The 63208-nt window shown below is 46.3% G+C and overlaps 1 protein-coding gene across 1 annotated transcript; it reads right to left on the bottom strand.

The window, feature by feature from the left end:
* Positions 1–43246: 43246 nt before the first annotated feature.
* On the bottom strand, positions 43247–51948 carry R3HDML (R3H domain containing like). The gene is given in 6 exon segments (XM_022592984.2): positions 43247–43379; positions 47047–47162; positions 48298–48430; positions 48531–48649; positions 51623–51897; positions 51900–51948. Coding segments are annotated over 6 exon segments (825 nt in total).
* Positions 51949–63208: the final 11260 nt, after the last annotated feature.

Genomic DNA, 63208 nt, shown 5'->3' with positions numbered 1-63208 from the left:
GGGGTTAATGGTTAATCGGCTCCCCCACTGGTGGACCGGCTGGGCGGGGCCACAGGGATTTGGCTCTTTGTTGGTTTCTGGCTGACCCCCCGGAGTGCTATTACAACGGATGGGGCCCCAACTCCCCAGTATTGTGTTATCAATTCTGTAAGATGGGCACACTAATTCACCAGCCTCCATCTGACCCTGACTCAGCCACCCTCCAAGTGACTGTCGCCCCGAGTCAGGCTGATACGCTCACATATACCCTAGGACACTGACAGCCCACCTCCAAGATGCCCTAATTCAGTAACTTCCCCAGTCATTGACTTCGACCCTCAATGCTCTCGCAGAGATAAAGCTGCCTCAATGGCTCACGAATCAGAAACATAAATCCCAGGCCCCAGATACCAATCTTCTAGATCCTCGTTCTGGGAGCACCCTTCCAGGTTCCTGCCTCTCCTGGGAGCAGGGAGGACTGAGAGGCCCACACTGCTGTCTGGGTCCCCCGCCCTGCTCCCCAGGACCCCGCCCTGGCCACCACCAGCCCTCATAGGGGGCTGCTCAGTCTGTCACAGCTGCTCAGGCCCAGACAGACTCCATCTCCCAGGTCCCCGTCACCTCCTCCTGTCGCCCTCCCCCGTGCCTCCCCCTCCCCTTGGGGAACAGGCGGAGACAAGGCTTACAGCCCCACAGACCTGGATTAACATTCAGGCGCCTACCACCTACTAATCGTGACTTTGGGTAAATGATTCTCCTCTCTGAGCCTCAGTTTCCTCTTCTAGAAAATACACAATCAACTTTAAAGGGTGGTCTGAGTATTAAATGAGATGGCATTAGGAAAACACCAAGCGGTGCCCAGCAAGCGTCCATCCCCTCTCCTCCTGCCCCCCTGGGCCTCCCTTTCGTATCTCCTTTGTTTCTCTCCACCCACCTCCTCCCTCTAGAGTGGGCTTCACGGGTGAGCCACCTGAGCAGTGCACAGAGCTCCATTCTCAGGCTCCCGTGTTTGGTTTAATGCTCGGCTGTTCTGAACAAGGGGCCCTGCATTTTCGTTTGGGACCAGGCCCGCCTGCCTTCAACTCATGGCTTACTCTTTTCTTCTGCACCCTCCAGCCCTCATTGCCCACCGCGCAGACACTTTCATGAGCTCCCAGACTACCTGGGGTGGTGGAGCTGGGCCGATGTAGAAAGATCTGGGACTCTGGAGGCATGAGAACCTGTCCTCCTTTGCTGGCGGGAAGGGCCGGGCACAGGGATTTGGTAACAAGAGCGTGAGTGGGTGAACTAGTGAGAGAGTGCATGAATGAGTGAGTGGGTGGGTGAATTAATGAATGAGTGAATTAGAGAGTGGGTGAATTAATATGTGAGTGGGTGAATTACTGAAAGAGTGAATGAATAAGTGAGCGAATGGGTGAATTAATGAGTGGGCGAATCAGTGGGAGAAGCAGCATGTGCTTGAGGGGTGTGTGGAGGCACCCTGCTCATATTCTTCCAACTATTAGAAGCCCTTTCTCTGCCCCGTGTAGCTGTGTTCTCCTCCCTCCATCTTCCCCCTGGAGCTGAGATAACTGGGGTGGGAGTTGGAGGGGCGGGCAATTGTTCTGGAGGAGAAGAGAAGCTGGATTTGGTGTCAGGAGACCTGGGTTTAGGAACTGGCTCTCTCACTATTTGGATAACTTTCCTTAAATCACATCTCTCTAAGGACTTCAACTTTCCCATCTGTAAAATGGGGTGAAGATACTGGCCCAGTTGTTTATTGATCAGGACAAGACCGCAAGGGAGGGAGGGAGGGAGAGAAATTCCATAAGGGCTGATGGAGAAGACTTCAACTCCTGGTGGGTTCCTCCCGTGCTCTGCCAGGAACATCTGAGCCTGGCTCCAACAGCCTTGGGGCCAAGGCTGAGCCGGGCAGGAGACCCAACTAAGGCATAAACACAGAGGAGAAGGAGGGGCAGCTCTGGGAGGGGACTTCAAGGGCTGACTCCGGGTCCTGCCACCTGTCTGGCACCTGTGACAGGCCACACACCGCTACTCCTCTCACAAGCCTAAACATATGGCATCTCATCGAGTCTAAGAGGCGCAGTTCCCTATTTCTAAAAGTGGGCTGGGATCGCTGGCATGTCAAAGTGTAACGGTAACAAAAATAACAATTTTCAACCTCTACAGATGGCATCTTAGATTGAATTGAATAAGGTCTATGATCAACTAAGGTCAACCATGCCACACACATGCCTGTTACATGCAAGAACTATCAGGTGGGCAGCCTGCATACGACAAGCTACTCTGTACACAAACAGTGGCATACGTGCTTTACCAAACGCACAACACGGGTGACCCACTGCCTATGAGGCACATTCCAGAAACCTATTTCATACCCCATGTCCCACCAATCACAACCCACCCCATAAGTAAATCTACCCACCCATGAACTAGGACTTGCATAATCTGTTACATACACAAATCACCCCACCGTTAGCTGACCCCAAACAATACCTTCTAGATACACGTCCCTCATATAAATGACTGGCCACCTCTAAGATCTACTGGCTCTGTGGTCTCAGGCAAGTTGTTATTTCAAAGCCTCAGTTTCCCCTTCTGTAAAATGGGCCTAACTTGAAGTTTGTTGTGAAGATGACACACATCCGCCCCCACCCCCACCCCCACCCCACCCTTAAAGGATAAACCATGGACCTTGAAATCAGAAAGACCTGGGTCAAAAGTCAGGCACTGCCAACTTCCCAAACTCTGTGACCTCAGGTTCCAGCTTTCTCAGCCCTCATTTTGGCATCAGACAGCTTGATACCTTTTCCGCGGGGACAGTACGAGCATTAAATGACCGAGCGTAAGCACAGGGTGCAACAGCAGTGATTACTGTCGTCAGTGGCTGACTCCTTGACCTTGGCCACATAATCAGTTGGAATCGGGACCCCCTGCACAGGAGAACTCCAGGGACGGCTTGCCCAGGCCTGAACAAACCCTGGCCTCTATGCCATCAACTCAGCAGTCCTTCTTTATCTCTGGCCCGGCCCCTGGGGCAGTCAGACCCCAGCTCAACATGCCCCAGTTCCCAGGGGAAAACAGAGAGGCCTCAGAGCTCAGCTGGAGGTCCCACTCCTTTTCGTTGTGGATGGAGAAACAGGGGCCTCAGGAAGGGAAGGAGGGGTGTTTTGAGACCACTGTCCTGGGCAGCCGGGGGTCGGGGAGGGGCGGCAGTGGGCAGGGTGCTGAGGCCTCTGGCACGGATAGTGGTTAAGGGAGCCGCCGCTCTGGACCACAATATTTTTCTTTTAAATGACAATAATGGCTAATGTTTCTGGAGAGAATCTGTGCTAGGCCCAGCGCTAAGAACCTTCCACTCTTCTCTGTTTATCTGTCCCACTTTGTAGGTGACAAAACTGAGGCTCAAAGAGGGGAAGTCACTTGCCTAAGGCCATAATGATGTAACAGGAGGAGGTGTAATTGGAACCCGAGTCTGACTCCAGAGCTTGAGGGCTTTACCCACTCCACGCTGCCTCCCTCCTGGATCCCTGGAAAGAACCCTGGAATTCTGGAGCGCTGGTGGCTAGTGGTTCCATTGTCACGTTACTGCCAGGGAGCTCAGGGGTCTGAGAAGTGAAGGAGCTTGTCCCGGGGCACGTGCAAGTGCAGAGGCATCCTCCAGACACCAGCCACCACGGGCCGCCTGGCGTCTTCATGTCCCCTGGGCGCTCAAGTCCCCACTATCTCCTGTCTCCCCTCCCCCGCCCACAACCCAGGGAGTGGTGCAGGGAACCCGGGACTTATCAAGACAGAGAACAAAAGTCGTGGGGGAAAGAAGCCAAGAGCCATCTCCACTCCTGGGTAGGGCCCTTCAGTTTTGCCCCTTTGAAATTTCAAATTCCAGTTTGTGGACAAAGTCCTAACTTTCTCACAATATAGGTCCCCAACAACTGACCAAACTCCAGTCCAGGCAGCCAGCAGGCCTAGGGCTGGTGTGGCCTTGCTGCTTCCTTTGGCAGCTCTCGAGGTCTAGGGGGAGGGGTCCTGGACCAACTGGGGTCTGTCAGGTCATCCCTGCAGCCACAGCCCACCCCACAGGGACCCCTGCCTTCCACCAGAGAGGACAGCCCTCTTCCTGGAGCTGGGATCTGACACTGGCTGGTGCCGACAGCACATACCAGGTAGGCCCCCTCCCTCCTCTGGGCATCTCTTCACCCTGCTAGCACTCCTAAAACATGGCTCATCCCACCCTCCTTGTCCTGGGTACAGGCCATGTTGGCTTAATCCAATCATAGAACTTCAAGACTGGACAGGGTGTCTCAGCCAATCCACCCATTTGGCAGATGGGGACACCGAGGCCCCCAGGAGAGTGGCAGCCGGCTGTAGGCTGAACCTGGGACATAGATCCAGGGCCCCTCATGGAGCCCTGAGGAGGGAGGACCCATGCTCCAGGCCATGCAGAGGCAGCAGGGGGAGCTTGGCCTTAACAAGAAGACCAGGAGCTTGGTGAGGTCCCCTTTGCTTCATCCCAGCCCTCAAGGGCCCTGGCAGTGCCTCCTACAGACCCCAGAGGGTGGAGTGTCTGTTCACTCAGTGACTGATGGCCATTCGCTGGGGTGCCACGGAAGTACTTCCGAGAGGAAGAGGAGGAAGCTCAGGGCTGAAGGCCAGTGGGTTTGGTAGGAAACATTTATGTGGTTAACTGATAACTAAGCCCCATCCTTGGGCCCCTGGAAGCCTCCTTCCTCCCTCTCCTCAGCATGATTAAGACGAACTTACCTGCCTGCTAATCATTGCTGAGCCTGTTGATTTTGCCTTAAAAAATTAACTGGGCATGAGTTTGCGGTTTGCCTCACCCCTAACCCTGCAAAGCAAAGGCCTGGGTGGGCAGGAGGCCGCCGGGTTATGCAAGAGGCCTTCAGCCACCCCATGCACAGCGAGCGCCTCCTCTGCTGCTCTCCAAAGGGTAGGTTTTGCTCAAGAGTCAACAGTCTGCTTGTTTCCCCTGCTCTGGGTCCTGAGCAAATTTGCTGTGTTACCAAAGAGAGATAAAAGCAGCTGGGGGGTAGGGGGGGCGGGGAGAGCTTTCCAAACAGGGATGCGAAGCGGCCGCTTTGAGCTGGGGATTCTAGAATCCTGCAGTGTCAGAGCCAAGAGAGCCCTTAGGAGGATGCGGCCTAAGGCCTTTCAAACTGGGTTCTCAGGTCCCAGGAGCCAAGGGAGTGTAGGCAGAGGTCCCACTTCACCCAGTGCCTGCCTCTTAGGGACACTGTCCCTCAATATTTCATTTGAGAGTGGAGCCAGCTGTTGTCAATGAGAATCAGAAAACTACTGGTCCAGCCTCATCCCCTCACTCATCGCACAGATGGGGAGATGGAGGCCAGAGCGGGGAAGTGACTCGTCCAGGGACAGAAGGTCACCCGGGTGTCCTGAGTCTCCAGCTAGGCTGGGGCAGACAGGAGCTCTCTCTGGTACTCAGTGATGTATTCTGGATGGTAGTGAACAAGATGGCACTGAAAGGCCCTTCTTTGCTTTTTACCCTCCCTCCTGGGGCTGGCTGGAAGCAGAGTGGTGCCTGAGAGCCACCGGAAGCCCCAAGTCAGGGGGATCTCACCTGGCCCTGTGCCCTGCGGGCCCTCTGAGAAGCAGCCATGAGCTGCAAATCAGAGGCTCAAAGTTATAACCCATCTCAGCCACATCCTCTCTCTGGAGGCATCAGGCCACAGAAAAGGATGCAGAGCCCTGCCCTGACTCTCAAGACCTCTCTGAGTCTCAGTTTTCTCACCTGTAAATTGGGAATAATAATACCTAACTCATAGGGCTGTTGTGAGGATGAAATGGAGTGGGATATATGCAGTGCTAACCATGGCCAATGTTTATAAAGCTGTTTTGAGGGTTTTCCATGTATTAACTCATTAATCCTCACAACCAGTCTGTGAAGGAAGGCGATGTTTTGATCACTGTCTTATAAACCTGGAGCACAGAGAGGTTGAGTCATATGCCGCAGCTCACACAGCTTCTAAGAAGCTGGGATTCCAACCTGAGCAGAATCTGTGCTCCAGAGTCTGTGCTCCTAACCTCCAGGCCACCCTGCCCTTCCAGGGCTGGCACATAGTAAGTAGTCAATGAAAAGTGGCCAGTATGATGATAAAATAAGCTCCATCCCAAGGCACAATTGGTCTGTGTGTATGGACTGTGAGGGCTGGAAGGTGGCAGAAAGAAGACATATCTCTGGGCTGGAGTGGTCAGGGAGGGTTTCCTGGAGGAGGTGGCATCCTGGGCAGAGGGAACATCCAGAAGTAGAGAACATGGTGGGTGAGGGTGAAAGGGCATGGAAGCTACTCTGGCTGGAAAGCAGGGTATTATGGAAGATGCTGACTGCAAGGCTCAATAGGTAGTGTAGAGAGTGTGGTCTAAAGAATGATCAGGAAGGAAGCCAGGAGGACTTGGGTCTGTGTGGGCGGGGCCTCCCCATAGGCTGCCTTCTGCCAGGTGGCTTGTGACTTCTGGGCTGAGGCTGTTGCTGTCCTCCTGTGTGTATGTTCCTCCCTCCTGGTTATGTTCCTGACTTTATCTGCCGGATGTGACTTTGGGAGTTAGATGGGGCCTTGCCCAGACCCTCTCGGGTCTGAAGGGTGCAGGCCCTGGTCTTCAGGTGAGGAATGAACCCACATCCCAGGAACCACCCTTGGGCTCCCCACATCCTTGTTCTGAAGGGTTCTAGGGATCTGCCTGGAGGTCACTGAGATGAAGTGTTTGGGATCCCGAGACTCAGGCCACGGTCACCTCGTACAGTTCTACAGGTTGCTCACTGCACAAAGGTTCTCTGGCTAAGGGGGCAAGTGGAGGTGGAAATCCAGCCCTTGTTCCACTTACCAAGCCAACTGCCCACGGAGATTTGCCCGCTCAGAGGGGGGCACCATTCACTTATTTTCACAAAGGCTCCATGTGAGCCCTGTTCCAGCTCTGCTTCCAGCCACTGTGTGACCTTGGGCAAGGTCATTTCCCTCCTGGGCCTTGGTTTCCCATCTGAAAAGTTGTCTAGCATAAAGCAGAAATTCAACCCTGATGGTGAATTAGAATCACCTGGGACCTTTAAAAACTACTGATGCCCAGGCCCCACCACAGTACAATGATCAAATCTTGGGGTGGGGGTGAGTGGGTGCTGGCTATGAGTATTTTTAAAAGTTCTCTGGTGATCCTGATATGCAACTAAGATTGAGACCTACCACAGGAGGGCTTAAAATTTTGGATCTGGAAAGGCCTAGATGTGCATCCAAGTTCTCCAACTTCCTAGTTGCAACTTCAGTGAGGCTCCATTTCCCCATCTGTAGAATGGGAACATAATAGCTTCCTCATAAAGTCAGAATGCTAATTCAACGGGATGCTACTCAGACAGTGCTTGGCACTGTGGTGGGCATGTAAGGAGCTCCTGATTCTTGGTACCGATGACTATCATTTTGCTATTGGCAAAATGCAATCGGCTTAAAATAAAGGGCCCTTCTAGGTCAAGGATGCAGAGACTCGGGGTCAGGCTTTCTCGGTTCCTGAGTCAAGTCCTAGTACATGAGTCTCCATCTTGGCTGCACACCTGTCACATTATCGGGGTCTGAGTGATTATTCTGACGGTTTGATATTTTACCCAATCTATTAAAACACTTAAATTTCTTTTGGAATCGGTACTCCGTGCACATGATTCAAAAGTCAAAACAATATAAAAGGTGCACTTTGAGAAGTCTGGCTTCCACCCCCAATTCCTGTCCACCAGTCCACTGCCCTCTTCACTGTAGCTAATCACTTCCCTTAACTTTCCCTGTACAGACCAGGCAGCGTATGAGATCGTACGATATCATCCCCCATCTCTTAAACTGTTCTGCATCTCACTTTGTTCATTTACTAGCCTAACCTGGAGATTTTTCCATAGCAAATGAGAACAAGCTTTGAGGAAGGAAGGGTTATTGCCCCCCTTCACAGGTGGGGAAACTGAGGCTCACACTGCTGAGTCAAGAGCATTTGAACTATCGCTACTTGGCTCCAGAGCCAGTGTTTGCTCCCCTGCCCCAGTGTGGCCTTCCAGGAAGCCTGACCCAGGAGTGCTTTGGAACTGGGCCTAAATCTCTCCAATGCAGGCCTGGCAGGAAGAGGTGGGGTGGGGATGGGTTCTCAGGGCCCCCACCATATCCAGGCCCTGAAGTCACAGAGGGGCTGAAGCGTGGAACAAAAAATGTCCAAAGTCATCCTGATAGTGACCCAGTGAGGGGACGTCCCCTGGATGGGACAGTTAGGGCCCGGTGGCCATGCCCTCCAGTGGACTGGAGCCTGCCAGGGACATTCTGACAGGCTCAGACTATGCAGGTAGCAGGGGAGGGCAGGAGGAGGGGGAGAGGTGGGGAGGGAAGGGAAGCATGGCTGATGGGACAGGCCCAGGGGAGAGAAGGCTGAGGGGACCCCATTCTTGGAGATCAGGAAGGAGGATGTGGGATTCATGGCAGAGGGGGCAATGACATTTTTACCAAACATTTTCTGCTCAGGCAACCCCAGGGCTCCCTCTGGATTCCTGACCTGCTTCAGTTCACTGACTCACTGACTGGGGACAAGTCACTTTCCTGTCCTGTGCCTCAGTTTCCCCAAAGCAAAATGAAGCAGATTAGGAGGCGGGTCCTTAGGTAGCCTTGAAGCACCCCTAAAAGGCTCTGTGCGGCTCCCCTCGCCTTGTTGACAGAATCTGAATCTTGCCTTGATCAGAATGGGGTCCCGCCATCAAGATCCTGGGCCTTCCTGGGTTGGGGGCTGGGGTGACAACATCTCTATACTGATCCAAAATCTGGACTCCTCCCCTAGGTCCTGCGTCTCTCTCCCACCACCTCGTCCTCCTTTCCAGGTAGATGTGGAGTCAGGATCATACCTGGGGTGTCCCGGGGGAAGCCCTGGCCCCAGTCTGACATCCTCCTCCTGGTGTTATGGGGTCTCACACAGTGGGCAACCTCTTCATCCTTAAGGGAGCTCCCACAGCCACTCTGGCACCCAAGACCCTGCGAGGGCTGCCGGGCAGAGTTAATCTCTTTTAATACTAGTCACAATGAGATTTCAGGGATGGAGGGAGGCGGTCTCCATGGAAACTGCAGACCAGCCCAAGACCCATGCAAGGAATTAGCCTCAGGGCTCAGTAAGGGACTCCTAGAGACCCAACCCAAACAGGAACAGGAGACACAGCGGCCTGAACTCCTGTGTCCTGCTCCAGCCCTCCTGCTGTCTCTCCGGAGGGCCAGAGACAACCCATACCCCTCGTACTGCCTCAGTGTTCTCCTGTTAGACCGGACGGAGCCTCCTTCACAGGGAGAGCCCTGTCACCTTTCTGGGCCTCAGTTTCTTCATTCTCCAGTTGGGGGTTATAAGCCTTAACCCAGAGCCTTTTCAGAAGAGTTCAGGCTTCAGAATCTGCTTCAGCTAGGCCTTTTCCACTCAGACTGTCAACCTAGGCCAGGCATTTCACTTCTCCCAGCCTCAGTTTCCTCATCTATACAATGGGCACGATCACTATAGCACCTGACTGGTGGGTACTGATGCTCAGCGACGGAGTCTCCTTCTCACCTCTTTCTGACTGCCCCATCCACACTGTACGTCTGCCCTCCACCCCAACCACTTGCAGCTTTCAGAATCCCGCAGCCCCTGCCTTGTCTCTGGCCTTTGCACATGCCATACCTTCTGCCCAGAGCAGCTGTCACACCTCTCTCTTTGCCTCCTCATCCTCCAAGTCTCATCTTCATCTTCCTCCAGGCAGTCCTGCTGGCTTGGACAGGTCAGGGCTCCCCCTCAGTGCTCCCACAGCCCCTAATACTTTATATCATCAAAGTTTAATCACATGGTGGTTACTGGTTGTCTGCCTCTTCCATTGGACTATGTCTCATTTTACCCTTATAGCCCCACGACCCAGCTGGCAGGTAATATAACAGGTTGGATGAATAAATGAGCAAAGGAATGAAGGAATTTGCCCAGCCAGTCATTCGACATTTATTCAGCACATGCCATGCGCACTACTGTGGGTGCTGGAGATGAAGCAGTGAATAGGTAAGATCCCTCCCCAACAGGGTTGCTGTTTTAGCAAATAAAAACACAGGATGCCCAATTACATCTGAATTTCAGATAAACAATGAATAATTCTTTTAGTACAAGTATGTACCAAATAACACATGGGACATCACTTATATCTTTTAAAACTTCTGTTGTTTATCTCAAATTCAAATGTAACTGGGCATTCTGTATTGGATCTGGCCACCCTCTTCTCTCCCTCACAGAGCTTACATCCTGGTGGAGAGGTGCGGTGGTAACAGACAGGAGGAAGTAAATAAATAAAAAAGAAGAGAATTTCAAATAGTGGTTAAGTGCAGGGAAGACAATGAAACAGTACAATGTGATAGCGCCTTGGGATGGTAGGGGGTAACTGTGGATATGGTGATCTCCGAGCTAGTGACCTTGACCTTCATGAGACAATTCTAAGCTCCAGTGAGATGCTGCTTTGGAAGAGTTCTTTGAAAATCTTAAAGGGAGTGTAGGCTGTAAACACTGGCGGCTGTTAGTTGAGAGGAGGGCTACGAGGCGAGCAGAGGGCGCAGCCGGGGGTCGCTGCTGAGTCTCACCTGACAGACTCCACAATTTTGCAATTTGGATCTGGGCCTTCACAAACCTTCGCGAACCCGCAGCCGTCGGTCAGCCAATGCCCTCTGCGGGGGCTGAGAGCCAGAGGAAGGGACCAAAAGGGCTGTGCAGAGAAGCGTGGCCACCTGGGCCGGAGCTGTGAGCTCTGACGCCGTCCCCCCACGCCCAACCGTCTCTCGGTGGCCCTAGGACGCAGGGGGAGGAAGCGGCCCAGACGCGCCCCAGCGACGTGTTTTGCGTGTCCTGGGCTCCGCCTAGTGGCCAAAGCAGGAACTGGCGTACAGAAACCTTTAAACGACCGAGCGGGCTTCACCAATCACAGCGGAGGTCGTATTACAATCCCACCAATCACAGGCCCAGACGGACTACGACTCTCCAAACTCAGCAGAAGACAGCTCGACATGTCTTCTGGGTTTAGTTACGGGGCATGCTAACTTTCCTCCTATCACACATCACTACGTGGTCACTGCACCAATCAGAACGCAATGTTTTAAAACTGGTTTCCTAAGGGGGGCACCGCGCTGCCATTACACCATCTAGGGAATTTATATTCCGAACTTTCGGTCCCAAAGTACAATCGCCTTTAATGAGGGTCCCAGGTTTTGTGCGGGTTCTATGTGGAAGCCCATGGTTGCATTCAGGGGCATTCATATATCAATATTTAATGATATATCATTAAATATCCTCCCCCATTATAAAAATTAATGTGTGGGTCCAGGAGAGTGGGTAAAGCATGACCTTTGGAGTTAAACACAGCTGAATTGGAGTCCATTTACTAACTTTGTGAAGTAGGACAATTCACTTCCCCTTCCTCAGTTTTAAAAAAGAACGATAATACTTACGTTAATTGTCACAGTCCATCACCCCACCCCCAACTCAGTTATTCAGGCCAAAATCCTGGGAGTCATCTTTGTGTCCTTCCTCCCACCCCTGCCAGCTCTTCATAAAATCTAGTTCTTGCTACCTCCAACAGTATCTCAAATTTTCATCATCTTTTCATCTCCACCACAGCCAACCGTGTCCCCATCCCCCATCATCTCTCCAGGTCTGCAAAAGCTCTTTTCAATTCTCTTGTTTATCCGCTCTGGGTCTTCTACCACCCACTCTATACCCAGGGGCCAGGGATGATTTTCTACAAGCAGATTGGAACAGGTCCCTCCCTTAAACAGTCAAAACTTTTAATGTATTTATACTAAAACTCATAGAATTCAAAACTCCCATGAACTGTGAGGCCTGCATGACCTTGCTTCTATAGCCCTGCATTTATATGCCATTCAATCCCATCCCAGTGGCTGCAGCCACACTGGCCTGAAAAAAAAAAAAGGTCTTTCAGATCCTGATTTAATTGTCACCTTGTCTGGGAGGGCTCTCCTACATATTTATGTAGGTTCTTCCCATCCTTCACCCTTTATTCTCTGTCCCTGTACCTGATGTTTCTTCATACCGCCTATCACAATTTGGAATTACACATATGTTGTGTTACTTGTATATCTGTTTCTATCTCTTCCACCCCCATGAAGGAGATGAACCTTGTCTGATGTGTTCCCCAGGGTACACCCCACATCTTGTACAGTTTAAAATTAAACACGTAATAAGCACTTAATAGATATTTGCTGGATAAATGACTGAAAAGACTTGGGGGAGAAACTGATACGATGTACATGAAGTGCTTAGTACATAGTATGTATGCACTGAAAAGGATTCCATGTTTTCAGGGAAGTAAAATTTTAAAAAGAGATTAAAACTCATATGTGCTCCTATGTTTGGAAGGGTTTAAACTCTTGTTTACCAGAATTTCTTGACCTTAGCACTACTGACATTTGGGGCTGGATAATTGTAATGGGTGGCTGTTCTATGTACTGTAGGATGCTTGGCAGCAACTCTGACCTCTACCCACCAGATACCAGTAGCACATGCCCCCCTCCCAACCTATGACAATGAAAAATATCTCCAGACATTGCCAAATGCCCCTTTGGGGGTCTCAAATCACCCCCAATTGAGAACCACTGTGTTAGGCCTCTAGACTTATAGTAAATTTTCTCCCTATAATTCAGTGTTTCTCAAATCTCAGTGTCCATAAGAATCATCTGGGGTCATTAACAAAAATTCAGATGACTCAGGTCCCACCTCCAGATTCCAGGGTCAACAGCTGGCCCAGGCATCGCATGTTTAATGAGTTTCCAGGCGCTTCTGATTCAGGGACGCTGCAGGAAAACTCCTCCAGGAAGCCTCCCTGATAACCTGATAACAAAACACTGTGTGAGGCTCCCTATCCACTTGGACCCTGTCCTTGAATGCCTTTCCTTTCTGATCACACTTCCCTGGATATATTTTCAAAGTAGTGACAGAACCAAATCCTAGCTCAGGCAAAGCCCAAACTGCCACATCTAACTTCAGGGAATAAACAAAAGCTGACCACAGGGTTCTGCGAAAACCGCTTACGAAATGAAGGCACCCCCAACCAAAGGAATCGTGGGTCGCTGCTTGGGAGAAGTATCAGTGTAACAGAATGGTACTGTCAGACTGTCTTCTCCCTGGTGGACTCCCTTCTCTGAGAACAGGTGTTGAAGACCACTTGGTGGGGCTGGTCTTAGTGGTCTAAGACTGGTCATAACTCAGTCTGCCTTTCCAGAGCCATCTTTCAGGCTCCTTTCCTCATAGCCTACCTGTGGGTTGACTATTCCACGCCCCTCTTCTGAGGCACGTGGCAAAATCACACTTTCTTGCTGCCTTTAAAGTTAGACGTGCCCACGTGACTGGTCTTAGCCAATGAAATGTGAGCAGAAACAATCTGCGTCACACCTGGGCGGGAGCTTTAACGAGTCAGTGCTGTGGTTGTTCGGAAGCGAGTGTTCATATGGAGTCACCAGGACGGGGAGAGCGACCTGCCGATTCATGGCAGACAGTGCAGTAAGCGAGCGATAACTATCCACAGAGTTAAGCCAGTGAGACCTGAGGCTTTCTTTCTTTCATTATCGCAGCGTAACCTCATCTAACGTGACTGAGTGTGGTCTTTTCAAAGCTTCACTGATTTTCCTATGACCATTATGATGTTTATCATATCTGAAAACCACCTATGCTATTACTTAACATTTGGCTTACATCAACTCACTTATTTTTACTTAGATTTATTTTAGAAGGAAACGTTATTACTTCCAAATCAAACACCAATATCATAAGTAGAAAGCAATGGGAAAATAAGCAGAATAAAATAAACCATTATATTACGTCCTGAATTAATACTGTTGCCTTTCAAAGCCTCTGGGCCCTGGGTCTGTTGTCTCTTTGTTAAAAAAAAAAAAAAAGGACAGTCACTGTGTGTCAATCTTTTGGCCTCAAAAAGCTGGCTGAGAGGGACTTCCCTGGTGGCGCAGTGGTTGGGAATCTGCTTGCCAGTGCAGGCGACGCGGGTTCGAGCCCTGGTCTGGGAAGACCCCCACATGCCGCGGAGCAATTGAACCCGTGTGCCACAGCTACTGAGCCTGTGCTCTAGAGCCTGTGCTCTGCAGTAAGGGAGGCCACCGCAGTGGGGGGCCCGCGCACAGCAAAGAGGAGTGGCCCCGGCTCTCTGCAACTAGAGAGGGCCCGCGCTCAGCAATGGGGACTGAACGCAGCCAAAAATAAATAAAATTTAAAAATTAAAAAAAAAAAAAAAAAAAAAAAGCTGGCTGAGATTGTCAGATGTTTGGAGGAAGCCCAGTGTGGAGGCTGAGAGCACAAATTCTGTAGCCTGACTTTCTGGGCTTGAATTCTGGTTCTGCCCTGGACTAGCTGTGTGATCTTTGCTGAGCTCCTTGACTGTCCTGTGACTGTTTTCTCATTTGCAAAACAGGGGGGATAATGATGTGTGTGTCATTGGGTTGCTGTGGGGATTACTTGTGTTAATGTAGAGAAAAGGCTTAGAACTGTGCCTGGCACACAGTACTTACACAGGTGTTAGCAATAAAATAACGGCAGGAGCAAGGTCAGGTGGGTTTGGAGAAATGTTTGAACTCAAGGAAGAGGAAAGAAAAATCCTCCACACTGGCCAAAAATAAATCACCTGGACACTGTGGATGGGGGGTGGGGGGGAGCTGCCTTAGCAGCAGGCGACGTGACCAAGTTCTAGAGGTTTTACTTGGCAGCGGCTGCCCAAACCTCTAACCCCGGTCTCATGTGTCATTAGTGAAGATGTAGTGCTCGGGGACTTCCCTGGTGGTCCAGCCGGTAAGGCTCGGCGCTCCCAGTGCAGGGGGCCCGGGGTCAATCCCTGGTCAGGGAACTAGATCCTGCATGCATGCCACAACTAAGACCCAGTGCAACCTAAATAAATAGATATATCTATTTTTTTAAAAAGATGTAGTGCTCAGGTCAAAGGAGCTAAGAAGCCCTCTGTATACATGGACCATACACAAAAAACTGTGTTTGATTTCAATTTTAATAGAAACACTTAAAATTTTCCTAGGATGGGACAGGGTGAGAAAACCATACCCTTTAGAGAATAATTGAAGATCCAAAAGGGCTCTGGGCTGACTGTTGGGGAAGGGGAGAGGGGCAGTGTAGCAGAGTGGTCAAGGCCACTGCCTTTGAAATATCAGTGGTACCATTTACATAATTGTGCAACCTCGTGAAAATGATAAGTTCTTCAAGCCTTATTTGTTTCATCTGAGAAACAGGAATCAATAATAGGACCTCTTCACAGATTGCTTTGTGGAATCAATGTGATAAACCTTATAAACCCAGCACATAGTTGCCCACCATGCAGTTGTGTTATTTACTGAATTCAAAGTACTTTCCTTTGGAAAAGGGTGTTCACCTATTCTCAGAGCCCCAGAGGACAAATTAGGACCAACAGATGGATCGTATAGGGAGGAAGATTTGTGCTGAAAATGAAGACGATTTTTCTACTGGATACAATGATACTACCAGGGAAAAAGCTGCTTTATTAAGTAATGAGTGTCCTGTCACTAGAAGTATCAAACCCAAGCTAAATGACCACCTGTCAGGGAGGATGGTGAGAGGTTTCTAGCAATGGATCGAAGACTGAATCCAAGTAGCATTTCTCAGCTGTAAAAGTCTTAAATAAAATGTGATCCAAACCAAATTCACGTTGGAAAAACTGGATATTCACATGTGAAAGAGTGAAGCTGGACTCTTAGCTTACATATATAAAAGAATTAGCACAAAATGGGTTAAAGACCTAAGTGTAAGAGTTAAAACTATAAAACTTTTAGAAGAAAACATGAGGGAAATATTCATGATGCTGGATTTAGCAATGATTTCTTGGAGATGACACCCAAAGCACAGGTGACAAAAGAAAAAATAGATAAATTGGACTACATTGAAATGAAAAATTTTGTGCACCAAAGGACATTATTAACAGAGTGAAAAGGCAACCCATGGAATGGGAGAAAATATTTGCAAATCACGTCTGATACGGGGTTAATATTCAGAATATATAAAGAATTCCTACAACGCAACAACAAAAACCCTGATTTTAAAATGGGCGATGGATTTGAATAGACATTACTCCAGAGAAGATATAGAAATGACCGAGAAACACATGAAAATATGCTCCACGTCAGTAATCAGTAGTGAAATGCAAATTAAGACCAGAATGAGATAACCACTTCACCCTATTAGGATGGATAATTAAAAAAAAAAGATAATAAGCGTCGGAAAGGATGTGGGGAAATTGGAACACTTTCTCACTGCTGGTGAGAATGTAAAATAATGCAGCCACTATGGAAAGCAGTATAACACTTCCTTAAAAAATTAAAAATAGAATTGCCATATGATGCAGCGATACAACTTCTGGGTATATACCCAAAATAATTGAAAGCAGTCTGGAAGAGATATTTTTACACCATTTCATAGCAACATTATTCACGATAGCCCAAAGGCAGAAGCAAGTGTCAATTAAGAGATGAACCGAAAAACAAAATGTTATGTATACATACAACAGAATAATATAAAAATGTTATGTATACATACAACAGCCCTAAAGATGAAGGAAATTCTGATACATGCTGCAACGTGAATGAACCCCGAGGACTCTCTGCTACGTGAAGTAAGCCAATCACAAAAGGACAAATGCTGTATAATCCCATTTATAGTGGTACTTTGAGCAGTCAAATTCGTAGAATAGAAAGGCGGTTGCTGGGGGCTGGGGGCAGAGAAGCTTGGAGAGTTATTTTCTAATGGAAACAGATAAAAAATTTCAAGAGTTGGGAGGTGGTGGAGGTTGTATAACAATGTGAATGTACTTGATGCCTCTGAATAATACATTTTAAAATGGCTAAAATGGTAAATTTTATGTATATTTTACCACAATTTTAAAAAATTTCATCAATGTATAAAATATATGTATTTCATCCTGACAAATTTAGGTTTAATTCCAAGAATGCAAGGATGGTTTAACATTAGAATATTACTAAATTAGCAGACTAAAAGAGAAAAAAATGTGATTATCTTAGTAGATGCACAAAAAGCAATTAAGACAATTCAACACTGTGATTAAAAAGCAAACAAGCAAAACTTCTAGCTTCCTTAGAAGAAACTTTTTAAAACCCAGTAAAAGTTACCTACCAAAAACCTAAAGCAGATATCTTACTTAAAAAGGCCAAAGTCCCTTTAAAGTCAAGAATAAAACAAGGTTGCCCACTGTGGCAGAGGCTGCAAGTTGTCTGTTCTGTATTATATAGTCTCCTTGTCTTCCTTTGTAATAGAACCTCCAGTTTTCGTTTGAACTCATGAATGCCCCCTCAAAAAACTTATCTCAAGCATTCCTTAAAGCTAGGGGAGACCATGTGAATATGTTCTGGCCAATGAAGTATAATCAGAAATGTAATGTGGCAGCTTCCAGGAACTTTTTAAAAAAGACAGCTGGAACATGACTTTTACTCCTTTTTCTTCTTTGTCCCTTGCTCCTTCTTTCTGCCTGTAACATGGCTGTATGGTTGGAGCTCTGGCAGCCATCTTGGACCATAAGGATGAAGACCTCATGGGGATGAAAGGAACCTGGGTTCCTGAGGACTGTTATGGGGAAGAACCACCATACTAACCTTAGATTGCCTCCCTCTGGACTTCTATAATCTGAGGGGTTATCTTCTATTTTGTATAAACTACTGCTCTTTTGTGTCTCAGCTACTCATAGACAAACAAAGCCCTATTTGAAATACCCGTTATTACTGCTTCTCTTTGATATTTTACTAGAGACCCAAGCGATACAATAAGATAGGAAATTAAAAACAGATCTAGTAAGAGAATTTAACAAAATTGCTGGGTACATTTTCAGTATGTCAAAAGCAGTTGGTTTCTATACACTAATATCAACAAATGAGAAGATTCAATTTAAAAAATCATTTATGATAGCAATAGCGATTATTGCTAGGATTAATATAACAGAAGACCTTTATGTATTAAAATTATTGAACTTTATTTTAAAAACATAAAAGCAAACCTATATAAATGTATCATGGTCAGAAGGATTTTTGAAAATTATAAAGGGAAACCTCATTAAAACGAAGTCAGAAGGCCAGAAGGGGGAGCTCTCATGCACATACTACTTAATCTCAATACAGATCCCAACAGGAAGAGATGTACCTTACATCTCTGGAAGAAAGTGACACTACTTTACTACTGGCAGCAGGGGGAAGAAAGATTTTCTCCTGGCCTGGCAACAGCTCAGTCAATGAGAGACTGTCACAACTCAGCCAATGAAAAGCCACTATACTTCCAACTCCCAGCTTCCTCTAATGGACTGTTTGTTTATACCAGCCCATCCCAACTTCGTCTTTTCCTCTGTAGAAGAGTTTCCTCTCCCTTAGTTTACCAAACTTGCATATAGTTCACCATAGTTGCACGTCCCAAATTGCATTTCTTTGCTACTCCCAAATAAACCCATTTTGCTGGTAAAAATAGCTGGCTCTTTTATTGTCTTAGGTTAACAGCTTCATTATGCAAAGATGTCAATTCTTCCCAAATTAGTCAATAAATTCAATGAATTTCAATTAGAAGCCCAACAGGACAAAGCTACTTAGCACGGTAGTTGGCAAATTGCAAGCACTCAAAATATGTTAGTTGCCTTTATTGAAATCCAGTGGAGACAAATAGGCTGTTGGTCTCCAAACTTTGTTCTGTCCTGTTTAGTCTCATCTTAAAATTTACGTGAATGAGCAAAGAGAATAAAGATAATTTTTAAAAAAACAACTGTAGGGGCTTCCCTGGTGGCGCAGTGGTTGGGAGTCTGCCTGCCAATGCAGGGGACACGGGTTCGTGCCCCGGTCCGGGAAGATCCCACATGCCGCGGAGGGGCTGGGCCCGTGAGCCATGGCCGCTGAGCCTGCGCGTCCGGAGCCTGTGCTCCGCAACGGGAGAGGCCACAACAGTGAGAGGCCCGCGTACCGCAAAAAAAAAAAACAAGAAACAACTGTAATATGAGGAGGACATGCTCTATGATACATAAAGCTATAGTTTCACTCTCCAATATGGTAACCACTAGCCACATGTGGCCATTGAGCATTTGAAATGTGGCTAGTTCAAACTGAGATGTGCTGTAAGTGTAAAATACACATTGTATTTTGAAGCCCTAGTATATAAAAGAAGAAAAATATCTCATTAATTATTTTTGATTGATTAAATGTTGAAATAATATTTTAGCTATTTTGGGTTGAATAAAATATTAAATAATTTTAACTCTTTTTTGAACTTAAAAAAATTAAATGTTTTATTTTTGTATAATTGTATCAATAGATTCACTTACCTGGTTTTTTTTTTTTTATTTCATTGTTTAAATGTGGCTACTAGAGATAAGTGGAACAGTACAGAGAGCCTAGAAACAGATCTACACATGTCTGAAAATGAGGGACAAAAGCAATGGCATTGCATATCAGTCAAGAAAGGACATCCTAGTCAATAATTGTCTGGGTCAATTGGTTATCCATATGAAGAAAAATATAATGGCATCTCTATTTCATATCGCACACAAAAATCAATTCCTACGGAATAAAGACCTATGTATGAGAAATAAAACTTTAAAATATAGAAAACGTTTAGCATAATATCTTAATGATTTCAGGGCACTGCAAAAAACAAAAAGCACACACTATAAAGGAAAAGATTATTAAATTTAATGATCTTATTTATAATTTAACCAAAACTTAACTACATTACAATTGTAAACTTCTGTACAACAGAAGATACTCTAAAGAGAGCGAAAAGACGAGCTACAGACTGATTAAAGGTATTTTCCACTAATACAACTGAAAAAAGGATCTGTACTGAGAATAAATAATTCCTTCAAATTGTTAAGAAAAGATAAATAAGGCAATAGAAAAATGGGCAAAGGCTATGAACACACACACTCACAGAGGAAATTCAAATGGCAAAAGGAACCTTTCCCTCTCTAGAAATATGGGAAATGCAAATTCTCATTTTACATTCATCATCTTTCAGAGTCAAGTGTGGAGGAAGGTGTGCAGCAGCCAGAGCTCCTAGATGCTACTGACCAAAGTGACAGTTGGTGGACAAGATTGAGCAATTTGCCAACATCTCATCAAAGTGAAGATGCCCACCGCCTGAAATCCAGAAATCCCGCTCCTCCACATTATCCTCGAGAAACTCTCACCCACAGGTATAAGAATGTTCTTTGTAGCATTGTTTAAAATAGTGAAAAGCTGGAAACAACTCCATTGTCAAAAACTGGAATAAATATACTTTGGGATATTCATTCACAGCATTTTCAGTGAGTGCCCTAGTGCTACTTGTAGCTGCGTGGGAAGATCCAAAAATAAAAGGAAGTTGCTGAAGGATACGTACAACATTTGAATAAGTTTTCCAGATATGAAAAACAATGTTATATATAGTTTATGTAGCCATGTAGAGTGAAAGTATAAAAACATGTCTAGCAATGATGAACAGCAAATATTGACAGGGGTCACCTCTGAGAAGGGTGGCAAAGCAAGGGATTGAGGAGGAGTACAAGGTGGGGCTTCAAGTCTAAGTGGAATGTTTCATTTGTCATTAAAACAAACAAAACATGAATCAAATGAAAATATGGTCATGCATGTAGGGCTCGACAAAACTGAGTGATGGGTACATCAGTGTTCACAATTTTATTCTCTCTACTTTTCTGCAATATTAGGGAATAATTACAAATTTTTTAGAAAGGAGAAAGATAGTGAAAAAAATTAACTGTCTTTCTACATACCAGCAGCGATCTGTAATGTAACTGGTAAATCGTACTATTTAAAATATCTCTACAATTTTTTTTTCTTAAATCTAGGAATGTATTAAGCTAGAGAATTTCTCTGTTGGGGGGTAGGGAGAGCTTTCATGTGTGTTGTTTTCAAGGGGCTCTGTGATGAGCTAATGTGAACACACTGGAGGCTTCTCTTGGAGTGCCCGAGGCATTCATTGTCCTGTGTTAAGGTCTCTGAGAAGTTCTCTGATAATGAAATTTGTACAGCTTTCTTTAATCCAACATTTTTCAGACATCTCAGGATAGAATCCTCCTTGTCTGAGCAGTCTCGCCTTGGGAAAGGCTGACCTAGTCACCTCCAAGTTTCCTTCCAATCCTCACCATCAGCGTTCTAGTTTTGGCTCTGCCACTAACGTGCTGTATGACTTTGGCCAAATCATCTTTCTTCTTGGGGCCTCAGCTTATTAAGATATTAAATGGGTGTGTGAAGTTTAGACTCTAAGATTCTCTTACCTGTTTCCAGCTCTAAAACCCCATGTTGGAGCCCAGCCTTAGGATGACATTTCCACTCAATTTTATTCCTCTTCACTCAACTAACTTTTTATGATTTAACTGAAGCAGGTTCATGGTAAAAGAATTACAAAAATGCACAGAAGTGAAATAAAAAAGAATTAAATTTACTCCACATGCCAGTGTATGCCTTTTTTGAAAGGTATGATGATTGCTAGCATTTATAGAATACTTATGTCCCAAGCACTGTGCTAGAATAGAACTATTTTTATCCTCATTTTATAGATGAGGAGACTGAGGGTCAGAGAGGTAAAGTCACCTGTCCAAGGTTATACAGCTTGCAAGGCTCTAACCCAAGTCTGCCTAACTCTGCACCACAAATTCTCAGCCACTACCATATAAGGCCTCCTCGTCTGAAGGGGATCTTCATCACTTTGAGATTCCTTTTCCTCCCAGCACCCTAAGTCCTTCAGGATTCTCTCATCTCAGAGGAGCTGTGGGTGGATACTACTACCTCCTCTGAAAACAAAGTCAGCACCTTCACTGTGGGAGGATCCGTGTCCCTCCCCCATACTCCGTCCACCTTATCTCTAGAAAAACTATGACTTGCCCTGGAGAAGGGGAAAAAAAATAATCCTCTCCCCTCCCCAACTCCACCCCCCAAATCACAGGATTTGGGGGTAAATTCACAGGCTGGAGACAGAAGAATGGGTGTGTAATTAAGATTCAGATTGATTATTGTTCTATGTGAATGTCTGATAAAGAGAAAACAATGGCAGCCATGGGGGCTGGGAGGTGAGATTTCCCAAGTGTAGAATTCTAGAAGACAAGCCTTGAGTTCTAGAGCCTGGGTCGTCACCCTGCCCCACCCCCACAAACCAGGCAAGCAACAAGGGTGAGGACACCAGAGAGAACTGTGGGCTGGGGAGAAGACCCAGCCAGGGATACCTGCCCAAGACGTTTGGCTAGAACTGATCTATTCAGAATGGGAAATGGAGACAGGATGAGTTATAGCTGCTATAGAATCCTAGGTGCTAGAGCAGCTGTGTCCAACAGAAGTATAACGTGGACCACATATATAATTTACAGTGTGCTAGTAGTCACATCAAAAAATAGTAAGTCTATGAAATAGGAAATTGCGCTCACAAATAATGAGCTTCCCCTTGGTCTTAGCAATCAGGGGTCCGACACTCAAGTGCCCTCGGTGCCCAGATAGAGATATATGGAGCAGATAGAGTATAAGCAGGTTTCACACTTTCCTATAAGAAAACACAGCAAATATAATGGTTTACATTTATTAATATAACTTTAGTGTAGAGACACTAAGGAATGGTGGGGACTGTGGCAAATTAGAGAAAGCACGCCCAGCCTAAATAAGCTCCAGTGGGATTTTGTCTCATGGTTATGGGGAATCAGTGTTGCTACAGCTTCCAGTTTTTTGAAAGAGGCTGGAAGTTGGGGTTTTGAAAGGTTAGAAGTCAATTGAAGTTTTATTTAAAAACAAAACTGGGTGGCCTGGATCTCAACCTCTCATCTCCTTTGAACCCTTGGTCATATTTTACAGAGGAGGAAACTGAGGTTCAGAGTGGTTAAATATTTTCCCCACTCACAGTAAAGGCAAAGAACTGGCCCTTCGGGTCATTTCTGCTGCTTCCGCTAATAACCAACATTGATTTTTCACTATTCTTATTGAGAATTTCCTAGGTCCCAGGTTCTGGGCTGAACATTTGACACCGTGAAGGACGTACTGTTTACAATGCCAGATTTAGAGAGGGAAACCAAGGCTCAGAATGGTGGAGTCGATTACCTAAGATCCCACTGTGAGGCTTGAACCTGGGTCTAGGTTTAATTACAAGACACTCAGTGAAGAACCTCGGAGACCAAGGAGCCTGGTGGTTTTCACCCTGGGGCTACTTTGAAGGGCCAGGGGCTACAGGGTGGGCAGCATCCTGCACCCCGACACTTCCTTTAACCCAGGTGCCTCCTTTGTATCATTCCCGCAAATTGGTTTCCGGTAAGATTTTGTTTGAAGAAATAATGCCACTGCCATTTTTTTTTTTTTTAAGTTTGAAACCACTGATCAGCCCACGGTCTCTTGATTTACAGAAGAGGAAACTGAGGCCCAGAGGTGGCAAGTGTCTGAGGTCCCTCTGCAAGTCGGGACCAGAGCCAGGACCAGAACTGGGCACTGGAGGCCAGGCCCTGTCTGGGAAGCTGCCCACTGGGTGTGCTCCTCTGGGCTCTGCCCAGGGAAGGGCCAACTGCTCTCTCTGTGTCTCAGCACCTCCTCTGCCTTTCCTCATGCCTGTTTGGATAACTTTTTGACCTGTTCCTTCACAAGCTCTCCCTGAGGTGTGGCTGCCTCCGTTGCTTGTCCCAGGGAATCCTGGGGCCTTGGCTGTGTGACGACCCAGGCTTGGCCAGTCCCGTGGCAGACAGTTGTTAAATAGTGGCTGTCTGGGCAGAGGGAGGACTATTTACCCAGGGCAGGGCCCAGGCAGAGGCTGCAGCTTCCTCCTCACGTCACCGGCCCATCCAGCCATTCAGCATACTGACTCAGCTGTCCCCTTCGGCATTTGCTCATTCCACAAATATTTATGGAGCGCCTACTGTGTGCCAAGCGCTGTTCTACATGCTGAGGATATAGCAAGACGGCCAGATTCCCCACTCTCATGGAACTGACATTGTAGTGGAGGAAACATGATAAACAGATCAGCGAATTCACAATTCCAGAGCTGTAGAGGATAAAGGGATTGATAGTGATGGCTGGAGGGGAGGCAGTCTTAGATGGGGTGGTCAAGGAAGGCCGCTCTGAGTGGGGGCATTTGAGCTAAGAACCAAACTAGGAGAAGAAATCAGTTATGGGAAGATCTGGGTAAAGTGTGGTCCTGGCAAAAGGAACCCCAAGTACAAAGGCCCTAGGGCAGGAATGTGCTTGGCCTCATTGAAGGACAGTAGAAAGGCCCAAGTGGCTGAAGTGGAGTGAGCAAAAGGGAGAAAGACAGGAGAGGCCAACAGAAGGGCAGACAAGAGTCAGACCCCAGGGGTCCTTTTAGGTCAGGGAAAAGAGCTTAGCTTTTCTTTTCAGTGTGACACAAAGCAATTAGAAGGTATTCAGCAGGGATTTTAAATGCAACTGTATCTTGAATTTCTAACTTTAACTCCGCCCTTTCCCTTTGTGGCTTTCTGTCCCAGGACTCTAAGTACTGTTGAGGGTGTCTGAAGTAGTGTTTATTCCCTTTTAATTTAAAAATTGTTTCAAAAATTTTATGAAAGCTCTATAGGTACACAATTGAAAAAATCAAATACTTCTACAAAGCTGATAATAAATTGCAGTAGGGCTTGCCTGGTGGCGCAGTGGTTGAGAATCCACCTGCCAATGCATGGGACACTGGTTCAAGCCCTGGTCTGCGAAGATCCCACATGCCGGGGAGCAACTAAGCCGGTGTGCCACGACTACTGAGTCTGTGCTCTAGAGCCCGTGAGCCATAACTACTGAGCCCACGTGCTGCAACTACTGAAGCCTGCATGCCTAGAGCCCATGCTCCACAACAAGAGAAGCCACCATGAGAAGCCCGAGCACCGCAACGAAGTGTAGCCCCCGCTCGCCACAACTAGAGAAAGCCCGTGCGCAGCAATGAAGACCCAACGCAGTCAAAAATAAATAAATAAAATAAACAAATACAAAATAAATAAATAAATAAATAAATAAATTGCAGTAGTTGTCCACCCACTCTTTCTTTTTTTTTTTTTAATTAATTTATTTTTTGGTGGTATATTTTTTGGTGGTACATTACAATACCAGCTAGTATTGTCCTTTTATTTTTTTCCACCATCCTTATTGTGGTATAATTGACAAATAAAATTGTAATGCACTTAAAGTGATGATTAGGTATATATGTATATACATATATATATATATATATATAGAAATGATTCCTGCAACGAAGTTAATTAACACATCCATTGCCTCACATAGTTACTTTTTTTTTTTTTTTTGGTGAGAATGCCTACGATCTACTCTTAACGAATTTCAAGTATACAAGTATTATGAACCATAGTCACCATGCTGTACATTATATACTCAGAACTTATTTAATCTTATAACTGAAAGTTTGTATCTTTTAACCAACATTTCCCCGTTTCCCCCACCCCTAGCCCTGTCAACCACCATTCTACTGTCTGTTTTTTTGTTTTGTTTTTGTTAACATCTTTGTCCTTACTAATACAATGCCTGGGTTTGAATCCTAGCTCTGCCTCTTGTAGTCTGTGTGGGTAGGTTATTTAACCTCTCTGAGCCTTTGTTACCTCTACTGAGAAATGGGTATGGTGACAGTACCTACTCAATGGGCAGTTGTAAGGATTAAAAGAAGTAATTTTTTAAAATTGAAGTATAGTTGATTTACAATGTTGTGTTAGTTTCTGGTGTACAGCAAAGCGATTCGGAAATATATATATATATTCTTTTTCATTATAGGGTATTACAAGATATTGAATATAGTTCCCTGTGCTATACAGTAGGACCTTGTCATTCATCTATTTTATATATAGTAGTTTATATCCACTAATCCCAAACTCCTAATTTATCCCTCCTCCCTTTTCCCATTTGGTAACCATAAGTTTGTTTTCTGTGTCTTTGAGACTGCTTCTGTTTTGTATGTTCATTTGTATCATAGTTTAGATTCCACATATAAGTGATATCTTTATGATATTTGTATTTGTCTGACTTCACTTAGTATAATTATCTCTAGGTCCATCCGTGTTGCTGCAAATGGCATTATTTCATTCTTTTTTATGGCTGAGTAGTATTTCATTGTATATATGTGCCACATCTGCTTTATCCATTCATCTGTCGATGGACACTTAGGTTGCTTTAAAAGGAGGTAGTTTTTATGAAGTGTTTAGAACAGCGCCTGGCCCATTGTAAGTGCTATATAAGAGGTAAAATAGGCTTCCCTCGTGGCGCAGTGGTTAAGAAACTGCCTGCCAATGCAGGGGACGTGGGTTTGAGCCCTGGTCCGGGAAGATCACACATGCCACGGAGCAACTAAGCCCGTGTGCCACGACTGCTGAGCCTGCGCTCTAGAACCAACGGACCACAGCTACAGAGCCTGTGCACCACAACTGCTGAAGCCCACGTGCCTAGAGCCTGTGCTCCGCAACAAGAGAAGCCACTGCAATGAGAAGCCTGCGCACTGCAATGAAGAGTAGCCCCCGCTCACCACAACTAGAGAAAGCCCGCGTGCAGCAACGAAGACCCAATGCAGCCAAAAATAAATAAATAAATAGATTTATTTATTTTTTTAAAAAGAGATAAAATAATCAACAAGGACCTACTGTATAGCACAGGGAACTCTACTCAATACTCTGTAATAACCTATATGGGAAAAGAATCTGAAAAAGAATAGACACATGTATATGTATAACTGAATCACTTTGCTGTACACCTGAAACTAACACGACATTGTAAATCAACTATCCACATATAGCTGATTCACTTTGTTGTACAGGAGAAACTAACACAACATTGTGAAGCAATTATACTCCAATAAAGATGTAAAAAATAAACAAAAATAGTAAAAAAAAAAATCAATCAACTATATTCCAATATAAAATAAAAATTTTTTTAAAGAGAGATAAAATAAACCAGAGCTAGGGAATGAATAGGCCAGGACCCAGATGTGGGCCTTCTGATGCCAAGTTCAGTATTTGCCCCCAAAGCCCCAGACATTTGCATTCCTCTTAATGATTTTTACCATATTTGCCCAGCACCTGTATTTTGTTTAGCTGTAATTATTTACTTGATAATTTTCTTTCTTTTGAGGACATACATTAATCTTTTAAAGGATATTTTATATTAGTGCTTCAATATGCTAGTTATAAATTTTTCTAACACAGAGTAAAATAAATTCAGTAAGATTTAAAAGTGTTTGTCGATGTACTACCGAAAATCAGCCCCTGTTCCCTGTGGGTACACTTAAGGAAAAGTATGCTATTTTTAGATCTATAAGGAACCTTTGGGAACATTCTGTCCAGTGACGTTTAAACCCTTTTGACTATGACCCTCAGTAAGTAACACATTTACCTCCCATACTTTATATACAGTGGCAATAAAGGTGGTAGTCAAAACACAGACTCTGGAGCCTGACTGCCTGGGTTGGAACCTTAGCATCACCTCTTAAGGCATCTGTCACTTTCACTGATGACTCAACTTCTCTGTGGCTCCATTTCCTCATCTATAAAAGGGTAAAGTCAATTATAGTCCCTACCTCACAGGGTCATTGTGAAGGTAAGGAGTTACTATTTGTAAAGCCCTAGTATGTGATCTATAAATTGTTGGTATTATCACAACCCCACACACACATCCATAACCATATAGAAATGAACAAAATTTTCACACAAGAAATTTACTGTGACTACATGAGATGCACTAGGATGTTTTCTGTTCTATTTTACTTCCGTTTCAAAAAGTGGTCGTCTTTATAAAATTTCATTAATCTATTTGTGAGTTATGATTCATACTCTTTTCTGTGTGAACAATATACCTCAATAAACGTATTTTTAAAATAGTACATTTTTATTCAAAGAAAACACAAGAAATGAAAATGAAAGAAATCAGTTGGTTATGTGAACAGCAGTGTGCTGTTATTATTTTGTCCAGCACAGTGAGGGTACATGAACAGATTCGGGGTCCCTAACAGCTTGGAGACTGCTGATCCATAATTTCTAATGAAAACTGTTGAATTGTACTCTAGGAATCACATATGTGCTTTAAAGGCTTTAAAAAAATATATTCAATATATTTTTCAGTTTGCAAGAGTCAGCAACTTACAACCTCTGAGCCAAATCTGGCCCAGTGCCTATATTTATAAATAAAGTTTTATTGGAACATGCCACACTCATTCATGTATTTATCGTTGATGGCTGCTTTTGTGCTACAAGAGCAGAGCTGAGTAGTTGCTACAGATCCCATCTGGCCTGCAAAGTCTAAAATATTTACTATCTGGCCTTTTACAGAAAAAGTTTGCCAACTCCTGTATTAAAGTTATAATTCAAAACCCTTAAGCCTAAATTAAATCTTACGCTATTTGTATTATATTTTATTCTGTTCATAAGTATAACAAATTTTAACAATTACATGTCCCCCAACACTTTACTTTGAACAATTTCAAGCCTACAAAAGATTCAAAGAATAATACAGTGGGCACTAATGTATCCTTTACCTAGATTCATCAATTGGTAGCATACTGTCGCATTTGCTTTATCACTATCTATATATCTCTCTATGCTCTTATTTTATTAGAATGTTTAATGTAAAAAATTGTATATTCATGTATGTTATACATATTTGACTGTGTGTGTTTGTGTGTGTATTTGTGAATGTGACCATGGTCCCGTGGCAGAGGTGGTCAGCTGTGTACCAACAAATTCACTCCTTCTGTAGTTTAGAGCTATTCCTGGAGAAAAGTTGCCCATCTAGGGACCACATATCCCAGACTCCTTTGCATTTGGCCAAAGCCAGGTGACTAGTTCTGACCAATAGAATGTGAATAGAAGTGATAAATGTCACTCTGAGCCAGGGTCACTTCTGGGGTCCCTGGATGACTATGTGACAGAAGTAAGTAAACTTCTAACTTACATTTTAGGTTTGTTTTTTTGTTCCAACAGGGAGCATTGCCGTAACTAATACAACCCGATACATTGCATAACCCATTAATGGGTCAAGATTGCGGTTTGAAACACACTGGTCTGGTCCACGCATTTTTTAACCATGGAATCCTTTCATTAAACACTTCCATCAAAAGTCAAAATGCAGTGTCTCTGGTTAAACCAGAGGTTGTGGCGTGGGGGAACCTAAGAGCCTGGTCTGTTTGAACACCACCCCCAGGCCCCCACTGGCCTCAAAGTGAACTCTGAGGCATCTTTCTTGACTCCTAGGGCTCCAGTGAATATTGTGTGATGACCACTGAGCCAGGCACAGGGCTCCATTTCTCAGAAGAGGAGGCAGGGCACCAGTAGGAAAAGGACTCGAGTGAGGTCACAAACAGCTGCCTAGGCGCAGAGACATTTCTCAGGGCTGTGGCCAGGCCAGGTCTGTTCCCCCCATTTCCATGCCTTCAGTTTGCTCTACACGGGCCCAGACTCACAAGCCAAGCCCCCGAGAGCCAACCTCAGGCCTCAGAGGGCATCTGAAGGCTCAGGACCGAGCTTTGTCCAGCCAAGGAACTGCAGCCCGGAACCAGTTACATAGCCCTCATTCATCTCTGTTTGTTCCACAGCAGCTAAAAGTTGTCTCGCACGTAAGAAGCATTCAGTCCCTCTCACATGGCAGGTATAATAATGACAACAACAATGCATAAAATTTACGTAGCACTTTCTACATGCCAGACACTCAATGCTTTACAGGCATCAACCTCATTTAATTCTCACAGCCCTACAAAGTAGATGCTGTTATTATCACACCATTTGACAGATCAAGAAACTGAGACACAGAAAATTAAGTAATTTACCCAAAGTCATATGGCTAGTAGGTGGCAATATGAGCCCAGGCAGTCTGACTCCAGAGTCTGAGCTGCTAACCAAGGTGTTATGCAGCCTCTCAGATGCTATTATAAGAGGTAACAGCATAGCCAAAAGAATGAAGGTTTGACACCAGGCAGACTAGATCTCAATCCGTCACTGGGTGATAACAGTTGTTACTTAACAACACTGAATCTCAGTTTCCCTGTTTATGAAGTGGGAATAATATTTCCCACCTTGACAGGTATTGCAAAGATTAAAAGGGAGAAAAACATATAAAGTAGCCGGCATCCTGCCCATTACATAGAAGGGGCTTATATGGAAATAAATTTCTTTCCTCTGCAGAGGCCCACCCTTATGCTAGAGGCATGTCAGTCAGAAAAAAAATGGAAGGCGTAGTTCCTGCCTTTAAGCATCTCATAATCTTCTTAGGGACAAGATAAATCCTTTATGGAACAATCAGAAAAGTCCCAAGATACTTTCAATTAAGGATGGAATTCACTGCAGTCAAATGTTAAATAAAATCAGTGCCTTTGCATCTGCTGGTCCCCCTCCCTCTCTCCTCCTGGCTGACTCCTGCTAAACTTTCAGGTTTCAGCTTAGATATCAGTTCACTCCTCCAGGGTCAAGAGGTCCCTGACCCCTTCCCCTCTTCCTAAGCCCCTTTGTCCTCGCACTGTGTCCTGTTCACCCCTGTTATGGCGCTCTGTCTTGATTACTGCTGGTTCATCTATTTACCCCACCAGATTGGACGCTCTCCAAGATCTAAAGCCATACTTTATATTCTCCTACATTCCCCCAGAGCCTAGCAGAATGCTTTGCATACCATAAGCCCCCAGTGGTCATTTGTTGAAGAAATGAATGAGTGAACAATGAATTAACGAATGCAGGAGTTTTCCGGATGAGGACAGGATGCACTCTGGGTATCCACATCCTCCCTTTATAAAATGGGACAAAATAAGGCAATTGTTTCCAAACTCCAGCTGACCCAACACCCCAAATCACTTAAGGAACTTAATAAAAATTTAAAGATTCTTGGAACTCATCCCAGAAGATTCTGATTCAGGTCTGGAGTGGAGCCCCCAAAAGATGCCATCTTAAGAAAGTTCCCCATATGCAGCAAGATTCATAAACCGTTGAACCATAGAGGCTGAAATCAAATTGAGGTGGGATAGGAAGATAATATGGACAGGGAAGAAAGGCAGGAAGGGTGAGAGAGACTGTATTTTGAGAATGAACGGTGGGAACAGCCATGCCTGTTATCTGACATAGTCCCGTCGCTGGCCAGTATCTGGGGCCCAATTTTGGGCTCATCAACCAACCATTCAGGGAGACAAAGCACTTTATAGTTTATGATACCTTTTCGCCTTCGTGAGCTCATGGATCTTCACAACAACCAAGGTTCATTTGGTAGATGAAGAAATTGATGATCAGAGAGCAGGCAACGTGTCCAGCCTCTCACAGCTTTAAGTGGGAGAGCCACTTAACTAAACCACCTCTGACGACCACTTCTGATCTGACCTAGTCAAAGGAACTAGTCCTATGTCCTCAGGAAAAATCCAGCTCATCTGACACTTAGATATACTGTCCTGAAGGAGGATTGTTGACCAGTGGCCAAGTCACCCCTTGTCTCTTTACTTGCATGTACTGATGTCCAAGACCAGCCCATCTTGTCCGTCCATCCATCCATCCATCCATCCATCCATCCATCCATGCATCTTTCCAGTTATTTATTCATCCGCTTGCCACATCCATTCACATATCTCTCCATCCATCCCATCCATCCATCATCCACCATACCCACTCACCCATCCATCACATCTATTCATTATTCCATCCATCCATCTACCCACCTGCCCATATTCCCTGTTACTCATTCATTCATTTGTACCATTCGTTCACCTATCTCTCCATTTCATTCCCATCCATCCATCCATTCACCAGCCCATCACATTGATTCATCAAAGCAACTACCTATCTACCCACCCAGATATCCATTCATTCATTCATCCATCTTCTCATTCATTCATTAAATAAACCTCCTTCAAGTTCTACGTGGGACCAGGTCCTACGGTAGCCCGGGGTATAACAAGAAGCATCAGACATATACAGACCTTGCCCCCGAGGAGATCTGAGATGCTTACAAAAATGGCAGAATCCTGAAGGGCAAAATAAATAATCATCAAGGGAAGCTTGCTAAAAGCAAAACAAGGGTAGGAAAATAACAAAGCCAGGAGTTAGGTTAGCACACGGATATGCACACCATAGCATCTTATCCTCACAGTTGCTAAGGACAGCCCCAAATCTGGCACTGAGCTAGACGCTGGCACCCAGAGCAAATACTGCAACGTGAGTCACAGTACATACACTCAGTTGTGGCAGATCCTAATCAGCAGCTATCCCTGCTTCCTTATAGCACAGTGGTGCTTCATGTGCCCAGGGCACATTTGGAAATGGCAGGAGACATTTTCGGTCGGCACGGCTGACAGGAGGTATGCTATAGCGTCTAGTGAGTCGAAGCCAGGAAAGTGCTAAACGTCCTACAGCGCAGGATCCTACAGGCCAGTCCCTTTACAGCAAAGAATTATCCGCACCAAAATATCAGTAGTGTCGAAGTTGAGAAACCCGTTAGAAGGGAACCCCAGTTTGGTTTGCAACAGCATTTTGCCAGACAAGAAAAGGCCATCATTGGTCTAAACCTTTGCTGTGTGTTCCCATTTCTTTCCATTAGACACTTCCCAGCTTTCCTTGAACTAAGGCAGTCTGCTGGGAGGTTTCTGGGAAATGTTTGCTTTGGGGGAAAAGAAACAAGTGCTTGGAGGAAAAACCCTTCCAGCTTCAGACACGTAACTGCAAACGTGATGCCTGATACTGTGACAGCCACCTGGGGTCTGTAATGGGGCAAATCGAGAACCAAAAGCCAACACGGTGAGGATGGCAGGGAGGAAGGAAGGGAAGAGTACAGACCTGGTGGGCATCGCTGACCATTGTCACAGGGCTGTTTCTTTAAAACTGACCTCAATTCATTCATCCAACAAATGCTTCCTGAGCACTTATTCTGTGCCAGTCGCCATGTGAGACGTGCAAGGCTGAACAAAGCACTGAAGTCCATGGCCTCATGGAGTCTATAGTCTAGTGGGGGAGACAGATGCGACAAGACGCACAATGATTTTTTTTTTTTTTTTTTGCGGTACGCGGGCCCCTCACTTTCGTGGCCTCTCCCGTCGCGGAGCACAGGCTCCGGATGCGCAGGCTCAGCGGCCATGGCTCACGGGCCCAGCCGCTCCGCGGCGTGCGGGATCTTCCAGGCAGACTCTCAGCCAGTGCGCCACCAGGGAAGCCCCGCACACAATGATTTGATCAGAGCAGTGATGAGAACTCTAAAGCCGAATCCAGTGTGTAGTGGAGGCACTGCAAGACCAGGGAAAGGTCAAGTTTGCCCAGTGCCACCACACCAAAGCTCATTAAAGACTATCCCACTAAGGAGCGTGAGACAGCAGTTGGGATTTATTTCGTGCTTGCTTTGTGTCAGGCACTAGTGTGTATATATATATATATTTTATTGAAGTACAGTTGATTTACAATGTTGGGTTAATTTCTGCTGTACAGCAAAGTGACTCAGTTATACATACACATACTCTTTTTCATATTCTTTTCCATTATGGTTTATCATAAGGTACTGAATATAATTCCCTGTGCTACACACTAGGACCTTGCGGTTTATCCATCCTATATATAATAGTTTGCATCTTAAGCACTTGTACATTAATTCTTGTGATCCTAACCACAGCCTTGCCCTCCATTGCCTCTCCCAGGGCTCTGCTATGAACCATGTTCCTTACCCAGCAACTCACCTCTGTGATTGCAACCTTCAGAGGTTATTATTATCCCCAGTTGAGAATCCCAGAAGGGGTTTTACTCAAAGCACTTGTTTTTTTAATCAGAAAATTCATCTTTCCAGAGCCTCCCAGCAGACTGCCCTAGTTTATTTTACAGATGAAACATCTGAGACTCAGAGAAGGGTAGGTTATGCAGCTTTAAAAAAAAAAAAAAAAAGGCAGATCCAGAATGCTAACCCAGATTTATTTTATCTGAAAAGCAAGGTCTTTTAGCCAATGTCTCTCTCTCTCTCTCTCTCTCTCTCTCTCTCTCTCACACACACACACACACACACACACACACACCAGCAAATACCCAGCTGTTCCAGGATGGCAATGTTCTCTTGTTGTTGTTGATGCATGCTGCAAATCTGGGCATGGGAGCCCTTCTTTCTCTCCTCAGCCATATCTGTAGCTGAGCCAAGAGGGTCAGCACAGATGGACAATGTCAGCTCTGGAGTCAGATGGCTTTTTTTAACAATCCTAAACTTTAGTTTTCTCTTCTATCCTTGGAGATGCTAATGTTATTTACCTGAGACGGCTGTTTTGAGAATTAAATGCAGTAATAGGCATAGAACATCCACCCACCCATCCATCCATCATCCATCCGTCCCTATCTGACCCATTGGGAGATGACGAGTCTTTCTCCGGACACAGGGTCAGCCAAGTCTCACAACTGCGTTTTAACCTTGGATGAAGCCCCCCAGGCATGCCCAGCCCTTTAGCTATGCTATCTCCTCTAACCACCGCCCCCTGTGAGATAGGTCCTGTTGTTCTCTCCATTTTACAGAATAGATTTAAAGATGGGAAGTGACTTGCCCAAGGTCACACAGCTGGTGTGGGGGATAGGTCCCCAGGCTGTTTTTGGCTCCACAGCCTCTGCCATTTCCACTGCCTCACATACTCCTACTTGATGGTGAAAGAAAGAAGATCCCCTGGACCAGTCGAGAGATCAGCCCCTGATTCCTGGAGGCCATCCGCCCTTCGCTAATGATGATATCGAGTAATATTTACTGAGTCCTTACGACATGCCTGGTGCCGAGGGCTTACACCCTCGCTTTCCTTTAGTCCTGCCTGCAAGAAGCCCCCAAGACACCCTCTGTCCACTTCAGAGAGACAGCAACCAAGACCCAGAAGTGATGAGTAATTTATCTAAAGTCACAGAACAAGAGCCGAGATCTACTGGATTCCAGAGGCCAAGCTCTGTGCATGCATGTGACTGAAATCAGTTTATAAAACGCACCAAATTTTTGAAAATCCAAAATGTGCAAAAAAGTAAAACGAACATTCTCTTGAACTTCCCTCCTTAGAAACAAAGCTCTGTTACCGGTCTCTTTGTGTCCTTCCACTAATTTTCTACGCAAATACAAAGGTGTGTACATACATATGAATGTATCTGTTCTGTTATCAGAAATGTAATATGCTATACTCTCTTCAGGTTACTTTTTTCCATAATTACTTGGAGGTCCTTTTCTCTATCTGCAAACAGATCTGCATTTTTTTTTCTTCAACAACGGGATAGCATTCCATCCTAAAGAGGCATCATGCTTTATTTACCCATCCTCTATTGTTGGTCATTGGGGATACTTCCAATTCTGGAGTTACCCCGAGCAGCAGAGCCCCAGTCCTTCACCGAAACACACTCTTCCCTTACCCTGCATCGAAGTTACACACGTACAGCAAAGATCATTCTCATTTTCCAATGCCCCAGGCTGTGCGTTTCCTTCTACGGCTTCCCCTTGATGAATTATCCAGAGCTGATGGTCCTTGTTGGAGGGGCTGGCTGACTCTCCCCTTGGGTCCCATCCCACATAGACCAGGAGCTAGTTCCGTGACCGAGACCCAGCAAGCTTCTCTGCAGGCTTCAAAATGAGGATGATGCTTCCAGTTCCACGTTCTGTGAAATTTCCTACAGACCCCCCCGGATGCATCTCCACAAAGGCTGTCTCTGTGGGCGGGCAAAGTGAGCCAAGCCCCTACCCTGGGGCTCCTGCAGCCCCTCCAAGTACTTCCCATATCGGCTCCACCAGGCCTCAGTTTAGGAGTTTAGTGAAGCAAATCACATGCCTCCCTCGGGTTTCCTGCCATTCTAGAGAAGCCCTTAGAGGGTCTTTGGGGTGCTAGGAAACATGTAGAGGGCCATCCCATGGTCTCCCAAACTTAACGGTGGTCCCACCATGTCCAGTCTTCCCCCGAAGCCCAACTGCCGACCCCACTCACCATAGGGACTCTCCACCGGAGCCCCGAGGGGCGCGTTCACACTGACCATGGCCAAGCCCGCCCAGCCGGAGACCTGGGGGCATGGAGGAGCCTGGGGCTCACACACAACAGCGGGAGCTATTCCACCAGGAAGGCGGTGAGTGCAGCCAGCTGCCACTGCCCGGTTATCTTATTGATTCTTCTAATCACCCAAGGTGGGTGGATACGTTAAAGAGTAACCAGTCACTTAGGGAACCTGTGGCTGGGGACTGTCACTGTTACCATGGCAACGACAAGCTGGCCAGACCAGAGGTCCACTAGGGCCCCAGTCCTGCATTCTGGGGTTGGGGGCTCTTGGAGCCAGAATGTGGGGGACACCAGCCCCCTCACCCCTCACTTGAGGGAAAGGACTGGCCAGGAGATGATGAGGAGGTGAGAGTCCAACCTGGGTTGGGTTTTATGACTCCAAACAATGGGTGTGGCAGGAGGCAACAGGGAGGGGTAGAGGAGAAAAGGAGGAAGCTGGGGGATTGTATTTATTGAGCGCCTACTGGATGTTGGGAGTTGCAACAGGCATTGCCACGTTTAAATTAAAACTTGAGATGAGGAAATTGAGGCACAGAAAGAAGTTGCTTGCCTGGAGTCTCCCAGCTGGTACAAAGAGGAGTTAGAATTACAACCCACGATTTCCCTTTATCTAACGTATATTTATTGAGCACCTACTGTATACCAGGCTCTGTGCTAGACTCCAGTGATATAGAAATGAGCAAAGAGACATCATCTCTGCACCCATTGAATTGTTGACTAATGGAGGAGATGGGCATTCATTAGATAACATTAAAGATATTATTGCAAAGACATAATTACAGATGGTGAGTGCTACGAGGAATGGAGAAACACAAGTATGCCTCCAGGCCCGTGGCTCAGAAGCACCCTACCTGCTCCCTCCACCGGTCAGTTGGTCTCCTTCGCCACACAAAACACAGCCTACTGCTGAAATCTGCATCCTGGCCTCGGAATGCAGAGCCATCTTGCACCTTAGCTGTCCTGCATACTGGGCTACCATCTGGCTTTTGGGGGAACAGTCCCATTTCTTTTATCCCAATGTTGGGTCTCACAGCCTGACTTGGATTCCTGAGCTCAAGGTCTTCATCATGATGCGGAGGCTCAAATGAGAAGTAGGAAAACCTGGGACTCAGAAAAGTCAGAAAACCCCAGCTCCACCATCATCTTGCTGTATAGTTTTGGATACATTATCTCATTTTCCCATAGTAACAGCTGCCTCACGTGTTGCTTCACTTCTAAACTAGCTAATTGATCTATTCCTCTCTGTCCACAGCCTCTTCTTCCCAGTGTGCTTGCTCAGCAGCCTCAAGGGGACCTCTCATCCCCTACTGATGGACACTGGGGTGTCTCCAGTCCTTTGTTCCTTCTGTTTCCTCCCTACCTGTTGCACCTTCCTGTCTTAGTTTCCTCCTGTCCAGTTTGAAGCCCACAGTCCATCATCTTAGTTTCTCTCTTGCTTCTCTCTCAGCTCCTTTCCTTCTAGCCACCTGACAAAAACCCAAGCCTGGAAGAGCCTAAGTATCCTGCTTTCTTCATGCTTACAAACCAGCAGCCAATCACTGTTGGAAAAAAAAAAAAATCACTTAGCGAGAGAGATGAGGGCCACCAGAGATTAATGATCAAGAATTTCGAGGTCCCTCCCCACTGCCTGGAACTTCTACTCTGTTTCTCTTCTCCTTGCTTTTCTATTTTCTGCCTCTATTTCAGATCTTTTCTCTCCTCAAAACTTTTCCATCTCATTCTCAGCAGGCTGAGAGTTTACCTTCTTCACAGAGAAAATAGAAGCCTTCAACTGGACCAGCCTCAACTCCCCACAAAAATTCCCCTGCATCTGCACCTTGTTCACCTCCTTCCCTCCACGTGGGGGATCCACGTGGGGCCACACCCTCCCTCCTCCCACTGCTCAGGAGCCCCACGTGACCATGTGTGGGTTCTCCTATATATTCAACCTCTCCCTCTTTAAACTTTAAAAATCAACTTTACTGAGGTATAATATACATATAACAAAATGTACCCTTTTTTAGGTGTATAGTTTTATGAGTTTTGGCAAATGTATACACCTATGTAACTATAACCTTAAGATACAGAACATTTCCATTGCCCCCAGAAGTTCCCTTTATTCCTCCGCAATTAATCCCCCCAGCACCTCCCACTCCAGGTGACTGCTGATCTGCTGCTTGTCACCCTAGAGTAGATTTGTCTTTTCTAGAATGTCATAGAACCAGACAGGATTTACTCTTGTGTCTGGCTTTTTTGCTCGGCATATTTGTGAGTTTCACCTGTGTTAGTGTCCTTTTTTCTTGCTATTATTCCTTTGAATGAATATACTGCAACTTGTTCAGCCATTCACCTTGTAAAGGACATTGATTGGGGTTATCTCCAGTTTGGGACAATTACGAATTAAGCAGCGATGTACATTCATGGACAAGTCTTCTTGCAGGCATATGTTTTCATTTCCCTTGGTTAAATTTCTAGGAAAGGAATTGATGGCTGATATGGTATGTGTATGTTTAATTTATAAGGAACTCCAAAACTATTGTCCAAAGTGGCCGTACCATTTTGCATTCCCACCAGCAAGGTAAGAGAGCTCCTATTTACTCCACATCCTTATCATTGTTTGTTGCTGTCAGTCTTTTTAACTTTAACCATGTGATGTGATCTTTCCTTTTGCTTCCATTTACTTTAAACTAGTTTTATAAATGAAGTAGTAAATTCATGTGTTAAAAATGAAAATTGTACTAACAGCATAAAATGAAAAATAAGACTTTCTCCTACTTTAGTTCCCACATCTCACTCTATTGAACTTTTAAACAAATTCTTGTATGTATTTCTAGAAATTATACACCTATACACTGCTATGGACTGAACTGCATCCTCCCAAAATTATTATGTTGAAGATCTAACTCCCAACATGGTTGTATTTGAAGACGGGGCCTTTATGGAACTAAATAAGATTAAATTAGGTCATAAGGGTGGCGTCCTGATCCAATAGGATTAGTGCCCTTATAGGAAGAGACATGAGAGCACCCTCTCTCTCTCTCTCCTGCCCCCACCATATGCAGACATAGTGAGAAGTAGTTGTCTGCAAGCCAGGAAGGGAGATCGCACGAGAACCCAACTATACTGGTACCTTGAGCTCAGACTTTCAGCCTGCAGGATGGGAAAAAATTTTCTCTTGGTTAAGCCACCCATCTATGGTATTTTATTATGGCAGCCCAAGCTGACTCAGACATACACACATGTAAATGCATATAAATACACGGGAACATATTAAACACACTCTTCTGTCACTCACTTTTCCCTCCTTAGTGTCTAAGGGTTATCTCCATGCCAACATACCTGCCTCATTCTTTGAGTGGCTACGTATTGTGTGAATGTCCTATAGGTGATTTTTCTAGTCTCCTATTGCTGGACACTAAGGTTGTCTCCAGGCTTTTGCCACTACATAAAGTGAATGTCTTCATAAACTTCAAAAATGTCCTGACCCAGATGTGGGGAGTATATCTGTAGGACAAATTTCTAGAGACAGAATCCTATCAATATTTAAATATGCTACAATATCTCTTTTATTAAAAAAGCAACTTCTGGGACTTTCTTCACAGTCCAGTGGTTAAGACTCCATGCTTTCACTGCAGGGGAAGCGGGTTTGATCCCTGGTGGGCGAAATAAGATCCTGCACGGCCAAAAAAAAGCAACTTCCCTCCATAGCTTCCTCTTCCATTTCAGTGACTACGTCACCTCTCTCCTCCCTCTTTTTTTTTTTTAATTTTTTTTTTAATTTTTTTTTTTTTATTTTTTTTCTGGTACGCGGGCCTCTCACTGCTGTGGCCTCTCCCGTTGCCGAGCACAGGCTCCAGACGCGCAGGCCCAGCGGCCATGGCTCACGGGCCCAGCCGCTCTGCAGCACGTGGGATCTTCCCGGACCGGGGCACGAACCCGCGTCCCCTGCATCGGCAGGCGGGCTCTCAACCACTGCGCCACCAGGGAAGCCCTCTCCTCCCTCTTGATGTTGAACTTTTATTTATTTATTTTTGGCTGTGTTGGGTCTTTGTTGCTGCGCGCCGGCTTTCTCCAGTTGCAGCGAGCAGGGGCTACTCTTCGTTGCGGTGTGCAGGCTTCTCGTTGTGGTGGCTTCTCTTGTTGCGGAGCACAGGCTCTAGGCGTGCAGGTTTCAGTAGTTGTGGCATGCAGGCTCAGTAGCTGTGGCTCACAGGCTCTAGAGCACAGGCTCAGTAGTTGTGGTGCACGGGCTTAGTTGCTCCATGGTATGTGGGATCTTCCTGGACCAGGGATCGAACCCGTGTCCCCTGCATTGGCAGGCGGATTCTTAACCACTGTGCAACCAGGGAATCCCAATATTGAACTTTTAAAATAGCTATCTACACTAGCGCCAGGTGCTGTTCCAAGTGCTTTCCATGTATTCATTCATTTAATGTTTTGAAGGACTAATGAGGCAGATGTGATTAGTGTCCCCATTTATAGGTGAGACTGAGGCACTAAGATCTCGACTTACGCAAGCACACTTGGCCACTGAGTTAAATTTGTGCCGAGGCAGTCTGGCTCCAGAGTCCATGCTCTTAACCCTCTTGGTTGGTGAATGTATGAGCAAATGAGAAATCAGATGGGACTGGGGGATGAAGATCTTCAAAAAACATAAAATATTACATAAGTTTGAAAGCTGTTTCAGATTTCTTGCAGCAAAAGTTTCCTGGTGGACTTTCCTGGTGGCACAGTGGTTAAGAATCCGCCTGTCAATGCAGGGGACACGGGTTCGAGCCCTGGTCCGGGAAGATGCCACATGCTGCAGAGCAACTAAGTCCATGCGCCACAACTACTGAGCCTGTGTGCCACAACTACTGAAGCCTGTGCACCTAGAGCCCGTGCTCCACAACTAGAGAAGCCACCGCAGTGAGAAGCCCGTACACCGCAACGAAGAGTAGCCCCTGCTCGCCTCAACTACAGAAAGCCATACACAGCAATGAAGACCCATGCAGCCAAAAAAAAAAAAAAAAAAAAAATTCCCGACTTCAGTTGGAACAGCAGCTTAACCAAGCCAGGAAACTACCTGAGTCCTCGCCCCCGGGTCTGCAGGGTCCAAGGCACGGCAAACACAAGCCTCCCCACCTGGCTCATTTCTCCTTGACCTGGGCTCTTCTCAGAGACAGTTTCGGAAATGGGGGAAACTGGGAGGTCATCTGGAATTCCCAATGGCACTTTTTGCTTCATCGTCTCTACCGTTGTCCAATCCCTGGGTTTCTCCCTTCTTAGCTGAGAGGCAGGAGAGTGAACGGGTTATGACATTGGCCATTGGAGTCATACAGAGCATATTTAAACCCAGCTGCTATGGCCTCAGTTTTTATGTCTGTAAAATGGGGATGGGATCAGTACCTATCACCTAAGATAGCAGTGATAATTCAATGGATTAAGAGCGTACTGAGCAGCCCGTAAACGCCAGCGGTCATTATTCTCGTTATCCTGACACTCAGGACACAGGAAGGTAACGTGGGACCCTCAAAACAGCACAGGCATTGAGGTTGGATGGAGCTGAAATCAGATCCCGTGTCTGCTCCTCACTAGCTATGTGACCTTATACGTGCCACTGAATCCAGAGGGTCACATGCCACTTAAATTTCCTGAACATTTTGGGAATTTTACATAGGGTTGGCAAGCCGTTTCCCACCCCCACCCCCCCGCCACCGCCCCGTCCAATATAAGTACGTTAATAATTTTTTAGGAAATCTAGCATTTATTATCACCATTGTATAATAAATGAAAGGACATTTTAATACCCCCCCCCAAAAATGCAGGCGGGATATAATCTAAGAATAATGAACTCAGAACAGCGTCCTTGTTTTTATTTCACTACTGGGCACTTCTGCTAAGCCTCATTTTTCTTAGTTGTAAAAATGGAGTGATAATACAGACACATGCACGTGTGATCTAGCTGATGTACCTGGTGCAAAGGAGGGGCTGAGGGGCTGTTAGCCCCTCACCTGGCCTTCCTCTTGAGCTGGCTTCCCCTCACTCCATCTCCCCTGCTCCATTTCCCTCTCTCCTCTTTTGACCCTCCTGAGAGCTGAGACAGGGACCAGAAAGAGCCATTGCACGGGATCTCAAAGGACTTTATTGAGGGCGGAGGGAGGTGGTGTTGATATGCACAAGACACAGCCCAGGTGGGAATGACCAAGAGGGAAGAAAGCCCACTCTTGACAATGTAGGGACTCTGGGGGAAGGGGGCCTGTTTTCCATCCAGGTCTTTGAATGGAGCTGTCTCCAGCCAGGCAGGGAGTGGGCCCCAGCTGGAGGGCAAGGTCTGAGAGAGATTTTACTATCTCTAAAGACAAAAGGACTTCTGTGTGTTGATAACTGGGTGGGGTGGGGTGGGGAGAGGGGAAATGGTTTCTGGGAATGAGAATGAGATTCCAAGGGAGAAATAAGGAGGGTGAGAGAAAGAGAGACAAGTAGGTGAAAGAGAGACACCAAGGCAGAGAGAGTGACAGGAAGAAAAAAATGCTGAAAGAGGGTGTTCCCTCAGGCCGGCTTTGGCTTTAGCCTCTCAGTTCTGACATTCAGAGAGGTGTCTGGAACAGCCTAAAGGGATTGTCAGAGCCTGAGCTTAAACCTGGGTGCTTTCGTGGACGTGGACAAAGACAAGCCGTGCAGCTCTCAGTAAGTCACACCCCTTCACTAAGCCTCAATATGCCCATCCGTAAAAGGGGTACCTGGACCCTGCGGTGGCTCCAGTAACATACACTGTGGATGGGGTGTCCATATGCTAATTTCAGTTATTTTTTAAAAGCTTGGAGCTGAAATGGTCCCATCTTAGAGAGGCAGACCACACAGGTCCTCAAAGGCTGCCCAGAAGCTGGTTGGCTATTATTGGATGAATGAAGGTAGGTTTCAGGATAAAGATTATTTAATAAATACCTTTTATGGGATGGACAAAGGCTTGTGGATTTGAGGCCTGAGAGTCACAAAACTGCTGTCACTTCTCCTTCCGGCCCTGGCTCTGGGAGAACTGAGTCAATTAAAGATGGAGGCCTCTTTCCCGGAGGCCGGAGGAAAAAAAAAGATGTAACAGGCAAGAAGGAAGGCAAACAGTTGTTTTCTTCCGGCATATGCTGGACATTTAGGAAATGGAATCAGCAGGGAAAATTCAGACTGGTGAAGTAAGCCCAACTCATGTCCTTAAAAAAAAATCGCTTGACCCGGTCTTTGGGAAGGGACTCTTGGAGGGTCAGGCCCAGCTGGAGCCCTGCCAGAGACCAGGGAAAATTCAGAACCACAGGAGCCTGTTGGACTTGAGCCCCTAGAAGCACATGTTGCTGTTGCAGCTGCCTTGGTAGCTGGGAGGGCAGGCAGAACATGGCCTCCCCTTCTTGTATGGCGCCTCGCCGATCCAGTTGCCCCTGGAAGAGAAGAGGTCCCAGGGAGGCGGGGTCGGGGGACAGTTACATGGAGCCACCTTCACAGAGGTTTCCAAATCTCAGCACTGCCACTGTCTGGCCCTGTGACCAAGTCACACCTGCAAGCCTCAGTGTCTTCATCTGTAAAACCAATAGAAGACTTCCCTCCCACACAGGGATGCAGCAGCAGATCAAATAAGGGAGCTATGTGCGCATGCCTCTAGCACCTCACCTGGCAGATGAGTGACTCCCCAGGACATGCTGATTTTCTTATTCCTTCCACCCCACCCTCAACTCCCAGCACAAACACCCCCCTCCCCTCCCCAGTGGGCAGATCTGAGTTCTGGTCCTGGATTCTGCCACCTGCCAGTTGGTGACAGAATAAACGACCTCATTTCTTGAGCCTTGATTTTGTCCTCTGAATAAAATAAATAAATGAAATGGTGTCCATAAAAATTATGTGAAAACACTTTGTAACTTATAAGGTGGTATGCAAATGAGAACTAGAATAATTAGATACTGAGTATAATTCACTCATGGGGGACATGCCCATGAAGCCTCTTTGTGGCCACTGCTGTACATTTATTTCTTCAATGGCCTTATCCCAAATCCATCCTACCTGCTCCGGGGTTAATCGTCTCAATGACCCACAGCCTTTAGGGAGGAGGAGGGCAGAGAGCCGTTGCTTTAAGGTTACAGATTTTCTCTTTGGAGTGATGGAAACATTTTGGAAATAGTGATTAATGCCACTGAGTTGTATACTTAAAAATGGTTAAAATGGCAAATTTTGTGTTACATATATTTTACCACGATTGAAAAAATGAATAACGTAATATACCCAAAACCCATTGAGTTGGACACTTCAAATGGGTAAGTTATATGGTATGTAAATTATATCTCAGTAAAGCTGTTTAAAAAAAAAGAACAAACCTCCATCATAACCATTCTCCTGCTCAAGCACTTTTAGTGGCTCCCCATTGCCTGTGCAGGGGTTGGCAATGTAAAGGGCCAGAGAGTAAATATTTTAGGCTTTGGAGGCCAAATGTCTTTATTGCATGAAAACAGCCCTAGACGGTACGTAAACAAATATCGTAGCTGTGTTTCAATAAAACTTTATTTATGAAAATAGGCAGGAGGCCAGATTTGGGCTGTGGGCTGTAGTTTGCTGGCCCCTAGCTTATGAATCACGTCTACAGCTTTCAGTCAGGCCTTCCAGACCTGCTTATGAATCACATCTACAGCTTTCAGTCAGGCCTTCCAGACTGCTCTAGCAGCAAGTGGATCCAGCTTACACACCTCATCTTTCCACAACTCGCTTCTCCGTCCCAGCCCACAGATTTCTCTTTTCCCCCCTCTTTGTCTTCTCAAAGCCTAAAATCACTCCCCCAGTTCTTGCTAAGTGCTACCTAATAATCTCACCACTGGCCTGTAGTGTTAATTACCTTTCAAGTCCCAGTGTCTTATTTTCTCACACATTAAACAAACACTCCTTGTGGACAGAAATGGAATCTTTTCCCTCCAAAAGTGATTGTTGAATGACTGTAAGTAAAGTCAGCCAAAGTGCTTAGAAAAGTATGCATTTCTGGTTTCATATGGGTTCATTCATTCAACAAACACTTCCAGAGCATCTAGTGGGCATCAGGACTTGTGCCAGATGCTGTGAGTCCACCATTTTCAAAAGGTGTTCCCGGAGTGAAAACATATGCATGTTTGTAAGTACGTAAAAGATCTCCAGAAGGTTATGCAAGAAACTTACAGAGGGGAAGTGTGGGCAGGGGAGGGAGACAACATTCTGTGTTTACCTGTTTTCATACCCACTGAATTTTATAGCATGTACATCAGTATAAAATGTAATAAAATTTTAAACAATAATAAATAAATATATCAAACGCTACCAGTTTTTCCAACAGGAAAAAAAAAGTGTTCCTGCAAGTTTGGGGGCAGGGAACGTGGGTGGTGGAGACACCAGGGGTGATGGAATAAAAGTCATTCTCTTTTTGTTTAATTTAACCACTTAGAAAAGAGTTCTGCTTAAAAGAACAAAGGTTTGAAATCACTGTAGTAAAAGGATACCAAAATGAATCAGGTCTATTTCCTGCCCTCAAAGAGTTTATAACCTAGTTATAATCCTGGCCACTATTTATTTAACATGTACTATGGGCAACTATGTACCAAGATCCTCTGTGAGCCAGGTAGCATTAGCCCTATTTTAAAAGAGGAGACTGAGATCCAAGGAGATGAAATGACTTATCCAAAGTCCTCAGTGTGTACATGGTAGAGCTGAGAACCAAACCCAGGTCTAGTAATTAGAATAAGAACCAACATGTATTCCAAAATTATTATGAGCCTGGGGACATTACCTGGGTCAGCTCACTTAATTCTCTCAACAATTCTATAAGTAGAAACCATTTTACTCCCATTTTGTAGATGAAAAACAGGCATGGAGAAGTTGAATCACAAATCTGAACTCTGACAGTCTTGACTCCAGAGCCTAAAAATCTTAACAACTATATGGTTAATAGTCAATGTTTCAAAAATTCAATATGTCAGCAAACAAATTGGAACAGTTCCTTAAGCTGTGTGTGACGGAATTTGCTTTGTTGCATTTTTCCATATCCGATAAAGCTGGGCTGCATTATGACACTTTGTCAATAGATGTCTCCATCTAACAAATATCTTGACTTGAGAATCTGAGTTTGGGCTACCAATAACTTCCAGAACATCAGGATAGTGCAGTAGATAGAATATGAAATCAAAAGACTTGTGTTTCAAACAGCTCTGCTACTTATTGGCTTTGTGACTTTTGGTAAATTACTTAACCTCTCTGATCCTCAATGTCTTAATCTTTAAAAAGGGTAAATATTTTCCCAGTGTCCTTCCCTTTTTCCTTCTTTCTCTCTTTCATCTCTTCAATGAGATAATAAGGGAAAAGTGTGTTGTAAATGATCAAGAGCTACATGAGAGCAAAAGGCAGTTATGACTATGTAATCTTGAAACTCTGAATATCATGTTTACTTAGAATTTGTTCCCATTTGTGTATGAGAGTCTGTAATCTGTTTTGTATGAGAATCTGTTGCAAGTTTGTATACTATACATTGGATGGGAACTCCCATCCCCCTTTCTCTGTGTTTCCAGGAGACTAGCATATGAAGACCACTCTTGACCTCTCTCCCACCAAGCTGACTGGAGAGTCTGGAAAAAGCAGTTGAGCATGCTCATTGCATCCTTCCTTTCTTTCCTATGGGACCTGCCTGCCTGTAGGGAGCATGTATTCTTGGTTGCTCTATTTCTTGTGGGAAGCTTACAGGGGCTGGCACTGCACTTAGAAGAGGCCTATGGTTGGCCAATGTTGCCTGTCAATGGATATGAAGGTCTAATTCAACAGTGAGATATTTGCAAGCCCACTTGGCTGGCAGACCTAAGCCACATTCTCCACTGTTGGCTTCATCAGGGACACTGCGTATGCACCTGCCTTGGTCCTCCGTCTATCTCCCAATCGATTCTGAAACTTGGGTAAAGAAAAAGGATTCTTGATTGACTCTAAAACCTGGTGTTCAGGTTATTTAGAACGGAGGAAAGCAGGGTGTCCTGTATGTGTTCCATTTCTGAGAATCCTGCCCACTCCACCTCAGGGTCCACCCTCCTGCCCCAGAGCCCCCTCTGCACTCACTTAATGGCGTAGTTGCAGACCAGGTACACAGCCTGGTGCCAGGTGCTGCCCAAGACATGGATGCTGCCACAGGTGTGGATGGCACAGCCCAGCCGATTGGAAGATGCCCACACCATCTGAGGAGGGACAAAGACAAAGGAGGCTGTGAGAAGGACTTGGGGCTGAAACGTTCTTGGGCTTGCTCTGTCAGGGTGGATGCATTAGATAAGGTTTTCCTGGGGGAGGCACCTGTCTCAGGGTGAGGGGACTAGAGGCATATTGTACTATATAATATTTCTCAAAATTTGTTCCACTATAACCAACAGTAAGGAATACAGTTATATATTGTTACCCAGTGTACCAACACACACACACACGCATACACACACCCTTACCCCTTCTCAAACAATTTGAACAAAAGTTTTACGAACCAATATTTAATCTTATCATATAGAATGATATACGCTAATATGTTCTATACCTTTCAATTAGATTTCTTTCTTTCTTTTTTTTCCCCCTAGTGACCAATGTTTGAAAATCATTGTCATGTTGGAAGTTAAAACGCAAACTTTGGAGTTAAACAGCCTTGGATCAGAATCTCAATATCACTAGCTGTGTGACTTTGACCAAGTCACTTAACCACTCTGTGCCTGGTTTCTCCTTTGGTAAAATGGAGGTAATAATATTTCATCGATGTCAGGAAGGACATTTGGTTTAGGCCTCACATTTCCTAGGGGGTCTCAAATTTCAGTCTTTGACATTTACTGCAAATGAGTCACAGAGAGATTGGCAGGCCTGAAAGCAGACATTTTTCCTACCATTGAAAACTTCTGGTCCTATTTCTTGCAACATTATACTGCATTGTATTTTTATGTATAATAAGTGGTAACAACTTCAATATTAGCACTCAAAATATACTACAATCTTTTGTAATCTTATTTGGCGTTTCTTTTTTTAAGACACAGGAGCCTTAGAAAATAAAAAATACTAGAAAATGTTTGGACCTATTGAAATCAAAGTCAGTCTTGAACTTGTCAGGCCACGCATCTCCATTTTGGGGTCAAACAACATGGTCTGCCGACCTAAGACCCTCAAAACAAGATCCAGTTCAGCTCAAGTCAATGCACTCACAACTTTCCAGGAACAGGCTTGTTATGAAAAAGGAAGCCTGTTAAGGGCCTCTGTTTTATTTCCAATTGCCGTCCCACCACATTCACTTTCTTCTAAGAGGATTTGTTCTCTCATCAGCCCTACATCCCAACAGAGGTGTACCTGGGTATAGTGAGAGCACACAGGGCCACTGCAGCGCCAGGGGCAGCGCGGGGTACAGTCCTTAGGGGCCGGAAACAAGTAATGCCGCTTCTCCTCAGACCAAGACTTCACGAGATCCACCACGGAGCGGTACCTGCAGAGGCGGAGAAGATAGAAGAAAAGTCACTCTGCCATAAGCGTGCTCCGTGACCTTGTTGAGTGATGGAGTGAAGGAAGGGCAGAGGTTCACTCACCGGCCAGAATGGATGGAGAGGTTCTGGCCCACGTATCTCAACAGCTGTGAGGGCCCGTGGGCCCAAATGCACTGGGTGGCCCAGGCTTCAGCGGACCTGGCCAGCCGGTCGTCCCAGACCTGGGAAAAAAGAAAGGTCATGAAATTCCCTGGGGGAGCAAACACCATCATTTCAACAGTGTCTAGAGATGCACGTATACATGGTACATTGACTCTCCATCTCCTTTGGAACCCTGCAACAAATCCACTTGATAAGTTAGGACACTGAGGCTCAGAGAAGGCCTACGACTTCAAGGTCAACGGCAAGTCCATACCAGAGCCGAGATCCACACCTAGGTCTCTGACTCCTAGTCCAATGCCCTTTTTCCTTCACTGGACTTCAAGCTTGGGGCTCCCTGCTCTGAGCGGGGTCCCAGGGTATTGGCCTAGGAGTTCCTAGCAGTCCCTAGAAGTGACTCAGCCGAGAGTAATGGGAAGAGAATGGATTTTTAATTTTATTTATTATATTTTTTCAATGTGTTTATTTATTTATTTTTTTAAAGATTTAATTTTATTTATTTTTGGCTGCATTGGGTCTTTGTTGCTGCGTGCGAGCTTTCTATAGTTGCATCGAGTGGGAGCTACTCTTCCTTGCAGTGCTTCTCATTGCGGTGGCTTCTCTTGTTGCGGAGCACGGGCTCTAGGCGCGTGGGCGTCAGTAGTTGTGGCGCTCGGGCTCAGTAGTTGTGGTCCACGAGATTAGTTGCTCCGCGGCATGTGGGATCTTAGTCCCCAGACCAGGGCTCGAACCCGTGTCCTCTGTATTGGCAGGTGGATTCTTATCCACTGCGCAACCAGGGAAGTCCCCAATGTGTTTATTTAAACATTAAAATTTTTTAATTCAAAAGGTTCTTTTTTTAATAGTGAAAACATGAGCAAATTTAATATGTAAGATGTTTGAAGGAGGAAAAGTGGAGAGTCTTTCATCCCCATCCTACACTAGTCCCTCCAGCCACCCTGACCCTGGAGGCAACTGTCACTGTGAGTTTCTTGTGTCCTGTTCCAGAAATATTCTACACCTGTAAGTATATTATATATGCATGTATATATTTATATATGTAATTATATATCTTATATGGTATATACATGAAATAATTATATATTACATACATACAATAATTATATATATATGAATTTTTTTGACAAATGGCAAGACTCCAGACATTCTATTTGGCCCCTAGCTCTTTTCACTTAACCAGATGGGTTACCTTAATGATGATTCCACATCAGTACATAGAGAATACCATCCTCATCCTTCGTAACAGCTTCTTAATTTTCCAATCTCTGAATGCTCCAACTTTTATAACTTGAAAACGCATCACTTCAAAAAAAAATACTAGTTCCCTTCCACTCTGACTTCCTGAGATTCTGAGATATTATTCTTTTATTCAGTTCATCTGTTCATTCAGCAAATATTGAACAAGGACTCACAGTCTAACAAGGAAATGAGATGTTAAACAATCATTACAGTTGGCAGGTATGAGAATGTGAAACGGGACCCGGTCTTTCTTGGAGCCAGAGGAGGGAAAGGGCTCCTTAAGCAAGGGATGTTTAGCCAGATACTGGTCCTGTGGGCTGAAGATAGCTAGTGAAGCAATGGGGATCCCCAAAGAGGGGTCCAGACATCTGCCCAGAGATGTTGGACTCACCCATTTTTAGGGAAAGCAGAGGAATGTTTCCTTCGTGCCACAAAGGGGTGAACTGAGGTAGGGGCATGCAAACATCAAACCCACACTCACTGACACTCCTCGGGCCCCTAGTGAGCTGTCTAGCTCTCTCTGTCCTACAAAGCATGCAATAATTAAACACCTGTTGTGGGGAGGGCCTCGCACACAGGCTGGTGCTCAATAAATGTATCATTGTTTGAAAACTAGAAGGCCTTCTACATGCCAGTCACTGTGTCAATCAATGGATGAGTCAGTTAATGAACAAATAAATGGCTCCCCCGCCGCTAGCTGCCTGCCATTTGGGCTCCTATCCCCGCCCCTCCCAACACCTCATTGCGACCTGATGTCGTATTACACGTAAATTTTGTGGTTGATCTTTGTTTTCTATCATCCCCACTAAAATGGAAGCTCTGTGAGGGACGAGACCTTGTCCATCCTGTTCTCGGCAGCGTCCACGAGGCTTAGCGTGGTGCCTGGCTCCAAGCAGGAGCTGGTACGTAAGTGAATGGACACGCTGCAAAAGTATAAGCATCTGCAGGCTGTTGAGGGAGTAGGTATTTGTCTTAGAGGGGGCAGGCCAACAATCCCTTTGCCTAAAGAAATCTGTGGCTGGATTGGAAGCCTATCTCTCCAGGCTGGTTTGGGACAATGGTCCTGGGGGAGGGGCTGCGATAAAGAGAAAGGTTCCCTCCTCCCCTCCGGAGTCTGGCTTGTGGGGGGCTGGGGTGAGAGCCCCCCACGCTGCCTCTTTGAAGGAAGACATCCCAGCTGCCTCGGCTGGTCAGCTGCTGTTTCTCCTCAGCCTGAGACCCCCCCCACTCCCACCCCAGGTACCAGACCCCATCTTTCCAAATTCTACCTCCACCGGCTTGCTGAGGACAGTTTGGGTGTGTCCATCAAACCCCTGGGGCAAAGAGACAATGGCAGGGAAACTCCAGCCACCCGCCCCCTGCGGCTCCCTGGCTGGAAGCCAGAATTCTTGGAAAAGGTATTGTGTTAGTTAAGACAGCTTTAGCAGCTGGCAGACCTGGGATGCAATCCCACCTGGGTGACCTTCAGCAAACTAATTCTCTGCATCTTGATTTCTTTATTTGGAAAATGGAGATAATTCCCACCTTGAAGGAAGAGGGTTACACGTAAGTGCCTGGCGCACAGGAGATGCTCCATAAGTCACAGTCCTCTGCTCCTGCCTGCAGAAAGGACTTATATAACCACCTTAGTTTTCTCATCTGTAAAATGGGCAGACGAATTCCTGCCCATTCCACAGGGCCCAGATGCCCAGATACTAGCTAGTGAGGCCAGGCTCGTGAATGGTCCAGTCTTTCCAGGACACACTAAGTGGACTGGCGTTTGCTGGGGGAGGCACTGGGAGGGCATGGGAACTCACCATATACTCCATGTTGGCGGCAGGTGGGTGCACACTGGCCCGGATGTGGTTGTGATAATCCAATAAGGCACTCATGTCCCGGGCAGAGATGTGGCGCTTCCGCCGGTACCGGGGCACTCCCAGGCCAGTCAGGGGTCGCACAGCTGTGCCCTCGGTCTGGGCCAGTGCCAGGGTGGCATTGGGCATCAAGGTGTTCATTGCCTGGCCTGCCCAGAAGAGCAGGCCTGCCAGGCCCACGGTGCCAGGCAGCAGGGGCATAGCTGGCTGGAAGGGTCACACGTCTGGCCTTGTGCAGTCAGAGCCGGCTGCCTGGAGGGGGTGGTCATGAGGGCACCAAACCCTGAGTGCTCTCCAGCATTACCACCCCAGAGGATGCTATCTACTGGGAACTTGGCAAAGACCTCCTGACTCGGCTCTCGTCCAGGGGCGCAACACCCCATTCTTCCCACCCCAGTGGACTAAGTGGATGGGGCAATGGGAAGAAATGCCCAGATAGTGGCTAAATCTGGACCAGGCCCTGGGGTGAGATGACGCTGCCACTTCAAAGCCAGGGTTTTGTTCCACCAGCCCAGGAGGCAGACCCCAGTCCTCCCCAGCATGGACACCCTCTTCACCAATCTTACTGGAAGTGGGCTCCGTTGGTGCCCTCAGAGGGGCAGCGCCCACCTTTCCCAAGGTACAGTGCAGGGCACTCTTGTCCCTGGGTTGCTGCAATTTCGGGATTGAGAGCAAGACAGAAAGAAGCAGAAAGAAAGTAAAATGAGAAACAGAAAAGAAAATGAGGGAGAAGAAAAGGTGGTTGACAAAAAGAGATACAGAGAAAAGGCATGAAAGAAAGAAAAAGGTAGATACAAGAGAGAATGAGAGACAATGACGGGGGCAAAAAGAGAAAAAACATGGGAGAGACAGAAAGAGAGGTAAAACGAGAGAAAGGGGAAAAACAGAACAGAAAAAATGGAGAGAAAAGAGAAGAGAGCCAGAGAGAGGCATCCGGAGACGAGGCACCAGGCTCTCCAGGGGCGCGTACCCAGGATGGGCAGCCCAGGCGGGTGGCAGGAGGCGGCTGAGGAGGCAGAGAACCGCTGCAGACACCCTGGCCCGCCTGGCAGCACAGCGACTTTAAAGGTCCCCCAGGAGGTGATGGCATCTGACGTCCCAGCTCCACAGCCCCCTCCCCTTCCAGCCGGGCCAGACTTGGCCAGGAGGCTCCGCCTGCCGGTCTGTGGGCTTTTCTCTCCCACCCTCTCTGCTCTGCTGTTCCACCTGGAATGCGCAGGGCTGGGGCTGAACCGCTGGTCAGGACCGGGATGCAGTCATGGCAGGGATTCCAGGACAAAATACCACCTCCCCTCCGGAGACCCCAGATCCAGAGGCTACTCTCTGCCTTCCAGACCCCAACGTATTACGGCCATCTTGCACCCAGAGAGTATTTTCTGACTGTTTTCCCCACAAAGCCCTCCAGCCCCAGAGTTGGCAGTTTTCGTATGGCCTCATCTAATGAGCCTGGCTGAGCTTGACACGCGTGCTCAGCCAACCCTCAGAAGCAGACGCGATCGCTCTCCATTTTACAGGTGAAGAACTGATCCCCAAAGAGGTGAAAGAGCAGCCCAGAGTCAAGCCAGCCCGTCTGCAGTGGAGCCAGGATTCCAATCCAAGTCTGACCCCAGGGTCCTGCTAGTATGTAAAAAGGATGTCATTTCTGTAACCAAACCAAATTTAGATGCATAGGGAAAAAAACCCTATGGGAATATTCCCCGCGATGCCACTCAAACAGCACCATGCAGCCTAATTAATTAAGCCCATGGATCTGGGTTCGAATCCCCATTATTTTGTTTTTGGAGTTTTTTTTGTTGTTCTTTTTTAAAAAATGCTTTTTAAAATTTCTTTTTATGCTCACTAACTGGGTGTCCTTGGGCAGATTACTTAACCATTTGTACCCTATCTGTAAACTGGGAGAAGTAATGGTACCTACCTTATAGCACTGGTGCTGGGATTAGATGAACTCACACTGGTGGAGCACTGAGTGTTGCTCTTTAAGTGTGTGTGCACGCGCGTGTGCTTATGTGTACATGTGTACTTATGAGAGTGTGTTTGTTATAGGTGTGCAAGCACACGTGGACATACACATAAACATGAGGGCTCGTGTGTCACATGTAGGCGTACAGATACATACATGACCATGCAGATGCCTGTACCTGTGTGTACTCACACGAGTATGCATGTGCTTGTATAAGTGTGCAAGCACACACGTGCAAGGGCATGCTTATGATGGTTTCTATGTCACATGCATGTGTGCATAGATACATGCATGAACATGCAGGTGTGTGTGTGTGTGTGTGTGTGTGTGTGTGTGTGTGTGTTGACAGAGCCCCTTTGGTCTCTGAATTGCTGTACTTCGGTGTTGAGAGTTTCATTTTCTCTTCTCTGATTACTTGTATTCTCCACAAATAACAAGTGACGCTTTTGCGATGGGAATGGACAGATTTACAAGAAAGATGTTACATAAAAAAAACCCAAAGTTGAAGCACTTGTAATCCTTCAGCCTCCTCTTCCAGAGACCTTGGAGAATTCCCAGGCAGACCCCAGTCTCCGGGTGCCAAGCAGAGCCCTGGCCCAGGTGGCGATGCAGGGCTGGGGGCTGGGACTGGGCTACTGGAGTGGGGTCCTCCCCAGACACATGGAACTCCTGCCTCAGGCAGCCGCCCGACCTCAGCCTTGGCGGCCCAGACAGTGCCTGCTGCCAAAGCACACACCTTCACGCTGGAGCAGCTTCCCCCGGCCCAGGCTGACTGCTGGATGCTGGGAAAGTGGGGCAGACAGAGGCAGTGGGGGCTGGGAAGTGCTGACCCTGACCTCTACGTGGCTTTCTCATCACGCCAGAAGGACAAAGAGGCACCAGCTCCAGTCTAGCCCTTCTCTGCCTCCAGTATGCTGGGTGTCCTGGGGCAAGTCCCTATCCTTCTCTGGGCCATTGAAGCAACTGGACTGAGGGCTTTTCTGCCTGTGGTGGGCTGGGATCCACGACCTACCAGAGGGAGCTCTGCAGCCCAGAGGAGGCAGAAACAGACGGCTTTGGCACTAACGACCCAGGAGCGTCCCGATGATGCCCCGCTTTCTCAGAACACTTCGTACGGACCTCTCCCATGTCCCCGGCACTTGCAATGGTCCAGAGCGTTACATCCATGACTCACTTGGTCCTCACAGCTGCCTGTGAGGCCGCAATCCCGCCCGTGGACAGATGGGGACACAGAGCCTCAGTGATTTGTCCTAGGGCCTGGAGTTTGTCTGGTAAATAGGGTTCTGGCAGTGAACATTCTCTCCCACTTACAGCATGCACACGCATCCACCGTGCACACACCACACACACATGCACACACTCACACACGCATACCCTCCTCCCACGAATCACAGAGACAGCTGGCTTCCCTAGCCCCTCAGATCCTTTCTGATAGATGCCCTCAGGTGCCCTTGCATAAATATACAGAAACCCACCCTTTACACATTTAATCTTATTAACATATATAAGCTGTATTTGTTCTTATCTCGGTGCTCTGAACCGTTTCAGGCACTTTACCTGGAATGAGGCCATTCAATCTTCAGAACAACACCATCAGGTCGGTACTATCATTGTCATCATAACCATTTTTCTATACGTGAGGAAACAGGCACACAGAGGTGAGTTGTTGGCCACAGTGGGTGGCAGAAGTGGGGTGGGCCAAGCTGGTCCCATTGCCTCTCCATAGAGGCAGACAGACAGACAGACATCTGAGGAAGGCACAGCCTCACAGTCCAACCACATATACAAAATCACCATCTCTTACCCCATGCGTTCACACATCCAGGGAAACCCAGAAAATCGCACTGGTGGCAAACACACAGCGACACCCCTGGCCGCTCCACCAGGTAGGACCTTCCCTGCTGTCCTCTTTGACTAAGCCTGTTCCCAGGTTCACTTTGGCAGGCTGCCTGTGGATAAAAATGTTAGGGGTGGGGGCGGGAAATAATCTGGGATGACCCAGATTAATGCCCTGGGCTGGGATCTCATTTCGGGGTAAGAACTTTTCTCACCCCTGGAGAATCTCACACTGGATTCAGCTATTGCTTCATCCTTACCTCTACCGGAATTCTCTCTGGTCTTGGGCAAGCGAAGGGGAAATTCTTCTAGATAGCAGTAGTATTTGAGGCAGTATATCTCAGTGACTAACACTGCTGGCTTTGGATCCAGACAGCCTAGGTTCATGGCTTACTAGCTGTGTGACCGTGAGCAAGTTACTTAACCTTTCTGTGCCTTGGTTTCTCATCTATAAAATAGGGCTGCCTCGTGGCATTGTTTTGAGGATTCAGTGAATTAATACACTTAACACAAAGCCTGAGTAAGCAGTCAATAAATGTTAGTTATAATAATAGCTAAAAATAATGACAACAACAATAGCAGTTAACATTTATTTAGCACATACTAGGTGCCAGGCACTAAATATTGTAAGGGTATGATCTCATATAAGTTTTGCTCCAGTTTTATGGATTAGGTATCAGGATCTCCATTCAACAGACGAGGAAGTGGAAACTCAGAGAGGTTAAGTACCTCACCCAAGTTCCCACAGCTAGTTCCAGTGGAAACTGGATTCCAATGCCAGGTCTCTGATTCTTATCCCAGTATTCTTTTCACCCAGTAAAGTTGCTTTTAAGAACAACCTGTGCTGTTCTTATCAGAACAGCACAGGGAATATAGCCAATATTTTATAATAACTATAAATGGAGTATAACCTTTATAAATTGTGAATCACTATATTGTACACCTGTAACTTATATAATATTGTACATCAAATATAATTTAAAAAGAGAGAGATAAAAAAAAAAGAAGAAACTGTGGGGCAGGAGCCTGGTGCTTGAGCAAGGAGGCTGAGAAAGTTGGAAGGCCCTTAGAGATCTTCAGGGTCACCCCTTCATTTGCCAGTTGAGAAAGAGGTTCAGAGTGGGTGAGTGACTTGTCCAAGGTCACACAGCAACTGGCAGACTCAGAACTGCAACCCAGATCTATGTCACTCCAAATACAAACAAGGGAGTGAAGGAGCTGGAGGGAGGAGTACACATGTGAAAAATAATAGTGGTGATCCAGACTCTTCAAAGCTCTTCAGGACTTCTCTGGTGGTGCAGTTGTTAAGAATCCGCCTGCCAATGCAGGGGACACGGGTTCGAGCCCTGGTCCAGGAAGATCCCACATGCCGCGGCGCAACTAAGCCCGTGTTCCACAACTACTGAGCCTGTGTTCTAGAGCCCGCAAGCCACAGCTACTGAGCCCGCGTGCCACAACTACTGAAGCCTGCGTGCCTAGAGCCCATGCTTCGCAACAAGAGAAGCCACCGCAATGAGAAGCCCGCACACCGCAACAAAGAGTAGCCCCCACTCGCCGCAACTAGAGAAAGCCCGCAAGCAGCAACGAAGACCCAAGGCAGCCCAAAATAAATAAACGTATTAAAAAAACAAAAAAAAAAACTCTTCAGTCAAATGCTCCAGACCCTTCCAAAACATAATGGAGGAGGAAATCAGTAGAGACTCAAAAGATATACATTTCTTATATATGGGCAAATTTTTTTATGGACTTGACTGTTTAGAGATGCACACTTGGGTGATAAAACTAAAAAGAGACACAGAAATACTATAAAAGTCAAGCTGTGATTGCGGTGGAACATTTAAGGGCCTTCTATTTCTTGATCTAACTGGTGGTTACAAGTGGTTTGCCTTATTGGGTCCCACGTTTGTTTTATGTGACTTTCTGTATTTATGCTTTATTTTGCAATAAGAAGGCTTTTAAAAAAATAACAGCTGTGGTAATTTATACCGTCGTACCTTCCACCTGTTACCACCATAACCCTGCATGAGGATTTTAACCTTCTTTCAACAGTTAAGGATGTGAGGTTCAAAAAAGGAGGCAACTTCCTCACAGTCACCCAGCAAATAACTCTCGGAGCCAGCCCTGTGGTTGGTGTGTCTCTGCAGCACTACAGTGGCTGGGCTGCGGGTGGTGAGTGGTTCCTGATCCAGCAATGGGGAGTTGGAGAGATCTCACAACAGATTCAGAGACACCGACTCCTCGGAAGATAAATAAAGCACACCCAGAAGCACTTTTGAGCTCCCAGGTCTGACTCCTGCTCTCTCTGCATCCAATAAGCCATGTCACCTCTTTGGCAGGTTACCCAGAAGGAGGCAGGATGGTCTAGTAGTGGGCAAGGACCAGAGCTATGGCATTGGACTGGTGACCCTGCTCTGGGTGACCCAAGGCAAGTCGTGAGCCCTCCCTGAGCCTCAGTTTCCTCATCTGTATAATGGGAACAATAAACAGGCACTACATTATGTGGCTGTTATGATAAATTCAGTGAGATATGGGAAGTGTCAGCACACAAAGCAAGTTTGTTTAGTGTTAGCTACTAACCTCCCCAAGCAAACACTGTGTGACTCCATTGACAAGGTACTCAGGAACAGGCAAAACTAATTTACAGTGGTGAAAGTCAGAGCAGTGGCTACTTTGAGGGGTGCTGACTGAGGGCGGGGCATGAGGAAGTTCTAACTGAGGGTGCTGTATCTTTTATATTTTGATCCAAATGGTGATTACATGGGTGCATGTATATAAAAATTCATCTAGCTGTACACTTAAGATATGGGCACTTTAAGTTATACCTTAATAAAAATTTAGAGTTATAGATGGTTTTAAAAGTCTTGGTTTAATTTAAAAGAGTTCTTTCAACAAGTATCAAATTAAAGTCTTACATAAGAAAAAACACACACACCAACAGAAATATCCCACTTTTTGTCTCCCTGACACACACTTTCTACCCAATACACATAAATATTCTCCCCAATACACCCACTAAAACCCCCAACACTGTACACACATAGCCAAAGACCCCAACGTCAAGACAAACAGAAGTCACAGCCCAATAGAGCAGACATGCCTGCACTCCCACTCAACCCACAGCACCTCCATCTATAAATATAGATGCTCTTCCACTCTGGGTGCGTGGAAACACACCTTACATGCAAACACACAGAGGCACACATAAACCAAACCCATAAACCAAATTGACTTGGGGAGATTCGTGAATCTTGGCCCACCACTTCCTCACCATAGGACCTAGGGCACGTCATGTACTTTCTCTGAGCCTCAGTTTCCTGATCTGTGAAATGAGCCCAATAAGATCTTCTCACACGAAATGAAATAAAATAAAAAAGAAGACCATGAGCAGACAAGCTTATTGAGGGAAGGAGCTGTGTGACTGGTCTCTGTATCCTCGATGACTCACATCATGTCATTATTAGTAAACTTGCATGTGTTGTCAATTCTCACCAGATTAATCTTAGATTTGATACAATCCCAATGAAAATTCCAGCCAAGTTTTTAGAGGAAATTGGCAAACTGATTCTAACCTTCATGTGGGAGAGCCATGGCCCAAGAATTTTCAAGATACTCCGTTAGGTATAGTATTAGTAATATGTGATGATTAAGCAGAAAACAGAACAATGGAGGGAGGGTGAAGCTGGGACATAGGGGAGAGCCAAGAGGGACAGCAGTACACGGAGAGGGGACAGCATGGGCAAAGGCTCTGAGGCTGGAGGGCATTTGGTTCATTTGCAGAACTGAGAAAAGACAGGTTAGGGAAGACTAGAAGGGACGGAAGTGTAAGAGGTGGTCCAGAGATGGGAGCAGAGGTGCGCAGAGACCATTTTTGCAGCCTGGAGGCCTTGAACGCCACACCAGCTGCAGAGCTGGTGAGGACCTCAGATTCTCCTTTGCTTTGCCCTGTGCCCAGTCCTGTTGCCCTACTGGGGGTAGGGGATGGCAGATGGGAGGGAGCAGGGAAAGTAGACCATGGCTTAGCCCTTCAGGGAGATGAAAGCGCCTCACCCCAGGGTGACCTCCTAGGAGCTGATTTCCCATGGACCCCCAGAACCCCAAAACCAGAGGGATGTTCCTGAGGGGTCCCTCTCCGTCCTCTGCCCCCCAGTAAGCATTCTGACCCAGGGAGCCCCTCATCCTCCTGGGTGTCAGAGAGGACTAGCCCCCTTCCAAAAAGGCCAGGTGAAGGGGAGTACCTGGAGGGTGGGGCTGACCCGGTGCGCTCAACCCCGAGGGGGCGCCCGGTGCTCCTGTGCCCTGGCCCAGCCATCCCGGCCCAAGGCCGCCCGGGGTCAAGGCCATACCCTCCGGGGCCGGCGGCCGGAGGACTGGGAAATCCACCTCTCTGTCCAGCCCGGACAGCAGCAAGGCCAGGTGTGGCCACGGAATTTGCTGTGTCGCCGGTCTGCGCAGCTGGAGCGGAAAAGCCTCAGCGTCAGCGCCCCATCTTCGCCACCGTTCAGGCCCCGCATTCCTGCCCCGGGCGCCAAGTGAGGGCTGGCGGCCACATCCAGAGGCCCAACCCGAAGAATTCGACAGGGCGGGGGCGGCTAGGGACCCGTGGACCCTCTGGGACTCCTCACTGCTCGGAGGCATGAGAACTGAGCCAGGCGTCCCATCTGTTCAGTGGGGATGGTGACACTAGGCCTTGTCTATTTCGTAAGCTATGAGCCGCCAAAGATTAGCATCTTTATTCTAGAGGTGATCATCTATTGTGTGCCTACTGTGTGCCTGATACCCGGCAAATAATGTTTCCCTTACTTGTCTGGGCAACAAAGCTGGCCGGGTACCATTCTCGTTTTTCAGGGGAGAGAGAAATGACTAGTTATACAGATAATAAACTCTGAGTTTAGATTTGAACCCATATCTGTCTGACCGTATTCTTCACCAACATACTACATGACCTCTACACCCTGTCAACTGTAAACTTTGCAGAGCGTTGTGACTAGGTGGCCGTTATTTCAGCAGGCAGGTGAGGTCAGACCTGGGAGGCAGTATGGGCCAGTGGTTAAGGTTTTTGCCCCTGGGGTACACCGACCCTAGTTTGAATCCCAGCTCTGCTGGATTGCTAGCTGTGTGACCTTGGCTAAGTTTCTTAGCCTCTCTGTGCCTCAGCGTTTCCATCTGTAGACTGGAGTGATCACAGTACCTACCTGTGTGGTTGTTGTGAGAAGCAAGAGAGTCAAGTACAGTAAAGCACTTAGCACAGTGCCTGGCACCTGGTGAAGGCTCAGTATGTTATAAATCAATGCTACTTCCATAAAAAAACAAAAACAAATAAAACAACTAGCTAAATGTTTAAACTAGAAAAAGAAAATTAATGTTTAACTCTGGTTTAAGAATAGGGGCATTAAATTATTATGTAGGTTCATCTGGATTCTGTGCTATGCTTTGGTGAGAAAGACTGCAAAAACAAAAACAACTTGTTCTTCCCAGAACCTAGACATTTTATTCACAGTTTGGTGTTCCTTTTTTAAAAAAATACCATTTCTTAAATTGTGAAATATAACAAATGTACAAGATTTATAAAATACAAATTATAGTTTAATGAATTTTTTTTTTTTTTTTTTGGCGGTACGCGGGCCTCTCACCGCTGTGGCCTCTCCCGTTGTGGAGCACAGGCTCCGGACGCGCAGGCTCAGTGGCCATGGCTCACGGGCCCAGCCGCACCGCGGCATGTGAGCTCCTCCCGGAACCGGGGCACGAACCCGTGTCTCCTGCATCAGCAGGCGGACTCTCAACCACGGCGCCACCAGGGAAGCCCCTAATGAATATTTTTAAAGCAAACATCTCTGTGACTATCCCCAGATAAAGAACACTGCCTAACACCTGCAAAACCCTCTGATCCCATGCCCTCTAAACCCTATCAACTGTTAGGGTTAGAGTCTCTGTCCTACATGTAACTGCTGTACTGACACTGGGGTATTCATTTCCTTGCTTTTTTCTTCTTCTAACTTTACCAATGCTCGTTCGGGGAAAAAACAAAACAAAAAAGCCAGCTCCCTCCTTCCAAGCCTCAGCCCTGTGACTGCTTCAGAGAGGAGGGTCTGGGGTTTGTAGCACTCAGTGGCCAGAGGAGAAAGCAGGAAGGTACTCAGGGTCCCTGGCCCCTCCTGCCACTCTCCCTGTGGCCTGAAGATGAGCAAAGCCAAATCCCTGCCCTGCTGCACCAGCCCTTCCGACCCTGTACCCAAATGGGCCCAGAGGATGGGCAGCCTGGGCTTGTGTGTGCTGGGGGCACAGCCAGTGGATATAACCCCCTCCCAGTTTGGCAGGCAGGCAGCCTGGCCTCTGGCAGCTGCTGGCTTTGCTCTGCTGCCTCACCCTAGGGAGTGGCTAGCCATCCCCTCCGGCTGGCAAGAGAGGTGGCCAGAGGTTCAGAATGGGGGAGGCATTGCAGAGGGGAGCTCAGAGAGAAAGAATTTGTGCTGGAGATGAATACTTCTGCTCTCTGGCTAGGAAATGTGGCCAAAGAGGGCTGCCTGCTGGGAGGATTATTGGGCTGCGATGGCCCTTCCCGCCAAAGCGGGAATGAATTATTTCATGCACACCAGCCAACAAAAAAGCACCTGCTGGTTGCCTTTCCTGGAATGACTGCTTCCCACTGTTCCTCTGGCCACCCTCTAGCCAGTTCTTCCAATCTCAGCTTAGACAGAAATCATCTCTTCCACGAACTCTTCTCTGACCCTTCCCTGATCCTACGGGGTCCCCTTCTCATGGCCCCATACATCCTCTCCTTAACCCGTTATCATTCTACCGCGGCATCTTGCAAGGCCTTATGGACCAGAAACCCCTTTCACAGCGATTTAAAATCTTGGGAACCCCTTACTAGTAAAAAAAAATTTTTTTTAATTCCATAATTATTATTTTCTGCTCTTTCTCTTCTGTTTATAAGGAAGCAATTTAAATTTTAAAATCATTTTCTTTCATCAGCATATTAATAATTATTCTTTTTTTTTTTTTTTTTTTGCGGTACGCGGGGTCTCTCACTGTTGTGGCCTCTTCTGTTGCGGAGCACAGGGTCTGGACGTGCAGGCTCAGCGGCCATGGCTCACAGGCCCAGCCGCTCCGCGGCATGTAGGATCTTCCCGGACCGGGGCACGAACCCGTGTCCCCTGCATCAGCAGGCACACTCTCAACCACTGCGCCACCAGGGAAGCCCTATTCTTTAATTTATTTAACAAAATAAATATTTTTTGAATGTCTAGTAGGCACCAGATATGGTTCTAACGCTTGGGATTCCTTAGCGAACAAAACAGGCAATGTTCCCTATCCTCTAGAGCTGATATTCAAGTAAGGGAGACAGAAAATAAACAAATAAGTACATATGTTTTTAAAAGAATCTTTGATGATACTCCTAATCCATAAAGACCTTCTGCTTTTTGCATTTAATCAAGTGATACAGGCCAATTGACCCTCAAAACAGACCAAGATCACTGTCAAAATAAAGATCTCTTTTCCAGTGGAAACACTCACATTTTTTTTGGTATTCTACCCTAGCAGAATTTTTTTTTTTTAAACATCTTTATTGGAGTATAATTGCTTTACAATGGTGTGTTAAGTTCTGCTGTATAACAAAGTGAATCAGCTATACATATACAAACATCCCTATATCTCCTCCCTCTTGCGTCTTCCTCCCACCCTCCCTATCCCACCCCTCTAGGCGGACACAAAGCACCGAGCTGATCTCCCTG

Source organism: Delphinapterus leucas, chromosome 15, assembly GCF_059928025.1.
Source record: "Delphinapterus leucas isolate spDelLeu-1000000601 "Yukka" chromosome 15, BTC_Dleu_Yukka2, whole genome shotgun sequence".
Taxonomy (NCBI): domain Eukaryota; kingdom Metazoa; phylum Chordata; class Mammalia; order Artiodactyla; family Monodontidae; genus Delphinapterus; species Delphinapterus leucas.
This window is presented reverse-complemented; position numbering and strand designations above follow the sequence as displayed.